At 36.0% G+C, this 72,089-nt stretch overlaps 2 protein-coding genes, 1 long non-coding RNA gene and 2 other non-coding genes across 7 annotated transcripts; 3 read left to right on the top strand and 2 right to left on the bottom strand.

Moving 5' to 3' along the window:
* Positions 1 to 7,113: 7,113 nt before the first annotated feature.
* On the top strand, positions 7,114 to 9,445 carry LOC141707331 (pectinesterase-like). Its single transcript, XM_074510436.1, has 2 exons — positions 7,114 to 7,957; positions 8,080 to 9,445. Exons 1-2 carry the CDS (start codon positions 7,114 to 7,116, stop codon positions 8,769 to 8,771), a joined length of 1,536 nt encoding a protein of 511 aa, XP_074366537.1. The 3' UTR covers positions 8,772 to 9,445.
* A 2,847-nt stretch (positions 9,446 to 12,292) lies between these two features.
* On the bottom strand, positions 12,293 to 12,877 carry LOC141707339 (uncharacterized). Its single transcript, XM_074510447.1, has one exon. The coding sequence runs from the start codon at positions 12,875 to 12,877 to the stop codon at positions 12,293 to 12,295; it is 585 nt and encodes a 194-aa protein (XP_074366548.1).
* Positions 12,878 to 27,754: 14,877 nt separating this feature from the next.
* LOC141682093 (small nucleolar RNA R71) lies at positions 27,755 to 27,861 on the bottom strand. The gene has a single exon (XR_012559501.1). It is a non-coding gene; the product is annotated as a small nucleolar RNA R71 (small nucleolar RNA).
* Positions 27,862 to 33,107: 5,246 nt separating this feature from the next.
* On the top strand, positions 33,108 to 33,214 carry LOC141683208 (small nucleolar RNA R71). The gene has a single exon (XR_012560163.1). It is a non-coding gene; the product is annotated as a small nucleolar RNA R71 (small nucleolar RNA).
* Positions 33,215 to 55,773: 22,559 nt separating this feature from the next.
* Positions 55,774 to 69,907, top strand: LOC141667355 (uncharacterized). Of its 3 annotated transcripts, none has more exons than XR_012552597.1 (6): positions 55,774 to 56,340; positions 56,481 to 56,992; positions 57,796 to 58,021; positions 58,155 to 58,299; positions 58,381 to 58,552; positions 69,285 to 69,907. It is a non-coding gene; the product is annotated as an uncharacterized LOC141667355 (long non-coding RNA). The 3 variants fall into 3 exon arrangements; XR_012552603.1 differs by having other exon boundaries at positions 58,426 to 58,552; XR_012552596.1 differs by having other exon boundaries at positions 55,775 to 56,340; positions 58,381 to 58,457; positions 69,285 to 69,906.
* Positions 69,908 to 72,089: the final 2,182 nt, after the last annotated feature.

A 72,089-nucleotide genomic window follows, 5' to 3' on the forward strand; every position in this document is an offset into this window, starting at 1 on the left:
TTTTAATTACAAAAATAGAAAAAGTTCATGTCGAATTTATTCTAGATTTGTAATAATTGATTTGAGATTAATCCCTTGTAACCGATACCGTAGTTGTAACACCTTTCAAGTTTAATAAAAGTTTTATTTAACTTGAATTTTGTTTCACAATTTTATTCCGCATTTTATTCGACTAAACGGTATTGTTTGCATTCAACCCCCCCTTCTACAAACAAATTGGGACCTAACACAAATCTGTCATATAAGTCAGTTAATGACTCATCACTTTTTGAGTCAAAGTGCTCATACTCTTGAGTGAGTATAGTCCTCCTGTTCTTCTTGATTGCATCAGTTCCTTGGCATCTTGTCTCTAAAGCATCCCATATCTCCTTTGCAGTCTTGCAATGAATTACTCTGTTTGACATGACATTATCAATGGCACTATGCAGCAAATGCCTTACCTTCGCATCCTTGGCAATGGATGAGATATCTTCAGCTGTATACTCACTTTTCTCCTTTGGTATGGTCTTTTCTGGCTGATCTGCAACTACAACAGAGAGCATGGTTGGCTTATGCGGTCCTTCATTAATTTTGTCAAGGTATTCTGGATTAGTAGCTTCTAGAAATATAGCCATATTCACTTTCCATATGGGGTACTCAGAAGGTCTCAGTATGGGAACCCTAATAGTCTCATATCGACTGTGGATTTGAGTCTTTTGAGTTTCTTCTGTTTTGGCGGGCTTGGTTGGATTTTCTGCTTCTTCAGACATGATTGTTTTGGATCTTTATTGTATGTATGTTAACAGATAGGCTCTGATACCACTAGTTAGGTCACACAACACTGTAGAAGGGGGTTGAATATAGTGTAGAATACAATCAAATCGATTTCGAACACAAGTAATAGTAAACAAATATATTCAATATAATAAACTCTGTTACAATGGAACTGTTCTCTCTCAGTGATGAACAAATATCACGAGAGCTGCTAGGTTACAATGTATGATCTTCTCGATAATGATAACACATATAGTGTAAACCTATGTCTGTGTTTATATAGTACACAGTTACAAGATAACTTCTAATTGATATGGAATATAATTTTGTCTCCTAAAATATATCAATCAGATATCTTATACAATTCTTTCAGTCCTCTAACTCTTTCCATGCATATCTTCTTTTTGTATTAGTCTCGGTCTTCTTTCCTGTAAATCAGCTTCCTTCCTTAACTGTTAGTCCTCTCGTACTTAAGTTCTGATATCCATCTTCTGATATTTATCTTCTGATAATCTAAGTCCTGATATCCTTAAGTTCTGACTTCCAGTAAGTACTGGTTCCAGTAAGTACTGATATTTCCTGTTTGTTAAGATCTGAAAACTAAACATGAAACATATTAGACATGACATCTCAAATATATCTAACAAACAGCTATCATGCTAGCATCGGAATACCACCTTATGAAGCTTTATATGGACGTAAATACAAATCACCATTGCATTAGGATGAAATAGGAGAAAAGAAAGTGTTAGGAACTGAATTAGTACAACAGACTAGAGATGCAATGGCATTGATTCGGAAAAGGTTGGAAGCCGCCCAAGACAGACAGAGGAAGAATGCAGATTTATATCGAAAAGATATGAATTTTGAGATAGGGTCATTGGTATTGTTGAAGGTATCACCTTGGAAAGGGTTAGTTCAATTTGGACAGAAAGGTAAGCTTAGCCCAAGGTATATAGGACCATTTGAAGTTTTGAAGCAAATAGGAATCGCATACAAGATATCATTACCTCCATAATTGTAGCATATTCATAATGTGTTCCACGTATCCATGTTGAAGCCGTATATCCCTGATTCGAATCAAGTAATTGAGTATGAACCGATCGAGCTTCAATCAGATTTGTCCTATATGGAACGACCAATCCAGAAATTAGATCGTAAGGAGCGTGTACTTAGAAATAAATTTATTCCTTACTTTAGAAAAACCCTAAAGTAAAAGAGTCTACCTGGGAGTTAGAGTCAGATATGCTTGACAAATATCCTCACTTGTTTAATTAGTTAAGATTCTGAGGACAGAATCTTTTTAAAGGGGGAAAGATATAACGACTCGTGTAGTTTTGTATTATTTAAATGTGTAATTATTGCGTAATTAATTAAATAAAAGGTGTATATTGATTCTGACAGTTGTGTTTTGGTTATTATTATTTACGTGCGGTTATTGATATGCGAGGGTTATTTGTATAATTGTTTGTGGAACTATATTATTTTTATTCTCCTTTTTAAAAGTGGTTTTATGGCAAATTTATTTTCAAAAATTATGTGGATTGTCTCAAAAATTATTTTTATAATTTCAATAATTATTTTTGGGATTTTATAAAATTTACAAATCAATATTTCAGTAATTATTTCTCTTTAAATGATTTTCTGATTGTATTTAATTGAAAAATCAGTATTTAATTCGAGAATTCCTCATAACTTATGAAATTCATATTTTATTAAGTTTATAATATTCTGAGAATTTTAAAATTATTTCGGTAGTTTTTGGGATTAATTTCACCCGTGCGTTGATTCGTTTAATTGTTAAAAGCGGGTATAAATTGCATTTCAAAAACTATTTTAAATTTCGAAATTTATGTTTTTATTATTTTGGTAATTTTCAGAAGTTATTGTATGCGTAGCTTGGTTCGTAAATTATGAATTCCGAACGGAACTAGAGCACGTAATTGCAGTCGGTTAAAAGACGACACGTATCACAATTGTTCGATACGTGTCAGCAGTCTAAACTTGGACATTTTTTTTCTTTTCACATTCTCTCGATCCTGTCTCTCTCTCTCTTTCTCGAACAATCTCGTCTCCTCTCTCTGTTTTCTCTTGCGATTCTCTATTATTTCTCGTTTTCTTCCCTCTTCTCCTCTGTTCTCCTGCTCCTCGTTGTTGCTCGCCGTTGTTTTCGGTCGTCCTTTCTCCGGTTGGTTATGTGCTCTCTCGGTTCAGTTCCGTATGTATATATATATATGAGTTGTTGTGTGTGTAATTGTGTGTGTAAGTAAAGTGTGTTTTGTGTGCGTGTGTTGGTGTGTGTTGTTGTGTGCGGCGTGGCCATGTTTTTGGCCGTGTTTGTGGTCGTGCTTCGCTTCCGTCTTCCCCTGTTCTCTGTTGGGCTGTGATGTTGGGCCTGGCAGTTGGGCCTCTAGTATTGAGGCTGATTGTGTGCAGTTGGTTTTGATGTGATTTTATTTGATTTTTGCAGGCATAAATTGATTAAATTTCGTGAAATAATAAAATTGTTGTTGGGAAATTAATTTCGTATCGGTAGAATTTACGTTGGAAACCCTGAATAAATCGGGTACCCGTAAATTTTACCGTCGTTGACGATGAACTGCGGTGAGTCAACAGTGGACCGTGATGATCGTTATCTAAGTCCTAACCTTAATAACTAAATATTTTAAATAAATAAAACGATTCGTATAAACTATTTTTGGTACGTAAATAAATTTTCACGTGGCGAGTCGTAGTGGATTATAAATTGTGAAATTGATTGTTGGGAATTGACGTTGATTGATGTTTCGACGGGTAGGTCTATAAATAGAGGAGTCGCTGCCCAAATTTTCTAAAAAATTACTTTTAAATACGAATCGAGTATATATATCTAAATAAATATGAATCAAACCCTAATTGTTACGTGTATTACTACTTGTATAATATTATTCGAATATGTACGAGTCAGGATATGTCAAGCATAACTGGTCGTTTAACCTGGGTTGTTTTGATTCTGTAGGTTCAAGTCGAATGACCCAGTAGCTAAAGTGGTTTAGAGTCGAGCCAGTGTTAGTGTAAAACTTCGCAAGGCAAGTACCCATGAACAAATCTTTTACAGTTCTGTATATATGAATAATTATTGATTTAATTTACGTACTGGAACCGAACGTTTTAAGTTGCGTATCCCCCGTGTTGAAATATATTTTGTTAACCTATGTTTTGGGGGAAAAGTAACTTACGAAAATGCCTATCTCTAGATTGTGGTTAAAATTGAAAAGATTTTGGAAAATGTGATGTGATATAATTGATTAAAAGAGATAGGTATAATTCATTTGGGAAAACTGGATAAAACGGATTAGATATTGGATGGTTGCGTAAGAGGCCCGTAACGGCCCAACGGGTTTGCGTAAGTGGCTAATTTGGTTGTGCGCCCTATTTAAACCACTTAGTCCAGCGTGACAGGGACCTAGCTAGTCTCTGAGTTCCGGAACAGGTTGTGGTGGGAGAGACTGATCAGATGTCCCTAGGATTCGTCCAATTATATATCTGATTTTGGTTTAGTGGTTCCCGTAACAGAATAGATGATTTTATTATTTCTTGTAATGGAACAGTGGATTTATAAATGAGAATAGCATGCTAAAATTGGACTCTGGTATTCACACAGCACACAACTGATGATACGTTTTATAGAGCATGTTAGTTGTTGAAATCCAGTTTATAACTGTTTTACTTGTTTTCGTAAACGAGATATGATTTATGTTCCTATCATGTTTTCATATACACTGCTTTACTTGTTATTCATATAGTGGTACTATTGAGCAATTGATTGCTCACCCTTGCAGCTTGTTTTGTATTTATATATTGTAGATGTCTAGAAGACCAATCAGACCATGGCAGAATAGGGTGTCAGCCCCCTCCGATCCCGGCTCCTCTGAGGTAGTTTGTATTAGACCATGAGGTCTGATGAGTTATTGTAATAAGATAGAGTGTCGGGTTGTGGAATAAATTAGTTGTAGTGTTGTAACCTAAATAATACTTGAACCTGTATCAAATCTTGGTTTGGGGTCGTGTTTATATAATAATGTTAAATTAGTAGTTTATATTCGTGGTTTGTTATATTTTAGTGACGTCGGCCCCTGACCCCGAGGTTGAGGCCGTCACAAGAATAATGTTTTTGATGTTAATTTAGCAAACTTACACGAGACACGGGTAAACTCGATAATTTTTCATACATCAAGAAAACACGGGACAAATACGACACAAAAATTAGGGGGTGTATTGAAATGAGATTTCAAAGGATTTTTTTTATTGATGAAATTTAGGTGTATTCAATTGGGATTTTAAAAAATGTATCATTATGGTATTCAACTAGGATTTCAAATTATGCTACAAAATCTGGTCGTATTCAATTAGGATTTTAAATTATACTTAAAAATCTGATGGTATTCAACTGAAATTATTTAAAATCCATTAAAATTTGATGGTATTCACATGCTGACAGATTTTTTTGGACTTCATAAAATGATGGATTTTATGAGATTGTTCAATGTATTTTATGGTTTTTGAAATCCCACCATAATTCATGAGATTTTGAAGGATTGTGTTTGAATCCTAAAGACTCTTTATCAACTCAACGACATTTCAACTATAATCCGCGTAAAATCAAAATCAGATATAATCCATTAAAATCCATCGATTATATATAATTCATTCAAATCCTAGTTCAATACACCCCTATTAGTGTTTATATTTGCATTTTTAAGTATACGATCAAGATATAGTGTCAGATTTGTGTTTATCGTTTGGGTACACGACACGACACGAGGTACACAAAATATATTTATTTATAATTAAATATTGATATTTATTATAAATTTATATATTTCACAATAAATACTTTTAAAATATTGCATAATTGTATAATATTGTAAGTATAAATGACTTAAATGTATATATTTTATATTTATAATTTTTTATCTAAAAATCTAATATTTACATTTATTTGATTATATTTGTATTCATATTCAATTTTACACAAAATACGACACGAGAATGGAGACATACTAACACGAAAGTACACCAATCATAAATGGGTCGATTTTGTATTTTTTTTAGCACACGTCACGAAAAGGTACACGACACGAAAGTATATAATACGACTAAATTGATAGGTCTTAGATACACGTGGTTTTGAGTATAAAACAGTGATGAAATTTTGTAAATTTATGTAATTTTCTGTATTTACAATAATATCCAGACATATTTATCTGATTTTGTTAACTAACATTATTCTCTCTGCTAATATACACACATCCAAATTCGAATTTAGTATCATGATTAAAATGAGATTTATTTGGATGGACTAGTTACCGTTCTAAATTTTACAAATATGTTATTTGGAAATTTTATATTTTAAATCTAAAATTTTTCAAAAATGATTTAATATATTAGATTCCATATAATTCATAATATAGAATAATCTAGATTAAATATTTTATCACAAAAAAAAAGAAAAGAAATCTACTATAATCTAGATTAAATATTTTATCACAAAGAAAGAAAAGAAAAGAAATCTAGAAAAGAAAAGAAATCTACAATAATCTAGATTAAATATATTTACAAACCAGCTTCGGTTCGGGCATCAACAAAGTAGCCATGGAAGTACATCGAAAAGTTGTATAGAAAATTAGTAAAAAAAAAAAAAAGTTGTATAGAACTTTAGTCTAAGATAATACGAAACTTGTCTATGTATTTGCGAAGTACTTCGATGAATATGGCGATTTTTTTTGTCGGATATGAATATCGCTATTATATTAAAAAATATTTAAAATCATTTATGTTTAACAGATATATCATGCATGTTTTGTATAATAACATGTTTTATAATGTTTTACTAACTAAATGTATAGAATTTTCAAGATTTATTAAAAAATAATAATATTATTAAATAATAGTTCACGTGGTTTGCAGAACCATATTCTGACTTTTATTTGGAGAATATCCAACAAGAGTTTCATTGAATAAATAACGGATCCGTGAATCCGTAGGGTTTACCGATACGCAACCGAAAGATACTGACCGCAGGTTACCTAAGATAAAAATATATATATATATTTTATAATTAATTTATATTAAAAAAATTAGGACACATTGCAACGGAATGGTAAAAGAAGAGAGTCAAACACACGGTTGAATTTGAAACGTATCTATGGATATACATGAATCTTCATATATATTCCCTTTGGATTGTTTTATCTTAATAAAATCTGGTGTATAAATATTTATAGAATTCCTCATCAGTGGCATAAACCATCGACACAATACAGACTCGACACCTTTTTTTCGTTGTTTATGTAAAGATACTTGAAAATGAAAACTGAAATGGTTATTGTATCAGTGTTAATATCCATATTTTTACTGTTACCTGGTGTATTTTCAAGCTCCATCAGTACTACTGGTGGCATAAATTGGTGGTGCAATCAAACTCCATATCCTGATCAATGCAAATACCACATGAATCGAATTCCGAAACTCACTTCTTCTATTTCCAGACAACAGTTCTTAACAGAAGCTGAAGAAACAGCCTTACAACAGGTCAGTTCTGCACTGCAATTCATCAACTCACTTGAGCCTAAGGTCGCCAGCAATGCCGAGAGATCTGCTTGGTCAACCTGTTTAGTATTTTATGATCTCACAGTTTATAGGCTCAACAAAACTCTTGATACAACCATAGCAAGTACACCTGATGATATCCAAACATGGCTAAGTGCTGCTGCCACAAATATACGTACGTGCAATGACGGATTCATTGATCTAAACGTGACTAATAATATCTACCCTCTTGTAATCTCAAACAATGTGACACAACTGATAGACAACTGTTTGGCTGTCAACTTTGTGATTACGCAAGACAAGGAAGACATCATACATGAAGTGTTTTCTATGAATATTTCAAGAAAAGATGCGAGCTTTTTGCAACGTGCAGATTGTGTGGTGGCTCAAGATGGCTCCGGAAATTATAGAACCATTTCCGAGGCTCTGGCAGCTTCAGCTCAACGAAAAGGCTTGCAATTTGTCATTTATGTGAAACAGGGGATCTATAACGAAATTGTTACTGTTACACAACAAAATATTGTGTTGATTGGGGATGGTATAGACAAGACTATAATTACTGGAAATAAAAGGGTGGAGGATGGTTTGACTCTCTACGCTTGTGCATCTTTCAGTAAGTTTACTTAAATTTTCTCTCTATTATACACGTCGATGGGAGTTTTCAAGTTCAGTCACAAGTTGATCCTCATAAAATTTGCTTAATGACACACATACTTCCTTGATTTCCGATTTCAGAGGTCACTGGTGACGGATTCAAGGCATCTTTCATAACCTTTCAGAACTCAGCTGGTGATATAGGCCGGGCCGTAGCAGCGGCATCCTCTGCTGATCGTTCCGTTTTCTATTACTGTGCTTTTGAAGGCTACCAAGACACTCTTTACGTCACTGCCGCCCGCCAATTCTACAAAAATTGCCAAATCCATGGCACCGTTGACTTCATTTTTGGAAACGCTGCTGCGGTCATCCAGGACTCCACAATCTATGCCCGAAAGCCAAAACCCGAAGGTGGCCTCGTAGTCGCTGCCCAAAGCCGAGTACATCCACATGACAACACTGGCATAACAATACACAAATGCATATTGATGAGAGCTCCAGAACTCAAACCCTTTCCACAGTACAAAGCTTTTTTGGGGAGGCCATGGAAGGCCTATGCTCGTACAGCCTATCTGCGGTCTTCAATTGACGATTTAGTGGACCCTGCTGGGTGGATGACAATGGGAGGAGATCCCCCGACTATATATCAAACAGTGGATTACGGGGAGTTTCAAAATTATGGACCTGGTGCATCAACCAAGTGGCGAGTTAAATGGAGTGGTTATCATGTTATACGTGATCTCAAAACAGCTGCAGCTTATGATGTTACCAATCTGATTAACGGTCAATCATGGCTTCCTGCCACCGGAATACCATTTGATGCCGATGTTTGATTGTATGAAATAAAAAAATGTGATAAATCATTATAACAGTACAATTTATATACCAGACTGTATTTTTGCCTGCCGTTCTGCGCTTTTTATAAAATAAGAATTTTCCTTAGAATGTGCAAACATTTATATATTAATTGTTAAAAAGAGAAAAAAAAGGAGAAATTTTAAAAATTCACTTCTTTACATAAGAATATTATTACGATCCAAATTCTTTTCTTCGGCGATGTCTATAGCTCCTATGATGTAACAAATTGATGTGTGGCTAAGAAACTTGTGGTGTGCTATTGTGTCATTAGAAACTTGTTCAACAAACACATTAACACACAGTAAAGCACAATCTTTCCTACACGGGTTTACTAGTTAAAATTAAACTAAACTATATGTTAATTATACAGCAATGACTGAAAAACGCAGATATGTATGGTCAAATCCTATTAAAAGTTTTTCTTTATGAACACCCCCAGTGGGATACAAAATAGAACAGGTTGTAACTAGCAGATCTCGTAACTATTATCTTACATATTATGACAATAATTTGATAAGTTCAGATAATTAATTATCATATGCTTATTTTATTTGGCAAATATACAAATGCATAGATATTCTCATCATCATTACTATGCTAGTAACAAAATCAAGTAAGCATACAATACAGATATGGCCAAAAGTGGCATCAAAGCTTATTATAATTACCTGAAATTTATGATCAACATGATGGTAACCTTGTTACAGGGCTCAATTGCATACTGATGAGAATTTTGAACTCTGAGCAAGAAGAGTAATCTGGGGAATTTAAGATCCCAAAGAAGTGCCTACATTAAAGTATGATAACATCCATATTAGACATCACCAACAATAAACATATTAGTAACCAATATCCTTACTGAAATCTCAACAGAATTGATTTACACTTGGGAGTTGTTCCTTTCTTCATCCTAAAATGTCATATAGCTCTCATTTTCTCCAAAAGGGGATGATGTGGTGCCCTGTAGAAGTAAGAGATAAAATCACGCCATGACTGCTAGAAAACATCATCCCCTCGGTATAATCCTGGTAATCCCAAGATACGGACTCTTTTTCCTAACTTCCACCTCCTCTTGGAATATTTAATTGTTGCCACGTAAGTTTCACGGCTTTAGGCCGATACTGATCAAACAATACATCGAGCTACTCTACCTAGAAGGCTAGTAGCTTTGCTGCTACACCTCTTCAGCTTTCGCTGTAGCCTAGTAGATACCCCACTTCCCCTCGTAACAAGAGTTTGAGGCTTTAGGTCTTAGTGGAAGCATGTGTGTGTGTGCGTATCTGAGCTTCTACACTAAATTATCACCAAAAAAAAAATCTGTAACCTCAGACATACCCATTGTGATGTCAGATTATCAGACCACAAAATGTCACAAAGTTCTAAACTCAACTGGACCACAAGATTACAGCATGAACAAATGCCCCTCAAAATGGTTCATTCTGATCTAAGAAATGGAGAAAAAAGCACCAATATAGGAAAGTATGCTGCACACAATATTGATAGGGTAACTATTAAACGGATTAATTATCTAACCTTATCATATGTAAAGACTGCGATAGGAGAATAATATACATTTCAAATGTATGTAACTGAATATACGAAATAAGGTTGGTTTATGTTGCTGATAGCTCAACTTGACGTATGATGAACATATTATACAAGCTATTTAAAGTTTATAAATTGAATAGAAAATCATAATGTTGTATTAAATCTTATATTAAACATAATTCACAAATAACATCATATACAGAGGAAAGAAGCATCATTATATTCAAGTAGCTAAAGGTAGAGTATACTGTTTAGGGACAAGTTCATCTAAAAGCTCGAGGTATTAAAAGAAGGCCCAATATATTATATTGTGACATTATCCCAAAATGAACCTTAATCTCTATTATGTTCTTTTAAGAAGAAGCCCCCCCCCCAACAAAGTAGAGATCAGATAGTAGCTTTATATAACTAAAGTTGGGGATTAAACATACATTTGAATTTTGTTTTATCGTGCTATATACTTATAAGAAGAAAATAAGCATAAAAAGAAATATGACACCAAGTAGTGTAACAGTTAAACAAAGTTACCTGAAGCATAATATGCAATTTGATTATAAAGGCGTCTGAGGACTTAAATATGCGCGTCAATGAAAGTTGTGAAAGTCACCAGAATTGGGTGCACACCAACTCTTTTCATCAGAGCAACAATATCCAGAAATTATGCAATTGCAAAGGTAGTACATCTGGCATAAACCACATACTACATTTCTAACCCCCGGTACAACAGCTGCCTGACTGAGCAACTGGAACAACTTTCTAGCTTCCATCTGGTTGATTATATCAAAGGACGATGTCATATCCTCTCGCTTAGGGGGCTTATCAATCATTTTTAAAAAAGTTGTTACATCCGGAAGCACACACTGATTTTGCATGAGGTCAATCAGGCAGTTGGCCTGCTTAGCATGTTCTTCTTAACAAAGGGCTTTGATCATGAAGTTATATGCAAAGAGCAAAGGTTGGCATCTACTCACCATTTCATCTATGCAAAGGAGAGCACTATCGTTATTTCCAGTCATATGCTCAGAGCGCTGACATAAACATTGAAGGACATGCCAAGTAACCAATCGTCCTAAAACCGTAAGGTATCAGAGGAAGGGCCTAACAAGATCTTATACTCTTAACACCCATGTCTACCTTTACAAAGGGTTATCTTCAGTTCTAAGTCGCTCTTAGATCTATAACAACTACAAACAGATAATGATGAAATGTCAATTCTGCAGCCATTCTTTGCAATTTCCAGCAAAATCATAAGAACAAGATGAAGCCAATCGATGCCCTTCATCATACTTCTTCATAGGGTAAAACAACATGATCTGGAGTACCCCACTCTTTAACATTTTGATACACTATTCTTTGGCCTCAACACACCTATTTGCCTCATATAACCTGCCTGAATTACCAAACCCGTAATCAAAATGTTGTAGATGTAGGTGTCAAGGCCAGAACTTAGGTAAGTTGCTAGTTGTAGACATCGACTTCTTCCCTGAAGGATGTAAATTACTATGCCATTCCTTTACTCTGTTTAGAGACTCCCCTTCCAATTCTTTGGGTAATAAAAATTTTCAATTCTTTGAGCAATAAAGGTTTTATAATCTCCTACTTATCTCCGTTATACCCATTTTATAAATAAATATTAATCGGTCTCATGATTTTATTCATTTTTTCAACTTTTATCTATGACTTTATCATATTTTTTAATTTTCATGCTCAACTCAAATATAAACAAATTAAAAAAATGACGGAGTATTTATTAATAGATTTGAAAGATTTGAAGGGGTTTTATCACTCACAAAATAAATAAGTACATGTCATGTTGTTTATATATAATTTTTGAAATTTGATTACAATAGTATGTCAAATATTAGTGGTTGTGAAAATTAGAGCAGGGGCGAAATCAGAAATCTAACATAACGGGGCCAAATTGATAAAAGTAAAAAAATATACCTGTCTATTTGAGATGAGCACGTCTTTCTTTAATTAAATAAAGTGAATCAATGATATCGTCAATAGAAATGGTCTCCGCAATCTTTTTTTCAATATATAGTAACAAATAGTATCTGAGAAACTCATCTTCCATTCGATTTCGAAGGCATGTTTTCACAATTTTCATAACTGAAAAAGCTCGTTCAAATGTTACAGTAGATGCAGCAAGAGTCAAGACAAGCCTTAATAGTCTATCAACTAATGGATACATGTCAGTTTTTCTCGTGATTACCAATACATGACATAAATCACTAAGAATAGACAGATTTTTCAAATCTGGATGAACAAGTAAATCTAAGACATAATGTTGTAGTTCACACTTTAAATGGACTTTTTCATCTCCCAAAAAATCTCCTGGATAAAAAAATTCAGATAGCTTGCAAATTTTCTCTATATTGAAACACTTGTAATCATCCCTAAAATTTAGTGATGTATTTAAAATAAGAAGCTCTGTTGTTTGCTCGCTCAACCTATTGTTTAACTCCTGCAATTGTTGGTCTATGGCAGCTGTAAAGATTTCTACTTTATAATGATATTCTTTTGTCACCATTTGCTTTTGTTTTCCTTGCCGATGAAAAGATTTGAAGCACATCAAAGTAGGGAACATTCATGTCTCAAATCAAGATAGTATACCGCTCACAGAATGATTTCACGCTCTCTAAAAGACCCTCCCAACCATCACTTCTCAATTTTTGAATCAACAACTTTGTAGTGGAAACCAGATGCATAGCATTTAAAATATCCTGACACTTTTATGGTAATGCTCAACAAAGTAGAACAATAATAGCCATTATCTCCTTGACCACATGTAAAATAATTATAAATTCATAAGATATCGATATTTTAATAGCACTTAAAGCATCACCTCTTTGAGCAAAAGTTGTCCCTTGAGCAGCAACATCAATCAAAACCGAACGACAAGGTTCATCTTTGAGATTATAATAACATTTGGCCGCAAAATCATGAGTTGTCCCAACATGACATCTAAAAGCACAATCTTTTCCATTATTTACTTCCCTCCAAGTATTGAACCCCTTGACAGTAAATGTATTGGAACCACACCTTTATAATAGATTTTTAACAGAAAGAAAACAATAAAAATAGTTAGATGCATCTTTTTCTGGTGAGTACTCTAACCAAGGAAATTTCTCAAACCAACAACTTTAAAATCGACTTGGATGATGTTCTGGACCCGAGAAAGGATAAAATTGCACAGGTTGATATAGACCAAGATCAATATATGCCCTCCTAACTATATCTTTTTTATTTGGATCGTAAGTCTCAATTTATTTTCACAAACCAGTATCATGTATCAATGAACTAAAATCAATACTTTCATCAATATTCTTAAAGTCAATACCTTTATTAACATCATGTTGTTGTTTGTCCGGGAAAAAATTTGAGGCTCGACTCCCTGATCTCCATCTCTAGTGACTTCAACCGTGACGGCAATAGGAGTAGGTTGTGTGTTATTTCCGCAAATAGTTTGCTTCTTCTTGGGTTAAAAATATGATGTAATTTTTTTCCACTTGCTCATATTTACTGATGAGATTTAAAGGGAGAGAAGAGATAGAGGGGTGAAGTTAGGAATTGTAAATACGTGTCTATTAGGGATTTTTGGGTTCAAAGCAGGAATTTTATTTTTAATACTTGATCGATATTCAAAATGGTTAAAGAATAAAATGGCTCTCAACAACGGCTCTTTGGGTTCTAGCAACGGGAAGAAAGTTCAAATAGGTGAAGCTGTAGGATCAAAGGCGGCTAGGAAGGCGATTCATGTGGAGGAAGCTAGGAATAACAAGTGCGGTGATGGAGAGCAGATACTCAAGGATTTTGTGTGGGCTCACAAGGATTTGCTGGATAGGAAGACATGTGAAAGTTTCTTCAAAGGAAATAAGCAAGCAATTACGGAGGCACTTAACTAGATATATTGGAGGAGTTTGAGGGCCAGGAGGATTGGAATGGAAAGAGAAAGAAAAGAAAAATGAAAAAGATTCAGCACACAAGAAGTATTCATCGAGTTCAAAGAGTTATGCAGAAGTATTGCTACCTGCGGCGGTAAGTAAGGAAGAAAGTAGCAAGAACATCAAGGAAGAAGGGGAATGGTAAGTTGTACAGAGAAAGAAATATAAGAGTAGGGATAGTTCTAAGTCAGGTTTTACGGTTTTCTTATATGATATTCCGGAAAATATAAGGCTTGGAAAATATGGAATTGCTTTAAGCATATTGGGATAGCGTTGGATATAATTTTGCCTAGAAAGAGGGACAAGAAAGGCAAGAGATTTTGTTGTGCAAGACATGCCTGTACATTAATAAGACTAAGTCAAATTGACAACCCTAAGTAAGTTGTATTGTAATCTTAGTTTGCATTTGTACTTGTAACATTTAAAGTCTGTAAAAATGTAAAAGAGCATACTGGAGTCTTTTTGTTTAAACAATATCAAGCCTAAGAATTCTATCTGGAAGAAGATCAAGAAGATCATGCCTCAGAAGAATTTTGAAGAAGTTTGGAGTTGAATAAATCTGTTTAGATCAAAATACTCTAAGTCAAAGATCTCTACAAGTCACAGATTTAGTGTTATAGAGAAGTCACTCGAGAACTCCAAATGACTTATAGAGAAGTCAGGAAAAGCTACTAGAGAACTCACAGAGATATCGACAAGCCAAATTGAAGACATGAAGATTGGAGATATCGACAAGTCATTCCTTCACTAGAGAATTCAGAGTTATCGACAAGTCAACATTCATTAGAGAACTCTGAGTTATCGATAAGTCAAATTCCACTAGAGAACTCAGATATATCGATAAGCCAAAATTCACTAGAAAACTCTGAGTTATCGACAAGTCAGATTTGACTAGAGAACTCTGAGTTATTAATAAGTCAATAAACCACTAAAGAACTAAGAGATATCGATAAATCAAAGTGAAGATATGAAGACTAGAGATCTCGACAAGCCAAATTCTCTTATAGAGAACTCAGAGACCTCTACAAGTCAAATTAACTATGGAGTATTAGAGATCTGGATAAGTCAATATACTAGTCGAGATGTCAAGTTCTCTATAGACCAAACGGAGATCTCGAGGTAAAATCTCAAAGTACAAAATTGCAGATTAGTTTAATATCCAAGATTTACAATCAACAAATAATCCAAACAGCGAGATTGACAAGTCTACAAAAAGCAGCTTGAAGGATGTGCACGATCAATGGTGAAGATTAACTGACAATGGAAGATCAAAGTAAACACAGGATGCTAAGATATGCTAAGCCAGAAATGGAAGATATATTTTTCCTAAAATGGAAATGACAAGTGGCAGTTTACTAAAGCTAATAGCATGTCTTATTGTATACTGTGTAAACCAGCAATTAACTAAATTATAAAGTTATTACTGGTCCTATAATTAGTTGTAACAATTTAGATAGAAAATCTTGTAACACTCTCAAGAAGAAACTAAGCTCTTTATCAACAAAGAGCCTAGAAATTTTGTAGCAAACTATTCTTAATTTTAGTATAAAATTAAGTGAGTTTTGAAAAGATCGGTGTTCTTCATTATTGCATGTTTAATTTCTGCAGTAACACATTTCACCACAAGATTTAATTTATTTTGTTCAACTATAAAAAGTTCAAGAAAAGCATAAAAATAGTAAAACATATTCACCCCCCTGTGTGTTATTCATTTCCTAACATATTTGGATTTGTTAAAATAACATCTGAACTGGAGGCTGGAACAATCATTCTCAATACGAAGGATAAAGGGGATTTGAGTTTTAAGATAAAAATGAGTCTCAATAAAAAGAAAGGGTCCAGGGAACAGTTCATAGGAGAAAGTAAGACGTTGAGTTTTGAGTGGGAAAGGTACAAGCAGAAGGATTTAAGGGAAGAGAAAGGTATTAAGGATATTCAGAAAGCAGAGGTTATTATAAAAATCAAGAAGGATAAAGTGGAAAAATAACTGGGAGTAGAGATGTTTGAGTACATTGAAGATGTAGATAAGGATGTTGAAGAAGGTTTATTTGAAACTAAGGTTACCTTCTCCAAAGCTAATAAATCAATTAGGTCATTACATGATAAGCTTTAGACAAAAGGTATTAAAGATGTAAATATAATTGGATTAACTGCCAGGAAGTTTTTATTAGCTAATATGAGTAAGAAGAGTTGGGAGGATTATGGGTCTGAGACTTTTTTGAAGTGGTTTAGTGGCTTGAGAAGTTTTATTGTAAAAAATTTAATTATACCAAGGATAGTATGGTTGCAAACTTCGGGGATACCTATGAATGCATGGTTGTAAGGAAATTTAAAAGGTTACACGAGATGGATGGGTGATTGGATTACTTGGTCTTATCAGGTAGATGGAGATAGTGAGTTTTTTGACCCAAATATTTGTCTGTCCACGGACAGGAAAGAGAAGATTGAAGAGAGCATGAATATATTAGTAAAAGGGAAGCTATTTCCAGTAAAGTTTGTTGAAATATCAAATTTAGGAAAGATAAAGAATAGAATTGAGCCAATGTGTGCCTCTTGTGGTGAGTTGACACTGCTAGTCAGAGAGGAGGAAGCTAGAAAAGATATAGAGGTTAAAGAATCAGAGGTGCATTTGGTTTATGAGGAAATTAAAGCAGTAGTTAAAATGAGGAAAGTTGAAAAATCTAGAATAAGTTCTAGAGAGGTAGAGGAGTCTAGATCGGTGGTAGTAGATTTTGAGGACAAAGGTAAAGTATGTGCTAACCCAGTTATTTTATGTAAGGAAAGGTTATGCAATGAGGGGCTTGATTTATATAATTCTCAGTTGGAAATAGTACTAGAGTTAAATGGAAAAGATGTAATTAATATAAATTTGGTTGGTGAAAAGTTTGTAGTGGGAGATGCTATGAAAGCAACCTTGCAACCTAGTAAGGATTCAATGCAAAGATCTGATTCTTCTTGTCAGGAAGAAGTAATTGAGAAGTCCTCTAGTATTGAGACTGAGGAATCACTAGCCAACTCCCAGGGAACTTTATGTAAAGAAATTGATAAGTTTAAAGTGAAAGGTGTTGGAAGACCTAGAAAATATTGCAAAATATCAAGAATCCTTTTGATCTGAAAGGTGGATTTGTTTTAGGGAGCAGAAAGAGACTTGAGAGAGGCAGAAATTTGGGACCTTTCCTGGGGTTTGGAGGTAAACTGGATACAATCACAGAGTGGGTAGAGAATACTAAGGAGGATGCAGCTAGAGAAATAGTAGAATGTGCAGAGCAAATGGGGCTAACAGTGGTAGGAGATAAAGAAGTTGTTCTAAAAAAGATAGCAGCTTAGCTGCAACATGGGGAGTTGTAGTATGGTCTTGTACAAGACTAAATTGGTTTATATTAAAAATAAGTTGTTATGTCGGTTAAAAATATTAAGAAAATATCTTGGAATTGTAGGGGATATAATAGTATAAAGAGAAGAATGATAAATGATATGATTAAAAAAAATGGGGGCTAATATTCTCTGCCTACAGGGAATAAAATGTATCAGTTGGAATAAGTTTTGGGAAAGGGAAACTTGGGATAGTGATCAAATTGGCGGGCTAATTCAAAATTCAGTAGTTTATCAGGAGGGTTGATATTGGGTTGGGACAGTTTGTGTTTTTAGAATATAGGATTGGCTTCATGAAGGACGTGACAATGGATTCAGCTCAAAAGTAAGGTTTCTGGTGAAACTTTTCATGAGATCAATATTTATGGACCTTTAAGTTTGCAAGGTAAAAGAAAATTGTGGGAGGAACTTTCAATAGTTCTGATGATTGCTAAAAATGACATGATTTGTGTAGTAGGAGATTTCAACAGTATCAAGAATGACAATGAGAGTGCAAACTATAGATATAGAAAGTTGGATGTGCAGGAATATAAGTCTTTCATTAAGAATAATAACTTGTGTGATATTAGATTAGTTAATGAGAACTACACTTGGTTTGATCCTTTTGAAAAGTGTAGTAAGCTTGATAGATTCTTGTTGAATGATAGTTGGTATGCTCTGGAGTGTTGGGAAGCCATATATTTGAGCAGGATGGTCTCAGATCATAGGACTATATTGTTATATGTTAAGCAGGCTAAAAGAGGTCCTATACCTTTTAGGGCTTTCAATTGGTGGCTAACTGAGGAATGTGTTAGGAAGGAGATGGAAAATTTTTAGGAACAGAGTAAGGATCCTGGATCTCAAGAGAACTTTCAAGTTCTTTTAAAAAATTTCAAATTAGGTTTGAAACATGGTGTAAAGGGTCTAAAGATAAGTTGGAAATTGAGATTGAGGATTTAAAGAGCAAGATAGCATATCTTGACAAAAATCATGCTTGGGGGGATGAAATTATACAATGTAATTTGGCTTTGGCTTCATGCTATAAGAAGAGGGACTCTATGTTAAGGTAAAAAGCTAGGCTTCAGTGGAATCTACAAGGAGATAAGAATATTAAATTCTTTCATAAGGTTATACAGAGAAGAAAATGCAGAAACATAATTGATAAGATAGAGGTAGATGGGAATGTGTTGAGTGATCCTAAGGAGATTAGAGGTGCTTTTTTGATTATTTCAGAAATATCTACAATATGATGAAGTTGGATATATTTAATCTGAATTCTTTGATAGATAACAGATTAAGTGAAGAGGAGGTGCTTTACTTGGGAAAAGATTTTTGTATGGAGGAATTAAAAAAAGCATTGCATTCTTTTGGCGATGATAAAGCTCCTGGCCCAAATGTGTTGAATATGAAGTATATCAAGGAATTCTGGTCCTTTCTGAGGGATAAAGTTCTAGAGGGGTTTAATTTGTTTGCCAGGACAGGGGTGTTTCCTACAGGCTTTAATTCATCATTCATATCCTTGGCTCCTAAGGTTAAGGTACCAAAAAAGATGAAAGACTTCAGATCAATAAGTCTTATTAACAGTGTAACAAAAGTGTTTACCAAGGTATTGGCTCTCAGACTCAGTACAGTGTATGAAAAATTGATAGACATGAATCAATTTGGCTTTGTGAGAGGTAGACAGGCAGCTGAAAGTATTTTACTAGTTAATGAGGTCTATCATTCTATTAAATCTCCAGGAAATAGAGGATTGATTTTGAAGTTGGACTTTGAGAAAGCTTTTGACACTGTAAAATAGATTTTTCTTTTCCAGACAATGAAGTGCTTAGGGTTGGGAAGCAAATGGATTAAGTGGATGAAAGATTTTTTCAAGACAATTAGGTTGTCTGTTTTGGTTAATGGTTCTCCTACCAATGAGTTCATTATCTTCAATGAAGTTAGGCAAGGAGACCCTTTGTTCCCTATGCTCTTTAATTTTGGCAGGGGAAGTTTTAAGTAGAATGCTTACAAAAGCAAATGAGATAGGGTTTTTTGAGGGGTTGAAATTGAGTAAGATGGTAAAAGTATAACTCATCTGTAGTATGTTGATGATACAATAGTATTTTTGCAGGGCAATATGAAATCAATCTTAGGAATAAATAGAGTCCTTTAGTGTTTTCAGCTGCTTTCTGGATTAATGATTAATTTTTAGAAAAGCAGTATTTACTCTTGTCATATCCCAGGTATGGAGATGGAGTTTTTTGCAAACAAGTTAGGTTGTAAAGTAGGTTCTTGGCCTTTAGTTTATTTGGATAGTCAAATTGGTATTAGTCCTAGAAAAGTAATTTTTTGGAAGCCTCTGGTGGAGAAATTTAAAAATAAATTGGCTAATTGGAAAAAAGATAGCCTAAATCAAGCTGGTAGGTTGTCCCTAGTAAAATCTATTGGATTTCGAGCACATAAACGCAACGGAAACAGTAATTAAAAACGTAAAAAATCAGAATTTTCGAAACCCATCGCAGGATCCATGCGAAAAACATATATTTAATTCGTAGATCAGATTGTTTACCTTAAGAAGCTTTACCAATTGGTTGATTAATGGAGATCCAAAGCTTGTTCAATCACCACGCATCTCGTTCTCGCGATCTACGCTCTATCGGTATCCATACGAATGCTTGAACTCAAGGATTTAATGTGTACTAGCACAAACTCGTTTCTTCTTACTCTCTCCATCTTCTCCCTTGGTGGCTAGGGTTTTAATAAAAGTCTTGCTTGCAAAATCAGCCACACAAGAGATATTATATAGAGAGTAGAAAAACGAATTATAACTTTTAACTAATTAGGAGTTATTATTAATTCGAAATTCCTATTTGTATTATAATTAAGTCTCACTTAATTATTTAACAAATAAATTTATAATTAATATTAGCAAATTCGAATATCAATATTTTATCTAATTAATTAAGTCATACTTAATTAATATTATAAATAATTCGAATTACTTTAATATAATTTAAATCCAATTTAAATTAAATAATCCTTCAAGCATTTTTAGTGTGTGACCCTATAGGTTATTATTACGTTGGCAACGAAATTTAAATCTAATTTAAAATCGTAAACAATGAGCGGCATCTAGTAATACATCATTGCTACCCAAGTAATAATAATTGAATCGGTGATCGATTAAACCTTTTCTGAATAATGTATAATATAATATAATCACTTTAACCAAATATTATAGATTAAACTAGAGGCATGTAATGTGATATCCTCATCATAGTTTAATCCAAGTTTCCTTGATCAATGAGTAGACTATCATATCAAATAAACATTTGAGCGTGGCCACGTATTTCATAGTCTAGCTCACACAAGAGGCTAATAATATCACTCCTATAATAGGAGGGTTAAATCCCATTTAGATCATTCAATTTCTCATATGATTCATAATTTACCCAATGTCCACTTTTATCATTACCCGGTCAAGGATAACTTTTAATGGAATCAATGTATATTAATTCTCATATAGAAATATAATGACTTTAGGTCTAAGGACCATTACATCATTATCACAGTGAGAATTACTTATGACACAACAGACATGTAGAATCTCACATTGGATCTGTCCAGCACCATGTATATATATATATATATATATGCCTGTATTTTTGACTTTAGTATCACTATACCTATGATCAATGAGATGTGATCATCAGTCAACAAACACACCAGTCTTAATGCATTATTATTGTCCCTTAATAATAATACTCGACTAGGGACCTTTAGGAATATTGATATTATTCTCATAATCTTATTTCTAAGTCACGTACTTAGAGATATAGAATTGCATATCATATTCCAAGGACATTTATTAATCTAACATTTATATCGCAGTAAACTAAGAATTAATAAATTATAAAGAGAATAATCGATAGAACATAAACATTAATAATCCTAATGTCTTAAACTTAAACATCAGAGTGTTGTCTCTAGGGCACAAACACTAACAAAATCAACCTTGGACAGTCTTCCAGTCTATTGGTTTTCCCTGCATAGGGTTCCTGCGGGCATTTGTAATCAGCTTGAAAAATTAGAATGAATTTTTTTCTGGGGAGACTTGTCTGGGGATGGAGAGATTAGGTGTTAAAAGTTGCATCTTAAAGCTTGGAAGCTTATATGAAAATCCAAGAAGAGGGGAAGATTGGTATTAAGTTCATTGCAACAAAGAAACTTAGTGCTTTTGTGCAAACGGTGGTTCAAATGGCAAGCTGATAGAAAGGTTGGATGAAATGTGTGGTTAAGAGATAAGTATGATTGCTCTAGGGGGAGGGTGTAATCACTCGAATTTTTGAGACCTTGTAAAAACATTTAATGAATAGTAACCCTGACAGACGGGGAAAACATTTTATCGCACACTATATTGTGCATGAGAAAATGAGATTCGAAGTTGATATTATGATTATACGTACCAAATGAGTGTATGTAAACGCTATTAGTTTTCAAAGAAAACGAACTTTGAAAAATGACAATATTTACGAATCATCGAGGATTACGGGAATCACAATATAATTACGAATTTAAAACCCTACGGATTTATATCCAAGTATGATAAGTCAAAACATAGGGAATAAATATGAAATGATTTACGTCGCGAACCATTTACGAGAAAGTATTATGAAAACGTTAAGCGACCGAACAAACACGTAAACGATTAAATAAACGTAACGCACTAACTAACCATGGTAGAAAAGTAACCATGGTTACTTTATCAAATAGTGAGCTAAGGTATAGGATGATCAACGAAGGGCTAGCAAATAGTAAGCTAAAGGGGCTAAGCTAATTAGCTTAGCTTGTAAACTACAAAGGCTAGCTAGTTTTTGTCCAAGATTTGCCAACATAAATCAAATCCTAGGATATAAACTAGAGAATAAAAAATCAATACAAGATATCACTTGCATTATTCCAAGAAGCTCCCAAGAAGCAACACAAAAACTCTCTCTCCCCCATTTCTTCTTCTTCATTCGGCACTTTCTAAATAAACCAAGAATTCAAAGTCAAATCATCAAGCTCTATCCATGGATAAATCCTCCCATTAATTCTCAAGCTTCATACCACCTAAAATAAGGTAAAATAAATCTTTGAGCTCTTTTTATCAAGGTTTGATGGGTGAAATAAAATCAAGAAAGATGATAGTGAATAGTATGAATAGTAACTTGTATTTTATTTCTTGATTCTAATGGTTGTTTTAGGTTCCAAAAACCATACTAAGCTCTCCCAAGACTTCACCATCATCAAGAACACATCTCAAGCTCTCAAGAAAGGTATAAATCTTTGACCCAACCTTACTTAAGATTTAAGTTCAAGATTCTTTTAGAACATAGTTGTAACCTAGTTTTGGTGGAAGTATTGTTATAATCTTGATATTTAGCTAAGTAGATTTAAGGTTGATTGTTGTTGCCTCAAGAACATGATGTTCTTGAGAGGAGTTAGTGTGGTGATGATGATATGTTGATTGTTGGTGATAGTATAAAGATTTAAGGCATAAACGAAACTCCGATCGTAACCGTAATCTCGCTAAAATGAACAAAACGTAAATTAGAACGGGACCTAAAGAAACGAATTGTGTTTATAATTATAGATTTCTGAGCGGAACCTAGAGCATCCTCCACCTCGAGATACCCAGGAAAGTTTACGAACCCAACTCCATTTATTGTTGTGTTGTGAAAGGATTGTTTTATTATCATTGCATAAATACCATGCTTGCCATGATACGTAGTAATTGAATTTTCGCATAATGTAGCGATGTTGTACGATAAGTATATATCGTGAAATGTTTAATTCTGCTATAAGCGTGACGTATTATTATAAGACCGAGAGTCGGTCGGGATTTCAAAATAAAAACCCGGGAATCATTCTGGTGATATTATGGGACGATTAAAAGTTCATAGTAGTTACGTATTAAGGGACCCAACGTCCACTTACGAAACATTAAACACCTCAAACTTTTATTAAAATGATTTCCAAAGATCGTATTCCATCAACTATATTTTATCGTTCGAGTAATAAATATTATATACCTACTCATTTATTATGGGAAAAGCATATTCCAACGATTATTTATTTGAAAACCGATTAAACATTAAAGGTTATTAAATTACGTAAACATAAATTAGTTGAGGAATATTATTTTAAATATTCTTTTAAAAGTAAACTCCTTCGAGGTTTAATTATTTATCGATTATTATTTAATTAATTATTATTTATTAAATGGTTTATATATGATTTAAAAATCATAGAACCTGATTTAAAATACTTTCTGAGTTTCGGAAAATCATTCGAATAATTTCAGATCGTCGAAGAATATTATCTCGACTTATTTTAAATATTTTAAATATAGTTTCAAAAGAAACTCCCCCTTATTTAATTATCTGTTGGCAACGGTCAACTCACATTCTTAGTACTTCCTCCGAATAATTCTGAAGTACGTATACATATACATATATACGCTAATAAATCAAGTTATTTCTATCAACAAGCAAAACGCTTGGGAGAACTTCGATGTGGTTCGAGTTCTCGAGATATGATAGAATTCTTTTAAAAAGGACAAGGGAGGGGTAGACTCTGGTACTATATATGCTAGATGGACTACCAAAGGTACCGCAGGCGAAGGTACTCTGTGCACTCAGGAACTTGTGAAGTATGTGTATACCCAAAAATGGGACACATAGCCCGAATGTGGCAAGGGTGATAACCGGTATACGAAGGTGTCGTCCTTCTACTAGTAGAGAAGGTTACTATTTCCATAGTACGATTGATCATCTTATGCGGTGGCTCCAACAAATGTCCTATTCTTCCAATTAGAATTGTGATGCGATACCGTAACCTAAGCCTAGGTGCTTGGTTTACCATTAAGGTATTCGCAGGATAATAAAATCCACTAAAGAATTATTTTCATAAGAAGGTGTGTATCACCAAGGAAAACTATTTCTAAATAAAATATAATTATCATATATGATGTTTTACGTGAGTTTATCATACAGTCATTTCATACTATACATTATTATGCTGGGCATTATAGCTCACACTTGTTTTCTTAAACTGACACAACATAACAGTGAATCAAGATGCATATCATGAGACACACAGCCAGGAAATGGGTAGGAAATGGCCAGCTGTTCCGTAGGTTGTTTGGTGATGTACCACAGGTAGACCGAATAAGCTGGATTGGTTTTCAGTTGTTTTTAGTTCGGCTTATTTACAAGCATGACTTATGTAAGGTAATAAACAAGAAACAAGTATTTGGCCGACGGACTAACCTTACTTAAAGGTTATTCCCCGATAAGACTTAATTAATTTTGGGTTGTAATAATTATCACTTTGTGGTTTGACTTACTCTAGTAATGAATGGTTCGTTTCCAAGACAATAACCTGTAAGTGTGTGTATGTGTGTGATAAGTGTGGGGTCGTAAAGTGTGAGTATTTATATATTGTGATGCGAGGTATGTGGTTATAGTGATTAAGATGGCATGGTCTCCGAGATCCCTGACCCCAGATTTTGGGGCGCCACAGAAATGGTATCAGAGCCTTAGGTTTTCAAATCTTGGAAAGGATAGGATATAAAATAGGTAGACATAAGAATAATAAATAATCAATTAGAGCTCAAGTCGAGTTCGTCGTCAGGCTACATGGGTAGTCTTGGCAGTTTTACCCTCAAGGGAATTTCGACTCTAAATTAGTAACACCCTACCTATTGTGTCAGGTACCAGTGGAGCCTATGGGGGAGGCTGACCCTATTGATAATGTTATGGCCCCTGAGCATGACCCTACTCCCGAGCCGGAGGATCCACCCATTGATGACTCAGATGATGACCCTACTGAGGATGCTCCGGAGGAGGAGACTGACCTTCCTATCCCCATAGTTGATGACGTTGAGATGCTCCAGGGAGATGACTTAGGCTGGAGGGATGTAGAGATGTACCCTCTCCTGACTCTTCTCTCTTCTACACCACACCCAGGGATGCAGAGTCCTTTGCCCTATACTGATGATGACGAGGAGGATGGGATGGATGCACATACCTACGAGGCTTATGACATATCCTCTAGCAACCCAGAATCACCTCTACCACCCCCGATAATGATAAGTGGATTTTATATCCACTTGGAATGCTTTATTACAAGCTTAAATTGGTGTTTTGGACTCAAATTGTTGGTATTTTGATGTGTTTTTGTGTTTCAGGTATCAATTAAATAAAGAAAGGATCTTTTAAAGGAAATGATGAAAAGTGATCAGATTTCAAAGCCAAGGCCATTTTTAAGTTTTAGAGAATCTCGTTAGCTTCGCGTGGGCAGTTGAATCACCTAATTCTGACGAGTAGAACTCAAGTTATGGCCAAAATAAGATTCATCAGAAATTTCCAGAAAGGCTGCAGGCACCCGCCTGCTGGTGCCACACGGCCGCATGCTAGCAGGCGCCCGCCTGCAGGAGCTAGGCGGCCGCGTGCTGATGCGCAGCTGACTTCGCTGATTTCGCTGAAAAGGCCTTTTTTGAGTGAAATTTGACGATTTTAAGGGTCCAGGTCCAATATGGGCTTATATATACTTAAAAAAAGGGTTATCATCATCCGGGAAGATTGGGATACCAAGAAGAAGACCTAGAAGCACAAAATAACTCCGAAAAAGAAGATCTTGTTTTTAACTTGTGATTCTTTGAATAGTTGTAACTTTGGATGCTCGTTTTCGTTCTTGTTGAACCTAGATCTCGTTTATTCATACTGTAATTATTATTCAGTTTATTAAGACCTTGTTTATACCATGCTTTCATTGGAACCCATGGTGATGATGAGTTCAATTATGGGCTAATCATTATCGTGGGATTCTAGTGGATTTACTTATGGATTTCAATAATTAATTTGTTCGATATCTTGGTGTGTGGTGATTGACTGATATCCTAGTATTGGTTGTGCTTATTCGTCTTATGTGCGTAGCTAACATATAAGATAGCATGTTAATCTCTGTTGAAGTGACAGTGAATATAGAGGTTTAGAACTTGCCATGCTAGCATAGGTTCATGTATTTGTTATGCATGATTCGTAGGTAATTTTAACCATCTTACTTGCCCTATGTAATTAAGATAGATAACTTGTGCTTAAACCGTTATATTGTCAAATTCTATAGACATATAGGGTCTCAATATAATTGGTGCCTATTCAGCTTCTATCTCTTTTGTGGATGTCCGGTAGAATGGTACTCGTGCAACGAAAGTTGGCGTTTATCAGTTTCGTGTTATCTGATTAGTGTCATCACCATCACATGCTAAGGTTAAGAACAATGACTTTGAATGAAGTAGTAATGAAGTTAATCCCATGTTGTCAAATATAGTAATTCAACCTCAATTTTCTTAGTTAATGTTATTTAGTATAATCTCTTAGTTTAATCAAAACCTAATTTGTTATTTATCTTAGCATTGAGCGATAATCGTACATTATTGTATAGGTGCATAAATTGAACTTAACCTAAACCAGTCTTTGTGGGAACGATTCTGATTTATATCTTATACTACTTGCGAACGCGTATACTTGCGTGAATATTAGCGCGTGTTTTCGCCTTAACAAGTTTTTGGCGCCGCTGCCGGGGACTCGATGTTAATTTTTAGTTTATGTGCTTGTCATCAGTGGTTGTTAAAGTTCACTGACTCAGACTCTTTTACTCTCACGGTTTATTTGTTTGTGTTTCAGGTACTCAGTACAATGGGAGATCCAGCAGCACGAATGAAAGCCTTGATGGATTTTTCTCAACCCAAGATCAATGACATTCAATCTAGCATTGTCCGACCAGCTATCACAGCTAATACCTTTGAGATCAAGCCTGGCATAATTCAATGGGTGCAGAATTCAATCCAGTTTGGGGATTCTCCAACTGAAGATCCCAATATGCACATTAGGGATTTCATTGGGATCTGCGATACCTTCAAGTTCAACAGTATTTCTGAAGATGTTGTGAAGCTGAGATTGTTTCCATCCTCTCCGAGGGACAAGGCTAAGAGCTGGTTACACTCTCTACCAGCTAGTTCGATTACTACCTGGGAAGATCTTGCTCAGAAGTTTCTTACTAAATTCTTCCCTATGGCGAAGACAGCTGCACTCAAGAATGCTATTATGAAATTTGTGCAGCAAATGGGAGAATCGCCATGTGAAGCTTGGGAGCGCTACAAGGAGATGCTTAGAAAGTGTCCTCATCATGGAATGCCTGATTGGATGATCATCAATTATTTTTACAATGGGTTGGGAGCACAGTCCAGACCCATGCTCGATGCAGCATCAGGCAGAGCATTATGGGCAAAGAGCTATGAGGAAGCTTATGATCTAATTGAACTGATAGCTGCTAATGAATATCAGTATCCAACCCAGAGATGTCCACAGGGCAAGGTAGCAGGAGTTCTTGAAGTGGACACACCTACGGCTACACTGCTCAACTAAAGGCGTTGTCTATGAAGATCGATTCTCTGGCTAACTATGGTGTTAAGCAGATAATTAGTGTTTGTGAGCTGTGTGCAGGTGTTAAGACGAAAACACGCGCTAATATTCACTCAAGTATACGCGTTCGCAAGTAGTATAAGATATAAATCAGATTCGTTCCCACAGAGACTGGTTTAGGATAAGTTCAATTTATGTACCTATGCAATAATGTATGGTTATCGCTCAATGCTAAAACAAATAACAAATTGGGTTTTGATTAAACTAAGAGATTAAACTAACAATTATAACTAAGAGAACAAGAATGGTTGAATTAATATATATGACAAACATGGGATTCTAACTTCATTAAATACTTCATTCAATAGCCTTATTGTTCTTAACCTTAGCATGTAATGGTGATGACACTAATCAGATAACACGAAACTGATAAACGCCAACTTTCGTTGCACGAGTACCATTCTACTAGACATCCACAAAAGAGATAGAAGCTGAATAAGCACCAATTATATTGAGACCCTATATGTCTATAGAATTTGACAACATAACGGTTTAAGCACAAGTTATCTATCTTGATTACATAGGACAAGTAAAACGGTTAGAGTTACCCACTAATCATGCATACAATACATGAACCTGTGGTAGCATGGCAAGTTCTAAACCTCTATATTCACTGTCGCTTCAATAGAGATTAACACGCTATCTTATATGTTAGCTACGCACATAAGACGAATAAGCACAACCAATACTAGGATATCAATCAATCACCACATAACAAGATATCGAAACAAATTAACTATTGAAATCCATAAGTAAATCCGCTAGAATCCCATGACAATGATTAGTTCATAATCGAACTCATCGTCACCATGGGTTCCAGTGAAAGCATGGTATAAACAAGGTCTTAATAAACTGAATAATAATTAAAGTACGAATAAACGAGATCTAGGTTCAAGAAGAACGAAAATGAACATCCAAAGTTACAACTAATTCAAAGAATCACAAGTTGAAAACAAGATCTTCTTTTTCGGAGTTGTTTTGTGCTTCTAGGTCTTCTCCTTGGTATCCCAATCTTCCCGGATGATGAAAACCCTTTTTTTTAAGTATATATACGCCCCCAGTGGACCTAGACCCTTAAAATCGTCAAATTCCACTCAAATAGGGTTTTTCAGCGAAATCAGCGACCAGTCGCGCCTCAGGCGGCCGCCTCAGCTCTCCAGGTGGGCGCCTCAGCTCCCAAGCGGCCGCCCCACATCCCAGGCGGGCGCCTGCAGCCTGTCTGGAAAAATTCTGATGAATCTTGTTTTGGCCATAACTTGAGTTCTACTCGTCAGAATTAGGCGATTCAACTGCCCACGCGAAGCTAACGAGATTCTCTAAAACTTGAAAATGGCCTTGGCTTCCAAATCTGATCACTTTTCATCATATTACCTTTAAAAGCTTCTTTCTTCATTTAACTGATACCTAAAATGCAATAACACAAAAACACATCAAAATACCAACAACTTGAGTCCAAAACACCAATTTAAGCTTGTAATGAAGCGTTCCAAGTGGATATAAAATCCACTTATTACACCCCCAAACTTGAATCGATGCTTGTCCTCAAGCATAAACAGACCCAAAACTATAAAACAAACCTAATGCATGAATGGAACTATGTGAATGTAACTAAATGATATTGCAATCGATCCCCTCAGAATAACCATAACCAAATGAATAAGCCAATGCCTCTAAGAATGCAATGACTTAAAATAGAGTTTAAATAAATCCTACAAACCAACTCACAAACTAGAAACGTGCGTGTGTGGAATGCTTAACAGATATCTCTCGATACTAGATCAATAACCATAACTTATTTATCATCGAAACAATCAAAAGTTTATAAACATAATAGATAATAAACGCATTATGACTCACAACACCTCCTTTCTACTAGAGTTATACAAGGATTCATGCTATTATTGAACACATAACAAGGATGCTTACTTGATCGTGCAATGAATGAGGTCCACAAAAGACTTATGCAATAATACCCATGTAGCAAGCGTTAGGTTAGCGGATCCCAGACTATAAAAGCCTTAGATCACTAGGTACAAAGTCCCCTAGAACTTAATAACTCGAGTATTAAAGAGCTCACTCTTATTCAATTATGCATAAACCCATACTTTTTTTCTTTTTTTTCTTTTCTTTTCTTTTTTTTCTTTTTTTTTCTGATTGAGTGTGTTTCACTCCATCTCATTCAACCCTATACTACTCATTAAAATATGAGCCGACTACTAGCCATTTGACGCCTAACCTTACAACAACTAGCAATGAAATCCAATTTTTCTCCAGATAAAAAAATCAGTATTTTTACGTCATTACGAGAATATCACAAATTCTAAATATAACCAAGTGATTAAATCTCAACAACAAACAAGTATGATCATGATCTAGATCAAAAGCAACCCTATAAGACTTTGTGAAAATATTTGTTTCTGGCATGCAAATCAATTCATTAGGACTTGAACATCCCTCTATTTGTCATCACTACACTCAAATCAACATCAACTTATCAAATATCATAGTTCATCTTAAGGGATCATGCTAAATATGCATGAAAATGCAACTATATGAAATCACATAAAAATAAACAAATATATCCTAAATGAAAAATCATGCAAAAATATGAATGAACTACAAATAAACATGCAATATGAATCTATATGGATACACACGTACTACTAATCCTTACATTATCACCCCCAAACTTAAAATTTTAAATGTCCTCATTAAAGGTAATAATAAGGATTTCAGGCATACCTAATTAGCGGGAGAGTCACCCTCGTCGGGTAGAGGATCAGGTGGCCAATCAACCTTGCCACCAGTGTCTCGGACAACAGTACCGAAAGCGTGTGTCAAATCTTCAGCAAAACGATGGTGAATGTCGTGCATGGCCTCCATATGCCTAGTCACTTGCCTGTACTGCTCATCACCAAGACCAAACCTATCAACTACCTGTTGCGCAAGAGAAAAACCCTCTATAGGCACTGGAGGATCCGTTCGACTACCCTCTATATCATCAAAAATATATCGCAACCCCTTGTCAGGGGGTGCACCTAAGAATGCATAACTCAAGTGATCTGGCAGTGGGTTGAGGTCAAGTGTGGGAGCATCTTGAATAAATGGTTCAAAACGCTCCTGAGAAATTTTCAGCTCTGCTAACCCAAGAGAATCGAATGGCATATCTAACTTCCTCTTCCACGGAGGTGAATTCAAAACCTGCAGTTGCTCTGCTCCTTCCTTGTCATCAATAACTGATTTCCCCATTAAGGATCTCTCTAAGGTCTCTGCCTTTGGCAATTGCTCAATTTCCAAATTCACGAAAAAGTCGACCCACTCTACTTTAAAGCACTCCTCTTTAGCTGTTGGTAACTTTAATTCCTTGAACACATTAAAAGTGACCTTTTGATCGTAAACCTCCATCAAAAGCTCTCATTTTTGCACATCGATTATAGTTCAGCCTGTAGCCAAGAATGGTCTTCCCAAGATAATGGGAATCTTCTTATCTTCCTCGAAATCAAGAATTACAAAGTCAGCAAGAAAGATGAGTATATCCACCTTGACCAAGACATCCTCCACTATACCTCGTGGATAAAAGATGGAACGGTCAGCTAGTTGCGATGACATGTATATTGGTTTCGGATCAGGCAGACCAAGCTTCTTGAAGATAGATAAGGGCATCAGATTGATACTAGCTCCTAAATCACATAAACACTTGTCGAATGACAAGTTTTCGATGGTGTAAGGAATAGTGAAGCTTCCAGGATCTTTAAGCTTCGGAGGCAACTTCTGTTGCAGCACAGCACTGCATTCCTCCGTTAGAGCAACAGTCTCTAAGTCATCGAGCTTCACTTTCTGAGAGAGAATACCTTTCATAAACCTCGCATAGCTAGGCATCTGTTCAAGAGCTTCAGCTAAAGGTATGTTGATATGAAGTTTCTTGAACACCTCCAAAAATTTCTCAAACTGCTTATCCAGCTTTTTCTTCTACAGCCTCTTCGGAAAAGGAGGTGGAGGATAAATTTGTTTCTCCCCTGTATTACCCTCAGGAGGAGTGTGTTCCACAATAGTCTTCCTTGGTTCCACCTCTGCTTCCTTTTGCACTTCTTCTTCAGCCACAACTGCATTTTCTAAAACTTGAGATTTTTCAGGCTCTTCGTCTTGCTGAATTTGGGGGCTTGCGACCTTTCTAGACCTTAAGGTGATGGCGTTCACCTGTTCTTCAACTTCCCTCTTGCCTGGAATTTTTTCTGTATCACTAGGAAGCGTTCCTGGTGGTCGATTCAATAAGGCATTAGCAATTTGCCCTATTTGGTTCTCCAGAGGCTTGATAGAAATAGTCTGGCTTTGGCATATAAGAGCCTGGTTTTTGCACATAAGCCGCAACTCCTCCAATTCAGATTTTTCATTCGAAGATAGACATGCACCATGAGTTTGTTGTTTTGGTATAATTTATTGCTGAAAACCAGGAGGGTTGAATAGCTTATTTCCAAACTGCTGGAACGGCTGTTGCATCACATTCTGATTGTTGCTCCAGCTGAAGTTAGGATGATTCCAGTTGTCAGGATGATAAGTGTCTGGAACTGGTTGCTGCGATCTCTGAAAGTTGCTCACAAACTGAGCTGATTCACTAGATATAGCGCATTGCTTTGTCGCATGCGAACGTGCACATAGCTCACAAACACTGGTTATCTGATTAACACCCAAGTTAGCCAGAGAATCAATCTTCATAGACAACTCCTTTAGTTGAACAGTTATAGCCATAGCTGTATCCACCTCAAGAACTCCTGCTACCTTGCCCTGTGGACATCTCTGGTTTGGATACTGATATTCATTAGCATCCATCAGTTCAATTAGATCATAAGCTTCCTCATAGCTCTTTGCCCATAATGCTCTATCTGCTGTTGCATCGAGCATGGGTCTGGACTGTGCTCCCAACCCATTGTAAAAACAATTGATGATCATCCAATCAGGCATTCCGTGATGATGACACTTCCTAAGGATCTCCTTGTAACGCTCCCAAGCTTTATATGAAGATTCTCCTGATTGCTGCGCAAATTGAGTAAGAGCATTCCTGATTGCAGCTGTCTTCGCCAAAGGGAAGAATTTAGTAAGAAACTTCTGAGCAAGATCTTCCCAAGTAGTAATCGAACCAGCTGGTAGAGAGTGTAACCCGCTCTTATCCTTGTCCCTCATAGAGAATGGGAATAGTCTCATATTCACAGCATCTTCAGAAACACCGTTGAACTTGAAGGTGTCGTAGATCTCTATGAAATCCTTAATGTGCGTATTGGGATCTTCCGTTGGAGAACCCCAAAACTGGATTGAATTCTGCACCCATTGAATAATGCCAGGCTTGATCTCAGAGATATTAGCTGTGATAGCTGGCCGGACAATGCTAGATTGAATGTCACTGATCTTGGGTTGAGAAAAATCCATCAAGGCTTTCGTTCATGCTGCTGGATCTCCTATTATAATGAGTACCTGAAACACAAACAAATAAACCGTGAAAGTAAAAGAATCTGAGTCAGTGAACTTTAACGACCACTGATGACAAGCATATAAACTAAAAATCAACACTAAGTCCCCGACAGCGGCACCAAAAGCTTGTTTGTGCGAAAACACGCACTAATATTCACCCAAGTATACGCGTTCGCAAGTAGTATAAGATATAAATCAAATTCGTTCCCACAGAGACTGGTTTAGGTTAAGTTCAATTTATGCACCTATGCAACAATGTATGGTTATCGCTCAATGCTAAGACAAATAACAAATTGGGTTTGATTAAACTAAGAGATTAAACTAACAATTATAACTAAAAGAACAAGAATGGTTGAATTAATATATATGACAAATATGGGATTCTAACTTCATTAAATATTTCATTAAATAGCCTTATTGTTCTTAACCTTAGCATGTAATGGTGATGACACTAATCAGATAACACGAAACTGATAAACGCCAACTTTCGTTGCACGAGTACCATTCTACCAGACATCCACAAAAGAGATAGAAGCTGAATAGGCACCAATTATATTGTGACCCTATATGTCTATAGAATTTGACAACATAACGGTTTAAGCATAAGTTATCTATCTTGATTACATAGGGCAAGTAAAACGGTTAGAGTTACCCACTAATCATGCATACAATATATGAACATATGCTAGCATGGCAAGTTCTAAACCTCTATATTCACTGTCGCTTTAATAGAGATTAACACGCTATCTTATATGTTAGCTACGCACATAAGACGAATAAGCACAACCAACACTAGGATATCAATCAATCACCACACACCAAGATATCGAAACAAATTAACTATTGAAATACATAAGTAAATCCGCTAGAATCCCATGATAATGATTAGTTCATAATCGAACTCATCGTCACCATGGGTTCCAATGAAAGCATTGTATAAACAAGGTCTTAATAAACTGAATAATAATTAAAGTACGAATAAACGAGATCTAGGTTCAACAAGAACGAAAACGAGAATCCAAAGTTACAACTAATTCAAATAATCAGTAGTTGAAAACAAAATCTTCTTTTTCGGAATTATTTTGTGCTTCTAGGTCTTCTCCTTGGTATCCCAATCTTCCCGGATGATGAAAACCCTTTTTTTTAAGTATATATACGCCACTAGTGGACCTGGACCCTTAAAATCGTCAAATTCCACCAAATAGGGTTTTTCAGCGAAATCAGTGACTAGCCGCACCTCAGGCGGCCGCCTCAGCTCTCCAGGCGGGCGCCTTAGCTCCCAAGCGGCCGCCCAACATCCCAGGCGGGCGCCTGCAGCCTGTTTGGAAAAATTTTGAAGAATCTTGTTTTGGCCATAACTTGAGTTCTACTCGTCAGAATTAGGCGATTCAACTGCCCACGCGAAGATAATGAGATTCTATACAACTTGACAATGGCCTTGGCTTCCAAATATGATCAATTTTCATCATATTACCTTTAAAAGCTCCTTTCTTCATTTAACTAATACCTAAAATGCAATAACACAAAAACACATCAAAATACCAACAACTTGAGTCCAAAACACTAATTTAAGCTTATAATGAAGTGTTTCAAGTGGATATAAAATCCACTTATCAGCAGGTCCGCATGTGACGGAGCAATGCGTTATATCTAGTGACTCAGCTCAGTTTGTGAGCAACTTTCATAGATCGCAGCCACCAGTTCCAGACACTTATCATCCTGACAACTGGAATCATCCTAACTTCAGCTGAAGCAACAATCAGAATGCGATGCAACAGCCGTTCCAGCAGTTTGGAAATAAGCTATTCAACCCTCCTGGTTTTCAGCAACAAATTACACCAAAACAACAAACTCATGGTGCATGTCTATCTTCGAATGAAAAATCTGAATTGGAGGAGTTGCGGCTTATGTGCAAAAACCAGGCTCTTATATGCCAAAGCCTGACTGTTTCTATCAAGACTCTGGAGAACCAAATAGGGCAAATTGCTAATGCCTCATTGAATCGACCACCAGGAACGCTTCCTAGTGATACAGAAACAAATCCAGGTAAGAGGGAAGTTGAAAAAAGGTGAACGCCATCACCTTGAGGTCTGAAAAGGTCGCAAGCCCCCAAATTCAGCAAGACAAAGAGCCTGAAAAATCTCAAGTTTCAGAAAATGCAGTTGTGGCTGAAGAAGAAGTGCAGAAGGAAGCAGAGGTGCAACCAAGGAAGACTACTGTGGAACACACTCCTTCTGAGGGTAATACAGGGGAGAAACTGATCTATCATCCACCTCATTTTCCTAAGAGGCTGTAGAAGAAAAAGCTGGATAAGCAGTTTGAGAAGTTTTTGGAGGTGTTCAAGAAACTTCATATCAACATACCTTTTACTGAAGCTCTTGAACAGATGCCTAGCTATGCGAGGTTTATGAAAGGTATTCTCTCTCGGAAAGTGAAGCTCGATGACTTAGAGACCGTTGGTCTTACGGAGGAATGCAGTGTTGTGCTACAACAAAAGTTGCCTTCGAAGCTTAAAGATCCTGGAAGCTTCACTATTCCTTGCACCATCGGAAACTAGTCGTTCGACAAGTGTTTATATGATTTAGGAGCAAGCATCAATATAATGCCCTTATCTATCTTCAAGAAGCTTGGTCTGCCTGATCCAAAATCAATATACATGTCATTGCAACTAGCTGATCATTCCATCGCTTTTCCACGAGGTATAGTGGAGGATGTCTTGGTCAAGGTGGATAAACTCATCTTCCCTGCTGACTTTATAATTCTTGATTTCGAGGAAGATAAGAAGATTCCCATTATCTTGGGAAGACCATTCTTGGCTACAGGCTGAACTATGATCGATGTACAAAAAGGAGAGCTTTTGATGAAGGTTTACGATCAAAAGGTCACTTTTAATGTGTTCAAGGCAATAAAGTTACCCACAGCTAAAGAGGAGTGCTTTAAAGTTGAGTGGGTAGACTCTGTCGTGAATTCAAAACTTGTGCAATTGCCAAAGTCAGAGACCTTAGAGAGATCCTTAATGAGGAAATCAGTTATTGATGACAAGGAAGGAGCAGAGCAACTGCAGGTTTTGAATGCACCTCCGTGGAAGAGGAAGTTAGATATGCCATTCGATTCTCTTGGGTTAGCAGAGCTGAAAATTTCTCAAAAGCGTCTCAAGCCATCTATTGAAGATGTTTCCACACTTGAGCTTCACCCACTACTAGATCACTTGAGTTATGTATTTTTAGGTGCACCCCATGATAAGGGCTTGGGATATATTTTTGATGATGTAGATGGTAGCCGAACGAATCCTACAATGCCTACAGAGGGTTCTTCTCATGTGCAGCAGGTAGTTGATAGGACTGGTGTTGGTGTTGAGCAGTACAGGCAAGTAATTAGGCGTATGGAGGCCATGCATGACATTCACCATCGTTTTGCTACAGATTTGACACAGGCTTTGGGCACTATTTTCTGAGCCACTGGTGTCGAGGTTGATTAGCCACCTGATCCTCCACCCGAGGAGGGTGATCTTTCCGATGACTAGGTATGCCTGAAATCCTTATTATTGCCTTCAATGAGGACATGGAAAATTTTAAGTTTGGGGGTGTTAATGTAAGGATTAGTTTGTGTGTGTCCATATAGTTCATATAAATTCATGTTGCATATAGTTGTATTTCATTCGTAGTGTTGCATGATTGTTCATATAGGACATATTTGTTTGTTTTTTTATATGTGATTTCATATTGTTGCATTTGCATGCATATTTAGCATGATCCCTTAAGATGAACTATATTATTTGATAAGTTGATGTTGATTTGAGTGTGGTGATGACGAATAGAGGTATGTTTAAGTCCTAATGAATTGATTTGCATGCCAGAAACAAATATTTTCATAAAGTCTTATAGGGTTGTTTTTGATCTAGATCATGATCATACTTGTTTGTTGTTGAGATTTAATCATTTGGTTATATTTAGAATTTGTGATATTCTCGTAATGACGTAAAAATACTGATTTTTTTATCTGGAGAAGAACTTGGATTTCATTGCTAGTTGTTGTAAGGCTAGGCGTCAAATGGCTAGTAGTCGGCTCATATTTTTATGAGTAGTCTAGGGTTGAATGAGATGGAGCGAAACGCACTCATTCAGAAATTATTGAAAAAAAAGGAAAAAAAGAAAAAGAAAAGAATAGTGTGTGTTTATGCATAATTGATCAAGAGTGAGCTCTTTAATACTCGAGTTATTAAGTTCTAGGGGACTTTGTGCCTAGTGACCTAAGGCTTTTATAGTCTGGGATCCGCTAACCTAACGCTCACTATATGGGTATTATTGCATAAGTCTTTTGGGACCTCATTCATTACACAGTCAAATAAGCATCTTTGTTATGTGTTCAATAATAATGTGAATCCTTGTATAACTCTAGTAGAAAGGAGGTGTTGTGAGTCATAATGCATTTATTGTCTATTCTGTGTATAAACTTTTGATTGTTTCGATGATAGATAAGTTATGGTTATTGATCTAGTATCGAGAGATATTTGTTAAGCATTCTACACATGCACGTTTCTAATTTGTAAGTTGGTTTGTGAGATTTATTCGAACTCTGTTTTTAAGTCATTGTATTCTTAGAGGCATTGGCTTATTCATTTGGTTATGGTTATTCTGAGGGGATCGATTGCATTATCATTTAGTTTCATTCACGTAGTTGCATTCATGCATTAGGTTTGTTTTGTAATTTTGAGTCTGTTTATGCTTGAGGACAAGCATCGATTCAAGTTTGAGGGTATGATAAGTGGATTTTATATCCATTTGGAACACTTTATTACAAGCTTAAATTGGTGTTTTTGACTCAAGTTGTTGGTATTTTGATGTGTTTTTGTGTTATTGCATTTCAGGTATCAGTTAAATGAAGAAAGGAGCTTTTAAAGGAAATATAATGAAAAGTGATCAGATTTCGAAGCCAAGGCCATTGTCAACTTGTAGAGAATCTCGTTAGCTTTGCGTGGGCAGTTGAATCGACTAATTCTGACGAGTAGAACTCAATTTATGGCCAAAATAAGATTCATTAGAATTTTCCAGAAAGGCTGTAGGCGCCCGCCTGCTAGTGCTAGGCGGCCGCGTGCTGATTCGCGGCTGACTTCGCTGAAAAAGCCTTTTTTGAGTGGAATTTGATGATTTTAAGAGTCCAGGTCCAATATGGGCTTATATATTAAAAAAAAAGGTTTTCATCATCCGGGAATATTGGGATACCAAGGAGAAGACCTAGAAGCACAAAACAACTCAAAAAAAGAAGATCTTGTTTTCAACTTGTGATTCTTTGAATAGTTGTAACTTTGGATGCTCGTTTTCGTTCTTGTTGAACCTAGATCTCGTTTATTCGTACTTTAATTATTATTCAGTTTATTAAGACCTTGTTTATATCATGCTTACATTGGAACCCATGGTGACGATGAGTTTGATTATGGGCTAATCGTTATCGTGGGATTCTAGTGGATTTACTTATGAATTTCAATAATTAATTTGTTCGATATCTTGGTGTGTGGTGATTGATTGATATCCTAGTATTGGTTGTGCTTATTCGTCTTATGTGGGTAGCTAACATATAAGATAGCGTGTTAATCTCTATTGAAGCGACAGTGAATATAGAGGTTTAGAACTTGCCATGCTAGCATAGGTTCATGTATTTGTTAAGCATGATTCGTAGGTAATTTTAACCATCTTACTTGCCCTATGTAATCAAGATAGATAACTTGTGCTTAAACCGTTATGTTGTCAAATTCTATAGACATATAGGGTCTCAATATAATTGGTGCCTATTCAGCTTCTATCTCTTTTGTGGATGTCTGGTAGAATGGTACTCGGGCAACGAAAGTTGGCATTTATCAGTTTCGTGTTATCTGATTAGTGTCATTACCATCACATGCTAAGGTTAAGAACAATGACTTTGAATGAAGTAGTAATGAAGTTAGGATCCCATGTTGTCATATATAGTAATTCAACCTCAATTTTCTTAGTTAATGTTATTTAGTATAATCTCTTAGTTTAATCAAAACCTAATTTGTTATTTATCTTAGCATTGAGCGATAACCATACATTGTTGCATAGGTGCATAAGTTGAACTTAACCTAAACCAGTCTCTGTGGGAACGAATCTGATTTATATCTTATGCTACTTGCGAACGCGTATACTTGCGTGAATATTAGCGCGTGTTTTTGCCTTAACAGGAGACCATACATGTAGTTGAACACGACTGGATAGTGGCTCAGCTTAATGCTTAGATCACTGCGGCATCTGCCCCCATTGTGGAGTTACACCAGGCACTGACAGCTGAGAGAGCAATCAGACTAGGATACCCAGGGGACTTCAGAGCTGCTTCCCCAGCCATAGCCCGCAGAGAGATTGATGGGATCGAGATCCGTACCCGGGTTCAGATGAGGATGACGTCGGTTGGAGGATACATCACGGTAGTTGACGCAGAGCTGATGTTGGCAGGAGCGATGAGGAGGGTGTGTGACCTCACGCGCAGTGACAGTGACTGAGGGACTAGTGACTATATATGGACCTTAAAGAAGGCTGGATGACTTGTCACCAATTTTGATAGAATAGCTAGTAGTAGATAGCGTTCCTAGCCCTTCAGGGTACATGGCTTATGTATTTGCATTTCAGTGTTCAAGACAAGTAATGATGTATTATAATCAAGCCATGTATGAACTCGGTTAGTTGTTTGTCCCCCAGATATAAGTGGGAGACCCTATGGTATATATATCTAGCAGTTATTAAGAAATTAATGTCCATATTATTGCATTGATAAAAACATGCTAGATAATAAATAACATGCTTATATATGAGTAAATTAATCCAACTGTAAAATAATTGCAACTATATTGATAAATTTTCATTATCAGAACAATGCCACCCCGTAGAAGAGGAACCAAGGCACAGCCCGCAGAATCTGTTAACCAACAACGGAATGAACCTGACCCTGTAATGAATGAAGAAAGTGAAGAGGGCCTAGACTATAATGAATATGATGAGGAAGAATATGTAGAAGAAGAGGCTGAGGATACCCATCAGGGAGGGAACCCCATGAATGAGTTTATGGAACTTTTAAGAGCAAATCTGAACTAACAGCCCATTCCACCACAGCCGCATGCTGCCCAACAGACTGCAGCCACTGCCTTCAGGGTGTTCAAATCCCACAAACTTCTAGAGTTTCTAGGATCTGTCGACCCCGTTGAAGCACGGGTCTGGCTCAAAGAGATAGAAAAGTCCTTCGAGATACTAGGTGTGGAGGAACGACACAAGACCATTTTCACTTATTACATGTTTAAAGGAGAAGCTAATTACTGGTGGGAGTCCAAACGAAACCTAGAGACTGATGCTGTGATTCCATGGGATAGATTTACCCGACTGTTCTTAGACAAGTATTTCCCTAGGTTTATGGAAACCCAGATGGAGATTAAGTTTCTGGAGTTAAAACAGGATAAGATGATTGTGACAGAGTATGAGACCAAGTTTACTGAGCTATCATGATTTATGCCTGAGTTCGTGAATCCCGAAGAGAAGAAAGCGCGAAGGTTTCAGCTTGGTCTGAAATAGTGGATTCAGAACCGAGTGGCAGTACTAGAGCTAACAGATTATGCCACCTTTGTGCAAAAAGCCTCGATTGTTGAAGCTGGCAGTGAACAAAGTTTAAAGGAAAAGGAAAATAGAAAGAGGAAGATAGGAAGCCAAGGAGGAGGAACCGGGAACAGGAGCCTTCCAAGCAGGTTCGTCAGGGGAGTGGTGTCCCAACCTGCGCGAGGCCCCGGATTTAGAAAGACACCAAGTGAGAGCGTTGGCCAGGGCAGCGGACAATCTAGGGCAACATTTCATAGCCAACCCCGTGCCCCAATACCGGAATGTCAAACATATGGAAAAATACACCTTGGAGTGTGCACCCAAGCGAGAGCCCCTCTGAAATGCTACAGGTGTGACCAAACCGGACACCTTGCCAACAACTACACCCGACCCAACGTGACGTGATTCCAGTGTGGGAAGGTAGGACACATGAGAAAGGATTGCCCGACATTGAAGCCCCCAGCCCCGGGGATGAGCAGAGCTGCATCCAACCAACCCCCATCTGCTAGGACCTTCAACATGACCGTTCAGGATGCTGTCCGAAACACTGATGTGATAGAAGGTACACTTCTGTTAAATTTCGAACATGCAAATGTCCTATTTGATTCTGGAGCAACCAAGTCATTTATATCTCAAGATTTTACTAAAAAGTTAAAACTTAACGTTGTACCTTTACATGAGGTATTACAAGTGGAAATTGCGAACAAAGAAATAATTCCTGTGAATCAAGTACACCCTAAATGCAATTTGAAATTAGAAGGGAGAGTCTTCGAAGTTGACCTAATCCCATTTGCGTTAGGAGAATTTGATGTAATCTTAGGAATGGATTGGTTATCCAGTAATGGAGCGCAAATAGATTGTGAGCGGAAGAGGGTAAAGATAAGAGTGCAAAATGGAAAGAAAGTAGTGTTTAGAGGTCAACGACAGGCCCAGAAATTTCTGACCATGCTACAGGCAAAAAGATTGTTAAAGAAAGGTAACGAGGCCTATTTAGCTTATGTGATAGATACGAAGAAGGAAGTTCCTAACATACAGGACATACCCGTAGTAAATGAATTCAAGGATGTATTTCCAGAGAACTTACCAGGGTTGCCACCCGACAGAGAAATAGAATTCGCTATAGAATTAGCACCAGGAACGGTATCAGTGTCCAAGGCCCCATATAGGCTAGCCCCAGTTGAGATGAAGGAATTAGCTTCTCAGCTGCAAGAATTATTAGATAATGGGATGATAAGACCCAGTGTGTCGCCATGGGGAGCACCAGTACTATTTGTAAAGAAAAAGGACGGTAGTATGAGATTATGCATAGACTATCGAGAATTGAATAAGCTGACTATTAAGAATAGATACCCTCTCCCTAAGATTGATGACCTATTCGACCAACTCAAGGAAGCTGTGCACTTTTCCAAAATAGATTTGAGGACAGGATATCACTAGTTAAAAATCAAACCGGAAGATATACCAAAGACTGCTTTTCGCACTAGGTATGGACACTATGAGTTCTTAGTCATGTCGTTTGGGCTAACCAATGCACCCGCAACCTTTATGGATTTGATGAACAGTGTTCAAAACGTACCTAGATATGTGTGTGATAGTTTTTATAGATAATATTCTAATTTACTTAAAACATAGCAAGAACATATAGAATATTTGAGGATAGTCTTAGAAATCCTAGGGAATGAGAAATTATATGCCAAGTTCTCAAAGTGCGAGTTTTGGTTAAGAGAAGTTCAGTTCTTAGGGCATGTGGTGAGTAGCAAAGGAGTTTTAGTTGACCCCACCAAGATAGAGGCGGTGTCCAACTGGGAAAGACCGACTACCCTAACAGAGGTTAGGAGTTTTGTGGGTTTAGCAGGATATTACCGGAGATTCGTGCAAGACTTTACTAAGATAGCCGACCCACTGACTAGACTTACCCGAAAAATAAAAAAGTTTGTATGGACAGAGAAATATGAGGAAAGCTTTCAGGAACTGAAAAGAAGATTGGTATCAGCACCAGTGCTCGCTCTTCCCGATAAAAAGGGAGAGTTTGTGATATATAGCGACATATCGCATAAAGGACTAGGAAGTGTGCTTATGTAGCACGGAAAGGTTATCGCGTATGCCTCTCAGCAATTGAAGGAACATGAGATCAGATACCCAACGCACGACCTAGAATTAGCAGCCATAGTGTTTGCCCTGAAAATTTGGAGACACTACCTGTACGGTGAGAAATACGAGATTTACACAGACCACAAGAGCCTCAAATATATTTTTACTCGGAAAGAACTAAACATGAGACAAAGGAGGTGGTTAGAGTTGATTAAGGACTACGACTGTGAGATTTTGTATTACCCGGGTAAAGCCAATGTGGTGGCTAACGCCCTTAGTAGGAAGGAAAGACTCAAAATGATAATGACATCTGAGGAATTGATTAAAGAATTTGAGAAAATGGAAATTGACGTGAGAATGACCGGTAAAGGAACAGCAGGATTATTTGAGATTAAGCTAGTGTCGGAACTGACTGAAAAGATACGAGTATGTAGGGAAAAGAAGATGAGTGAAGAAAGAGGAACATTGACCGGTGAGGAAGTGGGATGCGAGAAGGACGAGAAAGGGATCATGAGGTATGCGTCCTAAATTTGGATTCCAAATGTGCAAGAGTTAAAGGACGAGTTGTTGCACGAAGGGCATAACTCCAGATATTCAATCCACCCAGGAAGTACGAAGATGTACCGTGACCTTAAGGAATACTATTGGTGGCCTAACATGAAGAGAGAAGTAGCAGAGTGGGTCAGAAAGTGCTTGATATGCCAGAGAGTGAAGGCTGAACATCAGCGATAAAGTGGACTATTACGGCCCCTGGAGATTTCGGAATGGAAATGGGAGCATATAGCCATGGATTTTGTGACAGGCCTACCAAGAACGAAGACCAATCACGACGCCATATGGGTTATCATAGATAGACTGACCAAGTCCGCGCACTTCCTACCAATAAATGAAAGGTACACCGTAGACAAGCTGGTGGATATTTACTTGAAGGAAATTGTAGTGAGACACGGCGTTCCTGTAGCCATAATGTCAGATCGAGACCCAAGGTTTAATTCCCGATTTTGGAGAAGCTTCCAAGAATTTGTAGGCACCAGACTAAACATGAGTACCGCTTACCACCCCCAGACTGATGGGCAAAGTGAAAGGACTATTCAGACCCTAGAAGATATGCTACGAGTGTGTGCCATCAACCTTAAAGGAAATTGGAATGACCACTTATCCCTGATCGAATTTGCTTACAACAATAGCTATCACGCTAGCATAGGAATGCCTCTGTATGAAGCTCTTTACGGAAGGAGATGTCGCTCTCCCCTATGTTGGGATGAAGTTGGAGAACACAAGATAATAGGACCTGAGTTAGTCCAGCAAACCAGGGAAATGGTGGAACTCATCAGGAAGAGACTGGTAGCAGCTCAAGACAGACAAAAGAAGTACGCCGATCAGACCAGGAAGGATAGAGAATATGAAGTAGGGGATTTAGTGCTATTGAAGGTATCTCCATGGAAAGGAGTGATGAGATTTGGGAAGAAAGAGAAGCTGAGTCCCAGATTCATAGGACCCTTTGAAATTTTGAGGAGAATAGAACCTCTAGCTTACGAGATCGCCTTGCCGCCTAATCTGCAACAAGTGCACAACGTGTTCCATGTGTCCATGTTAAGGAAGTACCATGCGGATGCGCGACATGTGATAGAATATGAGCACGTAGATTGACAACCAGACCTGACTTACATTGAGCAGCCAGTAAGGATAATGGACCAAAAAGAACAAGTGCTAAGGAACAAGACGGTGAAGCTGGTTAGAATCTTGTGGAGGAATCAAAATGTCGAATAGTCAACTTGGGAACTTGAAGACGCGATGAGGAATAGATATCCCCACTTATTTTCTAATTGATTCCGGGACGGAATCCTTGTTAGAGGGGAAGACTGTAATAACTCGAATTTTTGAGACCTTGTAAAAACATTTAATGAATAGTAACCCTGACAGACGGGGAAAACATTTTAGCACACACTATATTGTGCATGAGAAAATGAGATTCGAAGTTGATATTATGATTATACGTACCAAATGAGTGTATGTAAACGCTATTAGTTTTCGAAGAAAACGAACTTTGAAAAATGACCATATTTACGAAGCATCGAGGATTACGGGAATCACAATATAATTACGAATTTAAAACCCTACGGATTTATATCCTAGTATGATAATTCAAAACATAGGGAATAAATACGAAAGGATTTATGTCGCGAACCATTTACGAGAAAGTATTACGAAAACGTTAAGCGACCGAACAAATGCGTAAATGATTAAATAAACGTAATGCACTAACTAACCATGGTAGAAAAGTAACCATGTTTACTTTATCAAATAGTGAGCTAAGGTATAGGATGATCAACCAAGGGCTAGAAAATAGTAAGCTAAAGGGGCTAAGCTAATTAGCTTAGCTTGTAAACTACAAAGGCTAGCTAGTTTTTATCCAAGATTTGCCAACATAAATCAAATCCTAGGATATAAACTAGAGAATAAAAAATCAATACAAGATATCACTTGCATTATTCCAAGAAGCTCCCAAGAAGCAACACAAAAACTCTCTCTCCCCCATTTCTTCTTCTTCATTCGGCCCTTTCTAAATAAACCAAGAATTCAAAATCAAATCATCAAGCTCTAGCCATGGATAAATCCTCCCATTAATTCTCAAGCTTCATACCACCTAAACTAAGGTAATATAAATCTTTGAGCTCTTTTTATCAAGGTTTGATGGGTGAAATAAAATCAAGAAAGATGATAGTGAATAGTATGAATAGTAACTTGTATTTTGTTTCTTGATTTTAATGGTTGTTTTAGGTTCCAAAAACCATACTAAACTCTCCCAAGACTTCACCATCATCAAGAACGCATCTAAATATCTCAAGAAAGGTATAAATCTTTGACCCAACCTTACTTAAGATTTAAGTTCAAGATTCTTTTAGAACATAGTTGTAAACCTAGTTTTGGTGGAAGTATTGTTGTAATCTTGATGTTTAGCTAAGTAGATTTAAGGTTGATTGTTGTTGCCTCAAGAACATGATGTTCTTGATAGGAGTTAGTGTATTAATGATGATATGTTGATTGTTGGTTGTAGTATAAAGATTTAAGGAATAAACGAAACTCCGATCGTAACCGTAATCTCGCTAAAACGAACAAAACGTAACTTTAAGTTTCTGCAGAAAGTCCCGAAGATGTAAACTGTAGTTTCTTGAAAAATAACCCTTGATTATGATAGATAATGTTATAAGGATCGTTTAAGCACTTGAATCGCTTGATTCCTATTTACTGATCAAAAGTTATGGCCGTTTTACTAAAAGTGATTTGCGCGACAAAAACTGCTACGATCACACACTTTTGCACCGGTACTCGTACGGGTCAAACCGTACCCCGGATCGAAAAAGTCAAAACACGGAAAGTGTTCAAAATTATTAGATTAGGTTAGGAAGGAGTTTTCCGAAGAATTTCGGTTTGTAAAAACGCAAAAATGGTTGAAGTTGGGCGATTCCCAGTTTAATAAAATAGTTTTATAATTACTTAAAAATAATAATTATCCCTTCTATAAATCCTTACAAAATTATATAACAATCCAGCAATTACCAGAAAAATATCAAAATTATCTATATTTTATTTTGGATAATTAAAATTTAAAATGTGTTAATTTTATCCTATATAAACACCCAAACATCAATATCAATCATCAGATAATTCACCAAAATTCATATAATAATCACATAATAATTATTTATTAATAAAAATAATTATACGATATTTCCCGGATATCACATCCTTCCCCCCTTAAAAGGATTCTGTCCTCAAAATCATACTAAGGAATAGATAATGGTACTTTTCAAGTATCTCACTTATAATCTCAGGTTAATCTTTTACCCGAACAACTTTTTCATAAGTTTAACTCCTCACTTTAATCATTGCTCAACAGTCTTTTGCCAACATCAAAGTCTCTCAGTTGCTCATGCAACCTGACTCAAGTCTCCATTTCATACATACGGAGCTAAATTACTCTTCATGGTTATACACATATAAACGTCTTATGAACTCGTTATACTTGTGGCAACAAAGCCAATTGATTCACAATTTTTCTACCTATCTTACTGTCTCAAAGGACTAACTTAATTTACACTAATCTTATTTTCTTTCTAATTTTTAATAATTTGTGCTCATGAATGCTTCCCACTTTTACTGGTTGTTCTATTTCATTTTCCATGTCTCTCTTTGTTCGATTAGCCTGTCTGTGATCATTTCCAATCGTATTCGAGACCCTTTAATCAATCTCTTATACTTTTCATCCATCTGCGCATGATATACTGAGCTCATGGCGTCTTCAGTTTCTAAATTTCCTAAATCAATTTCAGAATTTAAAATTAAAGACAGAATCTCAACAATTACATTTAACTCACCACTTATTTTTATACCTTAATTTCTTTTTAATCGCTATCAAATATATTTATTGAGCGAGAATCTTTTATTATTTAAAAGAAAATATATTAATCTGGATACCTTTCCCATATACTATATCCTATATTATCATTTATTTGATTCTAGGGAGCCCCGATATAAAATTTATTATAATGTTCTTTCCTGACATTCAGCCACCCATAATGCTTACCCCTGCCTTCGCGTTACATTATCAGAAAGTCATCTTCTATCTTTATGTCTTGCATTATATTCTCGGAGTAACCTGAATTTCCCGAGTTATCAAGATTTAACCAACCTCTATCTCTTACTTCTGCCTTATTTGTGCCTATTTATTCATGAATGGTATATTTTATTTCGGTTCAGCATGGTTCATAGTGTTTCCCACACTTCTACCAACATATTAATCAAATAATATCGATTAATTACAATCTATACTTGAATCTGATAACGTACCACCATCTCCTTGAGGCAATATCGAACTTACTTCTCGGGTAAAGTATTTAGAAATAAAAGGAAAATCAGGTTTGGTTAACCTATCCCTAATAATTCAAATAACGCTTTCTTCGTCTCTGGTTCTCAAGTGATTCTACTATATTACTCCTTAACGGACTATATTCATTTTGAATTCATTACAATATCATGCTCACCCTTTGATGTTGGTTTTGATTTTTTTTTTCTTTTGATATATATTTGACATTTACTTATATGTCCTTCCATTTTCGTTCTTATGCCATGCCCACCCATATCTTCATTTAATCTTCCCTATTTAATCGCATTCTCAGAATGAAATTCCTATCTCCAATTATCGGCATTTTACTTCGTTCTTACATCAGTTCTGGCACATCTGACGTTCACAACTTACTTATATCCTGGACCATTTTATAAAATTTCTTTATCATCCTTTTGATTCCACTTCTTTTCTTAATTAGTTCTCCATTCATGTGATTTATTGTCTCTTCTAAACATAAGTTATCTCTTCTTCCTGATAGTACTAATCTGTTCATCATTAGATAAGCCATCTCTGTGGTTAACACTGTAATGAAGGCTTTTTATTTGTAAATATTTAAATTTTTTCTAACAGAATCATCAATTGATAGCTATTTTTTTAGCCTTATTTAAATCATCACTAATCACACAATTTTACTTCTAATTAACTCTCACTATTCCTTATCTCATATTTAGCTCTCTCGAATTGGAGATATGTTTCTAATTATTAGGGATTTGTGTAAGTTATATATATTCTTTCCTACATAATCGACACGACGTTGCCAGCCTCTGTCATACATCGGATACTTGTATTCGCGAGTTTTCCAGTATTTCATAGTAACTTCCATTACCTCGTCGTTCTATATGGATATACACTCACGTCCTTCGTGGAGCACTATTACAGATGATAAAATTTCTTTGTTCTATCTTGAACCTTCAGTTCTTTAAAATGTTCTTCTCACTAGCATGTACCAATAACTTTCTGTTCTACTTATTTATTGCAAAAGGGCATATTCATCTAGATAAAATCTCGCATAGGATTGCAGTAACATAGCGCTAATTCTACTAAAATTATGATTTCTACTAATGTCTTTACTTCCTCCAAATTCCTAATTGCTTTGATTTCAGATCTGAAAATCATGTCAGAATTTGACTTAATCTAATTGGAATCGATTTCCATTTAACTGACTATTAGTTGGTAAAGTTAATCAATTAACTCTTTTAATTGATCAATTAAACCAAGTGATGAATAGCTAAATGAAATCAAAGACCAATTATATCATAATAACCTTTTTCAAGAACCGAGATCGCAATCATTTGGAGTATCAACAGAGATATCAATAACACACGGAAGTATACTTTCTATTTTTTTTAAAGTAGGGTATTTTCCGAAAATTTGGGCAGCATTTCCCCTATAATATTGACTACCAGTCGGAATCAAGCCGACACCCCAATAAACCAAAGCATTCACAATCATATCAATCAACTTTCATAAATTTAACTCATCATTTCACCATATTTCGGAATATATTATGCTGACCACCACATATACTACTAACTGACATAGCATACATATTTTAATTGGACTAAGGTCTTAAACCATCAATGATTAATATAACCATACCTTTTCTCAGTTCTTTCAGGATATTACAGAATATTACTAATGAACTTAAAATTTACTTTGTTATTTCTCAAAAACTTTATTTCGCGATTCTTTTAACTTATCTTTTAAATCCAATCGCTCTAATTATCAATTCATATTACTTATGTTTGTTTATAAATCCGTCTTAAGGATATCTTTTAATCTTATTTCTCATCAGTGATACTTCCATATAGTTACTTTTTAAGAATTATACCGCATCCTTCAACTAATTACACAAATCCCCTGTCTTTGACAATATACACTCATTTTCATTAGTTGACTTGTTTAGCTTCTGTTACTTAATACATGGTCTCAACCAACATTATCACAATCTGATGAAAATTCAATTTGATTTTAAAACATTACTTCTTAAAAGATTTCACATTTGGATCACCATTCCTTCATCTTCGCTTATGTTCCCGTACAGAACTTTTGTCGCTGGCTCGTTTATGAGTGTTAAATTCGGCATAACTCATTTACTTAAGTTAGAGAACCTAACAATTCCTTGAAGAACACACTCAAAATTTGTTCGCAATTAAGATTTCTTCGATCATGAATCTTCATGACAAGTATCTTCTCATGATGGAAGGATGTTTCACGTATTAATCGCTTATCTGAGTCATTTTTAAGAATTCCTTAGTCTTCGGTTGTCTCCCGACATTCGTTTTCTTTGTATGATGTACCCAACTTTACTTATTTTATAATTAATTTACTTACTACGGTTCGTTAACTATTCATTTCACGTCAAAATCTCCTGACTTGAAATGCATCACGTTAATGTCATCTAACGTACTGATGAAATTTCTGTAACCGGAACAACCCTCTGATTAGATATCTGTGAAACAACCACGTTATCGATGTATCAGTTTTCCCTTACACGCAAATGTCCACCATTTATTGACTTGCAATCATATCTATATTCGACATGTAATTCCAGCTGCTACACGGGACTATTCCACCCCGTTTAAAATCTTCAAAGAATAGACTTTACGCAAGAAGTGAGTTTGTGTATATGATTTTGATTGAAAAGCTGTGTAAAGAACAACAATGCAACAAAATAATTGGAAAAATCCGTAAGTCAATAAATCATAATTGTAGAAGGAAGAATGAGGGATGATTTGGATATAAATGAGATAACCATATTTGTACTCAAGATGACCAGTCTTTCATACTATATGACATACATCACATGATTAGGTGGCGTCCCACCAGACTCTTCATCATTCCGACAAAGCGTCACACCATAACATTGTTTGTCTCAATAAGGAAGCAATATTTTTAGAAGAGAAATAAATTGGGAAGGAATACAATAAATTTTATTTCCTTTTTGCCTTATATAATTTATTAATAAAAGAAGCTCATACATATTCAAGAATCAAGAAGAATATATGTAATCGTATTAGAGAAAAGAATGACATTGTTGGTCGCCATCCACGCTTCACATAAGTATACCTTCATGGATCATTCGAATAACAGATTCACAATTTAGGTCTCATCATAACTTCAGAATATCATTTGGAAATGCCTCCATATTAAATGTTTTAATAATTCGATCATAATCGTGTCCTTACGAAATTTATAGTCATTGCTTCCGACTTCATCTATTTTGTGTAGAATAATTATCTATCACGTAACATCTCAACTTCATCTATATGAATATTATTCTTCTCCAATCATCTGGAAGATTCTTCCATTTCCTTCAATCATCCTCTGTCTTTTTGAATCACGAATCTTGTTAAATTTTAATAATTTAATGATTTGGGTAAATAATATTTAACATGTTGATTCAATTATTGATATTATTAAACAAGGTTTATATTCAACTTTCACGGAAAAACTTTAAACTTCTCTATAATAGTGGATCTACTTGGTCCTCTGAACTAACAATACTGAGTCTAGATTCATTATTCTTCTAGATCATTGTCAAATTATAATAACAAGAACTTAAGTAGTAATTCGACAACTAAATTTTGAAACTCAATTTATGCTAAGATCTTCTGAAAGTTTGTTAAAAAATCTTTTTCGAAAACTCGTTTTTTTTAAAAAAATTGAAAATCCCGTATTTGGTCGTCATTACTATATGAGTTATTTGTTATTCTCATATCCCACCACTAAGGTACCCAATTAAGGAAACAATCACCTAAGGGTCCATTCACCTTGATATATCTTTTACTCCTCCTTAGGTTCATTTCACATTCATTAGTCGATAAAAACTTCATTTACCGTTGCCTACTATCTTATTCATAATCTTACTCTAATGATAACATCTAGTACTATTTTTGATATTCTCGGCGTCGTCCCTGATGCTATGGTCATAGCCAATTGATACCATCTGATGTTAGGTCTATAGATAAGGTCGTATCATCTTGCTAGTCTTGAATATACCAAATGTAGTAAATGTCATTCCTTGCGCAGCTCCCGAAAAGTGATAAGAAGCTTCTCGTCACAGTGGTGCCTTTAAACTTGCAACGTTGGCTCTTCGTTAGCTTCAATCAACTCGTTACCTTCAGCCTGGAGCTTGTCCTACTACGCAATTCTAAGTTGGATCATACTCAAACTCATCTATCTCTCCTTATACGAAGTTCCTACAACAATAAATCTCCTTTTTTCTTTAAATCCACGTGAAAACAGGGTAATTTACCCAGTCTCCGTCGACCTATCAACTTTTCGTAACTATAAGATCTGAGAACCCAATACATATATAGCGTCAATATATTCGCCTTACACTTCTCTTAACAATATCTTATCATACTAATCCATATCGGATCCACTAATCCTAATTCAGAAACAATTCGAACTCAAAATGAGTAGACCTAGGGTATTTCCTATCTTATATGGCCTGTTACTCCTATCTTACTCTCAGCAATCCTTATTTCAGGGACCAATAACCTGTGGCTCTAATGCCAACTTGTAACATCACAAATTCGGGGTCAAGATTTGGTGTTACTAAACAATCTTTACATAATATAGAGTAATATACAAATGACCCCTTAATTCCGGATCGTCTACAGGTTACGTTCCCGTATTTTCAGAATTAATTTTCCGAAAATCGAGCAGCGTGTCCTCTGTTTAACGGACTATCCCGTCGAAAAATAATCGACGTCATCAACAACAATCAACCCAACTCGCAACCCAAACACCGGTATGACTTTTAATAATAATATCCTATTTTTCATTTCAAAATTAATCCTACAACTAATTTTATTTATTTATAATATAGGACTCAGAATCAATCATCATCGTCTACCATCGGCTCGCCGACGGCGGTAAAATTTGCGGGTACCCAAATAAACTCGGGTGTCCGACACGAATTCTACCGATTTCGTAATAATTTCTGCACAAAGTATATTTTATTTTCACGAATTCAATCAATTTGATTTCTTCAGGAACAATAAAAATGCAAATAATTATTATCAAAATCAAATTGAGGCAACAGGTAACAGGCAATAGGAAACACACGCGAACAACATAATCGCACGCGCCACCACACCTCTCAGAAATTTTCGAGAGGCGGCAACGCCAAGAATAAAAAAAAAACAAGGCCGACACAATGCATACACCCCTGTATATATATAATCAGCAATAATCAGTCATCATAGAACCGTAGCAAACCAACAGAGCAACAACCGGAAAAGAGGAGAACCGACATACTTACCGGAATCCGGTGAAACAGAAGGAAGGAGAGGGAGATGGAGAGACTGTGAAAGAGTGACAGAGATCGTGAGTTGAGAGGGAGAGAGAAGAGATTCGGAAGAGATTGGAGAGAGTGAAGGGAGAGAGCCGAGAGAGGCGAGAGTGTAGAGATTGATGTTTTTAATTGATTAATTTCGTTTTCCCTGATACAAGCCACACAGCAGAGAAAATGAAAAGAAAAACAACACGTATCAAATGAATATATGTCTCGTGTTTCGCAGTTTAGCAAATAATTTGCGACTGAATAACCCTCCAAATGTTGCCAAAATAATTTTAGAATTACCGAAACACTTAAAAACCAATAAAAATAAAATTTTTGAAATTTTTAAATCATATTTGAAATGCGCATTAGACCCGCATTTAGCGATTTAACGATCAAACGCGCGGGTGAATAAAAGTCAGAAAATTCCCGAAATAATTCTAAAATTCTCGAAATATTCAAAAATTAATAAAATAAAAAATTTCATGATTTTAGAATCATTTTGAAACTTAATACTTAATTTACATTTTAATACATTCAGAAAAATCATTTGGGTTAAATAATTGATAAAAATATTGATTTCAAAAACTTATAAATCCCTAAAAATAATTAATAAAATTATAAAGCAATAAAATGATTTTATAGATAATCTCAATATTTATAAAAATAAATTCTCTATACAATCAATTTTAAAAGTGAAAATATACTGATACGAATCAACAATTAATCACACAATAATCCTTGCACATCACAGAATCACACCCAGCTAATAATAAATACAACATTCCGCTGACAGAATTATAACACATATTTTATTTATTTATAAATTCATAATTACACTTTTATATTGGATCCGAAAATATATTACTTAGCCGCTAAGTAACTATAAAAACGATACAATTTGATACCATATTTGGATAATTATCAAAACCGAGCTTCTTATAAAACACTTTATACAAAAATATAGTAAAAATATCCCATCTTTCGAGAATACGGGTTTTATCAATCTTTAAAAAAATGATTATCATATCAAAAATTTTGCGTCGGGATTCGTACGGGTCAAACCGTACCCCGGATCGAAAAAGTCAAAACACTGAAAGTGTTCAGAATTATCAGATTAGGTTAGGAAGGAGTTTTTCGAAGAGTTTCGGGTTGTAAAAACGCAAAAACGGTTGAAGTTGGACAATTCCCAGTTTAATAAAATAGTTTTATAATTACTTAAAAATAATAATTATCCCTTTTATAAATCCTTACAAAATCATATAACAATCCAGTAATTACCAGAAAAATATCAAAATTATCTATATTTTATTCTGGATAATTAAAATTTAAAATATACTAATTTTATCTTATATAAACACCCAAACATCAATACCAATCATCAGATAATTCACCAAAATTCACGTAGTTATCACATAATAATTATTTATTGATAAAAATAATTATACGATTTTTCCTGAATATTACATCTGATTTTGGTTATAAATTATGATCATGAATTAATGTTTTTACAAAATTTATCGTATTAACATTACTAATTTATTAGGATTCGAGGAATTGAAAATACAGATTGATGGCATATTATTATACACCTAGGGAACATTATTTTCATATCACAATTATGTTACGTTTAGACAACACTTGAAAAGTCAACGGGCCTATGGGCACAGAGGGAATGAGGCCTACCCTTCAGACACCATTGGCCTCATGATGATCTTATCCTCTATCCTTTCCCTTTACACCTATAGTCCTAGTTACTATCATTCCCTGTCTTCCACATGTTCCACTAGTCTATAACAGTCATCCAGCTGCTAACAACTAGACAGTGATAGGAGGATAAAAAAGAAGATCAAAGAAAGAGAGAGACGAACAGAACAAGACAACTAAAAAATAACACAATCCTTACGGACCTAATCAAAGCCATCACAGATGTTTCATTTACTAAAGTAATTTATGTGACAAATTACATTAGAGGGCGTTTGAAAATTTAGATTTCATTTCAAATGAGGGATTTGAAATGACAGGATTTGAGTTGTCATTTCAAATTCTCATATTTATACTAATATTTATACTAATATTTGAATATCCTGAATTTCAAATGAAATCCAAATTCAAATTCTCAAACAACTTATTTGATCAAATCCAGAATTTCAAATGAAATTCAGTTTTCCAAAACAGGTCATTACTTTCTTTGGTTTCAATTTGTTTATGGCGATTATTACACATTTTATAAAAATATTTTACTTTTTTTGATAGGCAGAACAGAAGTGAAATTCTTTAAAAAAAAAATCGGTTTTTTTGTAGGTCAAAGGCCAAGGATCTATCTGGCAAGGTCGTCGTCTTATTTTTTATGTCACTCGGAGATACTTATGGCTCTTGCGGGACTGTTTTAACAAACTTGCTGGATATCTACGCCCAAATTACAGCCTCCGGTTGGTTTCGAGATCGTCTTTATTATAGTTAGGGATGACACTAATCGTCACATTTTTGAGCATATTGGCTCTACTCTCCGTCAATGTTTTTTGGATACGGTTTCTACGATGCCATGGCCTGCCATTCCGTTGTCAGATTTACAAACCAGGAAACGCTTGCAAACAATCTTTGTTATCTCCTACGAAATTTCGGAAATGCCTCTCTCAGTTATTATTGACCCCAGAGGTGCGGTTTTGCAATCTCATGCAACACCTTTGTTTCTCAAGTACGGAGCTGCTGCTTATCCTTTTACCACCAACACAATAGATTTTCTTGAATCTGAAGATAACATAGCCCGAATGGAGCCTCCTTCCTGGAAAAACTCCTTGTCTCTCCTGAACATGATTATCTCATTAACAACAAAGGAGACCAGGTATACATTCTATTACACTGTGTCGGTGACTTTGACAACTTCTTCATCATTAAATATTTTTCATTATATGCACATTCTAATATACTTAGGTTATAAACAATGTGTTCCATTAATGATGCTATTGTACTTATTTTTTGTAGGTACCAATTCGTAATCTTAATAATAAGGTGGTAGGCCTATTTTTTTGCCCATGTATATATTACCAACATTTCAGTGAGGAACTTGAGACAGTTTATTAAGAGTTGTCTGAAAATGTGGAAGACTTTGAGATAGTGCTTATTTATGCACATGGCTGGTTTGAGGATCAATTTGGTGGCACTGATGAGCATTCGTTCATTGAAGCATTTCAGGCAATGCCTTGGTTGGCACTACCATTTACAGGATACAAATTATAGTAAGAAGTTGCAGAGGATCTTTCAGTATCCCCAAGAACTGGTAGGACCGAAGCCAGACGCAAGGCTGGTCATTGTTGGGACCTCAAGGAAAATATATTGAACCGTTAGGTGCTAACATATTGTCGAGGTATGGGGTTCTAGCATACCCGTTCACTACATCTAGTATTGTCAATTTAGAACTTGAAAGGTTAAAGAAAGTGAAGCTAGAGATGCTCTGGGATCAGAACTCCGTCTTCACCAAAAAAAATGGGTCCCAGGTGACTTCTTTCGCATCTTTCCGTCTCTTGCCTGTTGCCTTTCAAAGTTTTCCATTTTAATTGCATTTTGTAACACCTATTTTTCATTAAATAACAAAACTATATAATTACTTTCAAAAATACAGTTTCTCATTAATTATTTTATTAAAAATATTTATATTGTGGGTGGTGGAATTGAAATTCAGAAAAATATTTAAATAATAATTTTTAATTAAACTAAAATTTAGAATTTCAAATTATAAAAATAATATTAATTTCAATTATTTAATTACTCAGTATAATTTTTAAAATTTTAAAATATAGATATATTTAGAAACTTTATGATTATATATATAAACATATATTTTAAATATTTAGTATTATGATTAATTTAGAGTATTACTAATAGAAAATAGTTATAATTTTTTTCATGTAAAAAATGCATTAAAATAAAATATTTTAATTAATTTAAAATTTTAGTTATTAATATTAACATCTCAATTTTAATTTTATAATCGTAAGGGATGCATGTTGTAGTTGATATTGAAAGTTAGGGGTTACAAACTGTATTTTACAAAATAGATATACTGTTTTGATTTTAAATGAAAGATGGGGATTACAAAGTGTAATTAGCTCTAAAATAAAATAAAGAGTTAGTTGAAACTCTACCCAATATTGATACAGTGGGCGAAGTTTACATTTATATTTTATATGCAGTTTAGCGTTTTTCTCAATTTTGAAAACAAATATCTCTGGCACTCAGAATCTTATAAGGTTTTCCAACATTTCTAATTCTATTTTGGCTTGTCCATTTAACTCTACAGGTTCGATTTTTCCAGCTTGTTGGCAAGAGAATTATAGTCCTATGTCAATATTTCTTGTCTTATTTCGATGGTTCGTCGAGGGACTTAAAAGAAAGGTATATGAAGATGAAGAGTACAGATGATGAGTTTGAAGTGATCCAAATTCGTAATGAGTTCATTTGTGACGATTATGCAGAAGCTATCCCCTGGTTGATGCATCATCCTTTTGATTGGGACTCGTATGCAGGCAAGTTTATATATCTTATTTTTCATGGTAAATACAATGGACTCCTTGCTTTTGACCGTGATGGATCGGTTATGAGAAAGACAACATTCCCTGAACTTGGAGATAATATGGTTTTTCCATTTTTTCACGACAGGGATATGAAGAATGAGGTCTTGCTGGAAAAAAGAGGACTAAATTTAGAATAAAAATAACATGATAATGGTTCAATATGTTAACGGAAATAAGCAATATCGAACATGTCCATGAATGAGTTGGATGTCAATGTTCTAAAAATTAAGGTAATTTGGATTTTATAGATAACAAATGTCGCAAAAATCATATTGATTCTGCTTCCATTTACTTGATGTTTGTGGTGACAGACACATGTTCTTAAGGTAAATATTCATTGTCTTGGTTGCAAACAGAAAGTGAAGAAACTCCTTAAAGAAGATTGAAGGTACCAATTCCCTAACCTTCTATGGAGAACTACATACTTCTATCAACTTTTTTGGAGTAATGCTGCCAAAAACGTAAAATAACCATATTGTGCGGGTAAGTAAATAAAAGTACTTGTTGTGCCTAGCAAATCACTTATATTTAGAGTATTTGCTACTAAAGAATTCATTATTGATCAGAATAAATAGTTGTTGTTATATGTATAGAGCAAATTTGCAATTGTTGTTTTTTTTCAAATTTGTTGTGTATTTAGAAGTTTATACAGTTAAGACCTGGAACAAAGGAAGATTACAGTGTTCGGAATTGTGGATCTCTGTTTATTAATAAAGAAATTGGCTAAATCTTGGAAATATGCAGAGGCGTGGTCGTGGACCCTAGCCCATAATAAACACATTTATATGATAATCGGAACAACGAAAATAGTCCTCAAAGCCAGATGATGCAGAGTTTAATCCATGATCTGAGGGGCCTAATTACAGGACAAGAACTGAGCCCCTGAGGAACTCTGATCAGAGCTATCCCAATCTTCAGCAGAGGTTGGAAATTGGGAAACATGAATGAAGGACAAGGTGGAGAGGATAATTTGCCTTGGGAATGGATGAACAGATTTTATCAAGGAGCATTCTCTACCTATCGTATGCTATATCTGATCGAAGAAACTATCACCAAGTCAAACTCCGTGTCTGTCTGTCTGTCTGTCTGTCTGGTGTGTGCTACTAAGATCACCAATCTCACCCATGTGGGGGATTGTTGGAAAATATGGGTATAAGTCCCATATTGGTAAATCATATTTTTGAGCATTATGACTAAAAGATGTGTGAGATACGATGATATTCTCTTAATAATGGAAATTATTATTTTCATTAGAATTTGGCTCAAATATTATGGCATAAATTAATTTGATTTTGTTTCAGATTAATTGATATGGTGTATGTCTTGATATATTTAATCTGATTCTGTTTCAGATTATTTATGGAATAGAGTAGCTTGCAAGTATTACACCGATTCCATAATTAATGATATTTAATTATGGAAAAGAGTAGCGCACAAGTCTATCTACACCTATATAAACACCTCTAAGGCGTTAGGGTTAGACACACCAAAAACATATTCGCCTCTAAACACAAATCTCTCTCTCGGTGATAGTTTCGTGTCCGTTCAAACTCGCTGAAGGTGCTCGTTATCCGTAACGCCGCCGCTACCTCGTTTTATCCTGGGAGGCTATCGACTCGCACATACGGTGGGAGGCGAAATAGCTTTAAGGAGACAGTTTCAACTGGACTCGAGGATCTCTCTTCTGTTTATATCTTTTCTTCCTCCGTTTGATTTCGTTTACTCACGCACACACTTGTTTGATTATTTGTATTAATCGCAGATTGTTTTCACAATCTTAAAGCTATTTTTTTTATATACATATGTGACTGATACATCTGTATCTGCTTGTTTTGTTGAGTAACAGATCGATGGAGAACCAAACTGTGAACGATTCGATGAACATGACGGCTGATCCCAACGCACAGATCACTGGATCTGATGGGGTTCACCAGCAGCCGATTAACCCTAACGCACGGATCGTACGATCTGATGGGGGTCAAACGCCTGTTGGACATGTGCCTTCGGGACATGTGCCTGTGGGACACACTGTCATTGGACAGTTTAGTGTTCCTCTTGGACAGATATCGGCAGGATTCACTCCTCCGATCATACCTGCGGTGCCTACTGGTGTGCATACACCTGTAGTACAGACGCACGTACCATCTGTTCCACCCGTGGTGCCTGCTGCACCTGTTATGCCAACTGTGCCTGCTGCACATGCTGAAAAACCTGAGAAGTTCAACGGAACGAACTTCAAACGTTGGCAACAAAAGATGCACTTTTATCTGACCACGTTGCATATGGATCGCTTCCTTAAGGAAGAACCACCGTTGCTCACTGCTGAGAGTAACATGCAGACTGTGTATGCTGCTGATGCTTGGAAGCACTCCGACTACATCTGTCGGAACTATGTGTTAAATTGTTTGTCTGACTCGTTGTATAACGTATACAGCGCGAAGCCAACAGCTAAGGTCTTATGGGAGTCACTTGACCATAAGTATAAAACCGAGGATGCTGGGGCAAAGAAGTGGATTGTTGGCCGCTTTCTTGATTATAAGATGGCAGACTCTAAGACTGTGGTCAGTCAGGTGCAGGAACTGCAGGTGATCATTCATGACATTCATGCTGAGGGAATGGTCATAAGTGAGTCTTTCCAAGTTGCTGCTGTTATTGAAAAGCTTCCACCTGGATGGAAAGATTTCAAGAACTACCTTAAGCACAAGCGAAAGGAGATGTCTATGGAGGATCTTATTGTTAGACTTCGTATTGAAGAAGACAACAGAGGGTCCGAGAAGAAAGTTAACGTTGCCACTGAGAAGGCAAACATGGTGGAGCATGCTCAAAGCTCCAAGCCCAAGAAGGCTAATTCTGGTAAAGGGGCAAAGCTGGCACCCAAGGGAGGGATTTTGAAGTCGAAATTTCAAGGGAAGTGCTACAACTGTGATAAAGTTGGTCATAGGTCTTCTGACTGCAAGAAGCCCAAGAAGCCCAACAAGAAGAAAGAAGCAAACATGGTAGAGAATATCTCCAAGGAGATGGGTGACATAGACCTCTGTGCTACGGTCTCTGAAGTGAACCTGGTCGGTTCTAATCCACGTGAATGGTGGATTGATACTGGTGCTACTAGGCATGTTTGCTCAGACAAGGCGGTTTTCTCTAGCCTCAAAGCTTCCGATGCTGGTGAGAAGCTCTACATGGGGAATTCAGCAACTTCTACCATTGAGGGTGAAGGCACGGTGATCCTGAAGATGACCTCTGGGAAGAATCTGACTTTGAAGAATGTACTTTATGTGCCTGATATTCGCAAGAACCTTGTGTCTGGTTCTCTGTTGAATAAGCATGGCTTTCGCATTGTAATAGAGTCAGATAAAGTTATTTTGTCTAAGAGTGGTATGTTTGTAGGCAAGGGTTATTTAACTGATGGGCTTTTTAAGCTCAATGTAATGTCCGTTAAGGACGATAATGAAATGAAGAATTCTTCTGCTTACTTGCTTGAGTCTCCTAATTTATGGCATGCTAGATTAGGACATGTAAATTATGACACTTTACGACGTTTAAGTGCAAAAGAATACATACCTAAACTTACTATCGATCCAAAACATAAGTGTGAGACTTGTGTTGAGGCAAAATTAACGAGATCATCATTTAAACGTGTGGAAAGGAACACCAAAGTGCTAGACCTAATACATAGCGACATATGTGATTTAAAATTCGCTCCAACAAAAGGAGGAAACAAGTATTTTATTACATTCATTGATGATTGTACAAAATACTGCTATGTATATTTGTTGAAAAGCAAAGACGAAGCTATAGATAAATTTAAAATCTATAAGGAAGAAGTTGAGACACAACAAACTGAGAAAATCAAAACGATACGAAGTGATCGTGGAGGTGAATATGTTGAACCGTTTGGAGAATTCCTGTTCACAACATGGTATAATCCATGAGGTCACTGCACCATACTCCCCTCAGTCAAATGGTGTGGCTGAAAGGAAGAATCGCACTCTGAAAGAGATGATGAATGCGATGTTGTTAAGCTCTGGGCTCCCACAATCGATGTGGGGAGAAGCCATCTTAAGCGCAAATAATATTTTAAATATTACGATGCGCAAGAATAAGGATGTAAGTCCTTATGAAATGTGGAAGAAAAAGAAACCAAGTTACCAACACCTGAAAGTGTGGGGGTGCCTTGCAAAGGTGCTGATCCCTACACCGAAGAAGGTGAAGATAGGTCCTAAGACTGTGGATTGTGTCTTCATCGGATATCCTCCACACAGCACTGCATATCGGTTTCTTGTTCATGAATCCAAGATTCCTGATATTCAAAAGAATACCATTATGGAATCAAGGAATGCCTCATTTTTTGAGACGATGTTTCCCTATAATCCAGGAAACCAACAACCTACGACGTCTAAACGATCTCATGAGTCTGTAGATGACGATAATGAGAGTGACGAAAGTGAAGACGAAAATGTGGGGGTAGTGAGAAGGAGCAAAAGACAACGAACGGAGAAATCCTATGGGTCTGATTTTATGACCTATTTGCTCGAAGAAGGTGACCCAAAAACTTATAAGGAGGCGGTTACCTCACCTGATGGGCCTATGTGGAAAGAGGCCATCAAGAATGAAGTTGATTCAATTATGCAAAATCATACTTGGGAATTAGTGGACTTGCCAACTAGTTGCAAACCATTAGGTAGCAAGTGGGTTTTCAAGAAGAAGTTGAAAACTGATGGCACTATTGATAAGTATAAGGCCAGACTTGTAATTAAAGGATACAAGCAACAAAAAGGCCTTGATTACTTTGATACATATTCTCCTGTAACGAGAATAACGTCCATAAGGATGATGTTTGCTATTGCTGCAATGCGTAATCTAACTGTACATCAAATGGATGTGAAAACAGCTTTCCTAAATGGAGACATAGATGAAGAAATCTATATGGAACAACCTGAAGGGTTTGTTGTCCCAGGACAAGAAAGGAAAGTGTGTAGATTGGTGAAATCATTGTATGGTTTGAAACAAGCGCCTATGAAATGGCATGAAAAATTTGATGAGGTCGTGCTGGTCAATGGTTTCAAAATCAATGAATGTGATAGCTGTGCCTATTACAAGGATAACGAGAACAATTATGTCAAGGAGAATGACAATGGTTATGTCATGATGACACTATATGTAGATGATCTACTTATTGCTGGAAGCAATGATAAAGTTATCAAATCTACAAAGGACATGTTGAAATCAAGGTTCGACATGAAAGATATGGGACTAGCAAATGTAATTCTGGGAATTCAAATTTCTAGAACATCAGAGGGTCTCGCATTAAGTCAACCACATTATGTGACAAGATCCTTGAGAAGTTTCTTAAGGATGACTTTGAGAAAGCTAGGACACATGTGGATATGACTTTGCACCTATCCAAGAACAAAGGTGTAGCTGTTTCCCAATTGGAATACTCGAGGATAATTGGTAGTCTGATGTACCTCATGAGTTGTACAAGACCAGACATTGCATACTCAATTAGCAAGTTGAGTAGGTTTACGAGTAATCCGGGAGCTGATCACTGCAAAGCGATTATAAGGGTACTAAGGTACTTGAGGGGAACTCGAGACTATGGACTGCACTATGGCAGATACCCAGCAGTATTAGAAGGATATACTGACGCAAATTGGATATCTAGCAAGAAAGCACTTAAGTCTACGAGTGGCTATGTGTTTACATTAGCTAGAGCGGAAATATCATGGAAATCCTCAAAACAAACGGTGATAACTCATTCCACGATGGAAGCTGAGTTTGTGGCACTAGATAAATGCGCCGAAGAGGCTGAATATCTACGTCAGTTTCTGGAGGATATTCCAAGATGGCCAAAGCCTGTAACTGCAATAGGGATTCACTGTGATAGTCAATCCGCTATTGGCAGAGCACAGAGCACGATGTATAATGGAAAGTCTCGTCATATACGACGACGACACAGTTCCATTAGACAATTGATCTCAACCGGAATTATCACTATTGACTATATACCGTCAAAGGATAATATCGCGGATCCACTAACCAAAGGGTTATCAAGAGAAGTGGTTGAGAAATCATCGAGAGGGATGGGCCTTAAGCCTATTGCTTAACGGCATCATGGTGGACACCCAACCATTGCTGACTGGAGATCCCAAGAACTTGGTTCAATGGGACAACTAAATCATGATGACCAAATCATTGTGGGGGTAACCCCTGGCCTGTTCCTATGATGAGGAAACAGTGAGACCCGTAAGGTACGAGGTTAAGCTTTGAGCCTTTAATGATCTTTGATGAATACATGGAGCTCAGGAGTGAACGCATGGAATTCAGTTGAGTAAACGCGGGTTACTCTATAAGATAAAGATCACCTATGTGGAAGAGAAGTGGGGCCGCTTCAAAGGAGAATTGCGAGGCACAATTCTTTAGAAACTTCTGCAGAACCAGGACGATGTTCCATGGCCAAAATGGACATACTCATGAGAGCTGAACGAGTCAGAAACGATATAGTGATAAGTATATCATCGTTTACATAAACGGTCGAACAGTTCAAGGACAAGCACGTCTACTGTCTACCAGTAAAGTCGGTATGCTTACTCGAGCGAAGGTTCAAGGAGCATTCTCTACCTATCGTATGCTATATCTGATCGAAGAAACTATCACCAAGTCAAACTCTGTGTCTGTCTGTCTGTCTGTCTGTCTGTCTGGTGTGTGCTACTAAGATCACCAATCTCACCCATGTGGGGGATTGTTGGAAAATATGGGTATAAGTCCCATATTGGTAAGTCATATTTTTGAGCATTATGACTAAAAGATGTGTGAGATATGATGATATTCTCTTAATAATGGAAATTATTATTTCCATTAGAATTTGGCTCAAATATTATGGCATAAATTAATTTGATTTTGTTTCAGATTAATTGATATGGTGTATGTCTTGATATATTTAATCTGATTCTGTTTCAGATTATTTATGGAATAGAGTAGCTTGCAAGTATTACACCGATTCCATAATTAATGATATTTAATTATGGAAAAGAGTAGCGCACAAGTCTATCTACACCTATATAAACACCTCTAAGGCGTTAGGGTTAGACACACCAAAAACATATTCGCCTCTAAACACAAATCTCTCTCTCTCGGTGATAGTTTCGTGCCCGTTCAAGCTCGCTGAAGGTGCTCGTTATCCGTAACGCCGCCGCTACCTCGTTTTATCCTGGGAGGCTATCGACTCGCACATACGGTGAGAGGCGAAATAGCTTTAAGGAGACAGTTTCAACTGGACTCGAGGATCTCTCTTCTGTTTATATCTTTTCTTCCTCCGTTTGATTTCGTTTACTCACGCACACACTTGTTTGATTATTTGTATTAATCGCAGATTGTTTTCACACATTATATATGTGAGACTGAGTCGTCCATAATGATAGACGCAACTCATGAAATATCAAAGTACTAGATTACATCCTGAAACTATATTATTCTTAAGATAGAACTTCACTAATTTATAACACAATTATGTTGTTCAACACATTTAAGAACAATTGCGCTAGCAGCTATATGGTGCACACATAATACCATTATAGCTTATTTATATACATGTGTGTTTATATGTAAGTACAAGTTAACGCTTGAAGATGGCAAGATGTTATCAGTTTTGTAATAAAAGAGTAGATTAGCTATTGGCAGGGGCGGAGGCAGGAAAATTATCCTACCTTGGCTAATAAAAAAATTGTTGACCATAATATAAAAAACAATACTTACTAATTTCAGGCTGCAGCGCCACAAATCAGCAATCTTAGACCAGCAAATCAACATCCACAACCAGCAGTGAACATCAGGTGTTATATACCTGCAAAAAATAGGATGACAATCAGAATCATAGAACTAAAACTGCAGAAATCTTAGAATTAGACAATCAGACTCATAGAACTGATACTTGGGACCAGATTGAATTTTAAGAAATCTTACATATCATTTGAGTTGCAGCCTTCGATTTTTCATAGAATAAAACTCATCTATTATTGAATCTGTGTCTATATCTTCAACAAGTTCTCGCTCAATATAAATCATCATAGAATCTGCCAAGAACTCCTCCTCCATTTTATTGCGTAGAGCAGTTTTAATAAGTTTCATAGCCGACAAAGACCTTTCGACAGTGGCTGTAGAAACTGGTAATGTCAAAACAAGTCGAACCAATCGATCAATCAAATTATAATGCTTGTAAAATAATTGCGGAAATCTAATCTCGGACGATGCTTATATTTTCGAAAATATCGTACGAGATATTTATTTTGAAAAGTGTGAATATTCAGAAGATCGTACGAGATGCATCTTTCTAAAAAAAATAAATATCTATGCGAGATGCATAAGTTTGATAAAAGTTTTTTACAAAAAACATTATTTTGAAGAAAGTAAATATCGCGACATTTCTTAAAATGACATATTTATTATTGCGTTTGGATTACGTTCAAAATAATATTTTTCATATAACGTTGCGATAATACGTATATGTAAAAATATTTTCAAACTTGCGAACTGAAATTGTCAAGTAGGGTAGCCTGGACAAACTATAATTCCTACAACGCTATACACTTAAGTAAAGAAGTCAGCGACCCTCTAGATTGTAAAAAACCATGATCTCCTCTCAAGAGAATATAGGAACAAACTTATATTTTCGAATGCCCTACTCCCTTAGGAGAACAAGGGTAAAATCTACAATATTAAAAGCTCCAACTCTCAAAAGGGGAGCCTAGGATACTTTACTTTATTGAAGGCCCCATTAACCAAATTGGGGGCTCTAAGACTTGACGAAGATATCCTTACGAGGAGTCAACGACACTTGAACAGTGTGTATGCCAATTCGGGCTATATACAAAACGCCAAGGTCCTAACTTGACAATAAAGACCGCAATGGATTTCAAAAAGATATTACCTATACTCGCACTTTTGAAAACTTGAAAAAAAATATATCCTACATTGGTTCTCGCATGATGTCATAATCTCACTCGCATACGGATTATTAGCACTATAGTGCTGCATATAATTTGTTGATCTCTTATTTTCAGTTTTTTTCAGCGACTCAAGAAATTTGAAAGCTTGAAGAATGTTTAGTTCTCCAATGCAGCAAGCTACACTGAAGAACTGTGGGCTAGTTGTTATGCCATAATTTGGCATAGTCCGAATTTCTAATGTTATTAATTATTATTTCTGATTAATAATTAATTAATTATTGCCCACAAATATCCTCTCCCTGAAACGAGGAAGAATCAATCACAATCAATTAATTACGAAAAATATTTCAAAACGATATCTTTCAAATCAAGAAAGATATCACAACGCCAAGATTAAATCAAATAAAATCGGTAATCAAACACATTAACGAAACTTATTCCTAAAGTCTCTTAGGGTTAAGCCCGATTTTCACAGAACTGCGTAGACTTGATCCAATAAAAATTGGTACGCAAGCATCTTGGCAAAGGGATCCGATATAACGAGACAAATCGAGACACTTCCCAAGTCCAGCCACCCTATTTTTTATAATCCCTAATCCCCGAAAAATAGCCACATTCATATGAATTACGCTCTACTATTTGAGCAACCTCCGATTTCGTGTCCTCCAACAACATCTAAGTTTTGTGAAATTTTGGCTTAAACTTTATGGGCTGAAAGTGTACATATGGATTCGGACAAATCTGAACTAAGCCTCGATAGTTTGATTTATTTTATGGCCCTGGGGTTTACATTCTCTGTAAATATGTTTATGTAGTTATAATTTCTATTGGGAAAAATTGATGATCTTATGTTGCTAGGTACCTAAATTAGTATAGTTTTGTATTTATGCATTAACATCTTGATTCCCCGGATCTGAGTATAGCTGTCCTTGAAATCTCAAGCAAGCAACATTTCGCTACCTTCGTTTTACAGATTCAAAACTTAAAGTGCTAATTGCTTCAAGGTCCCGTAATAAATGTCGTACAATGCCTCATTCTTAAGCTCCATAGATTTGAGGGAGTAGACATTGTTGGCGGACAGGAGTCCATCAGAATTTCCAAGAGCTCTGCACCGAGAGTGTGCCATTCCTATGGGCTACCCGAAACACCAAAATCAAATCATCCATACCTCAAACTTATATCATAGTTCATATCAAATTTTCATTACATTGTCCAATCTACATTGTGCTATACTGCCATTTTCATAGGTGCTCAGCTCCACCTGCTGCAAGCCTACTTACAGCCCTGTGGCACACAGTCATTATTTGACACCTCCTTGCTTCCCATCCCAGTTCAGGCCATTATTATAGACTGCTTGCATTCATCACTTGTAAATGATTTCTCTCAACTGATTTGTACCTTTCTGCAGTGCATAGATTTATGGAGTTTCAAGATACCCTTTTGACTGTTCGTGCTACTGTTGAGATTTTTATAAAGCTGCCATGTTCTTTTCGTTTTCAACATAACAACTAACAAAATATTGTCTATGAAGCAAAGTGCATCCGAGATTGTAGCTTCAAAATTTTGTTTCTCAATACACATAACCATAAATAAGCTTCACCACATTAAAAAATCTTGATGATCTTTTCAGGATCGTAGTTTACAGGATCGTAGCTTGACCACATTAAAAAATATTAACGAACTCTACAGTGTTTTGAATGCCTATTTTATGCCCAAGTATCCAGTTTGAAATGGCCCAATAAAATTAACATCAGAAAGAAGGTCTTGATTATTTCTTTGAGTATCCTTGTAAAGGAGTACCGATTCTTCAAGCTATTTGGTCATGCTTTTGAAGAAATATTGGTACTTCATTTTGATACCTTTCTTCCTGATGATTATCTAAAGTAATTGTTCCAGGTGGATGTTAACGTTAGGTCATTTTTCCCGTTTATTTACCTGACATGCATATCTTTAAGCTCTATGGCCTAATTACTATGTCTACTTGTTTTGGTTGAACTCTTCTCAATTGCTGCTTCATGCTTGAACTGAATTACAATTAAAAATATGAATCGCGCTTTTCAAAAAATGAATATCGTACCAAGTTACAGAATCTAGTTTCAAAAACGTTCCTGAATAGGGCTCTTGGTTGCAGATTGCAAATTTTTGCTTTTATTATTTTAATAGAAGCTCTTTCATTAGGCCATTTGATTCTGTTCTTTACAGCTCTATGATTATTGCAGCAAGGCTATATCTTTTTATTTTAAATTTTCTTTATATAATTTGCTTTTGTGCAGCCTGTTATGTCATGGAATAAGCATCAGATTGCCCGCAGGTGGCTTGTGCACGTCTTTCTACTTTGTTCTGTGATGATCTTGGACATACTTTGCTATCCTATACTCCAAAAATGCAAACCAGAAGTAAGATATTTTGGCTATTTTCTTATGTTTCTTGGAAACATGATATCTACCTGTCTTTTGAGTCTACAAGCTCGAATGCTAATCAATGATTCAGAAACCGTAAATGATGTGCCTTGGTGGTGCTATGGGTGCACAAGCTCAACCCGTCCAAACTTTGATGATCCTCCGTGGTGGTTGTTTATACCTGAAAGCTCGACTCCCCGGTATTTAAAGCTGTAAAATTAGACTCTTCCTTTTTACTAATTAATTCCTCATCTCTTTTGATCAGAATGTTCGAGAATTGCAGAGGTGGAGTTCAATTGTAGTAATCGTGTCTTTGGATATGTTTTATGCTTTTTAAATTCCTCATCTGTTGTGGCGTAGTAAATAAATCTCAATTTCTATGTTAATGTTGCTCTGAATCTTTTACTATGTCTTGTTGTCGTATATAGCTTTTGTTGACGATTTTTGTTATTTAAAAATATTGTCGCGTCTACTGCTTTCATACATGTTAATCCATAACACAATTGGGAAATAAACCTTGGTTGGCTTGTAAGAAGGGTGGTTTTGTTTGTATTTTGGGGTTGTTTTAGTCTGATGAGTCTTGTGGAATCTGAGAGGAGTGTGAGGTAGAGGTGGCAATTCTTGGGTTCCGGCCGTATTCGTACGTTGTATGTAACCAAGTTAATTTTGGGGGTCCTGGCAAAAAAAGAAGAAGTTAATTTTGGGGTTTTCTGAAATTTATTGAGGTGAAAATTTTGTTTTTTGTTGCATTCTTTAGATGGACTGAAATCTTAATAAACAAGTCATTTTAGTTTGTAATTGTGTTAATTTGGGTTTCTTTCTCATAAAATGTGTAATTTGTGTCGTGTTAGAGCCGTGTCCGATGTTATCACCCCTCGTGAGGACTACTTGTATGTTGGCAGAGAAGACTGATTGGTGGTCTACTGGCTAATTGGTTGTAGTTTGGTTTTACTAATTTGACGTAGAATTAAGATACTTTAAAGGCACTTGGGGTGGGGGTACCGGAGAAACTAAATTTGAGGAATCCCAACTTCTAAGGTTTTGTTATAACTTATAAATGCCTCACTTTGTATTATAGTAGGGTCGATGGGTCAATAATCATTTACAACAGCATGGGAGTTCGAGGTGCAGATTGACCTTGCTACAAATTAAATCCATACTTTGTTACCTGGATTCGGATGAAATTTATTAACATGATTACAAATCTTAGCGCCGGACTCGAAAATTTTTGAAAACTTTATATGTTTTTGGACCAATACCATGTGTGAGGGTCTAGTTTTTGACACGGTACTCGAGGTAAAATGCATAATCAGTTTATACTATATGCTTAGACCATCTACACTGCAGTCCCATTTTGCTCATTGGGACACGTAAAATGAGACTCCACCACTAGATTTGCATTGTATAGGACCTGGACAGTCCCACCCTCCTGGGACCGTCCCACTTCATTCACTTTTACTATTTTAATGTATATAAAAGATAAACATGCATGCTGCTGACCTCCCCTCCTGTTTTTTATGTTTTGATCTTTTTTGATTTCTAACGTTATTATAACGTTAACATAATGTACATATTTTTGTAACGTTAACTTACAAACGGTCATAATATTTTTCTTCTATAAATACTCAATTCTAGTACCTTATTCATAATCTTTACATCCTTAAAATTATTTTAATTTTTTTTTAGAAAAAGATGAATCCAAACAATTCCAACAATCCTCCACCTTCAAATTCTCAACATTCAATCCCCCAATTTCCATATCCATATCCAAATTCCTATTTCTCAAACCCACAAAATTTTAGTTTTAATTCTCAAAATCCGAATTCTCAATACCATTTTCCATTTTCTCATAATTCTCAATTTCCATTTTCATGTTCTCAAAATTCCCCGTACCAATTTCCATTTCCTCCGTTTTCAAATCCACAATTTAAAACCCAACAAATAACCCCCGATAGTCAAAATTCTCCATGTTTGCAAGTTCCGGCCTTTAATAACCCGAATTTTATTGATTTAAATGATGGTTGTGAAGAAAGTGAAGATGTTCGAGAAAATACTGGTCAGTGGAAGTGGGTTGAAGATCAACTCTTAATAAGTGCATGGTTAAATGTGTCAATTGATCCATTAGTTGGTACGGATCAAAAAGCTAAAGCATTTTGGGAACGAATTCATCAATATTGTGAAGAAGATAATCCCGGTGTTATCAAGAGAGGAGTTGTGGCGATGAAAAAACGGTGGAGCCGGATAAACGAAGGTGCTCCAAAATTTGGAGCGTGTTATGAAATGGCAGTCAAGCTAGTCGGGGGCGGTTCAAATTTGGTTACTATATCTGACCAAGCTCAAGCATATCATTTAACTATATACAAAAAGAAGTCTAACTTTGACAAACACTGGTTTGAGCTCCGTAGACATCCTAAGTGGAGAACTCCTTTAAGTACTGAAAGTTCGAAAAGAACTAAATTAAGTAATTACGAAAATTACTCATCATCGGAAAATAATGATACACCAACAAATGAGAATGTTGTTGAATCTCCGGTTCGCCCTCAAGGTACAAAGGCAGCTAAAAGGAGGGGAAAAGGGAAGGTAAGAACAGTAGAAGCAGATGAAGAGTACGAGGAGTTACGCGCTAATGCATGCCGAAAGTTGAACTTGATGCAAGAATTAAATGAAACTAGACAGCTA

The sequence above is a fragment of the Apium graveolens genome, chromosome 1 (genome assembly GCF_009905375.1).
Source record: "Apium graveolens cultivar Ventura chromosome 1, ASM990537v1, whole genome shotgun sequence".
In the NCBI taxonomy this organism is placed as follows: domain Eukaryota; kingdom Viridiplantae; phylum Streptophyta; class Magnoliopsida; order Apiales; family Apiaceae; genus Apium; species Apium graveolens.

Excerpts from the sequence above, each read along its gene's own strand:
- LOC141707331 (XM_074510436.1), top strand. The coding sequence starts at position 7,114 with ATGGTTATTGTATCAGTGTTAATATCCATATTTTTACTGTTACCTGGT. Across the intron at positions 7,958-8,079 it reads CTACGCTTGTGCATCTTTCA|AGGTCACTGGTGACGGATTC; the intron begins GTAAGTTTACTT and ends TTCCGATTTCAG.
- LOC141707339 (XM_074510447.1), bottom strand. The coding sequence starts at position 12,877 with ATGGTGACAAAAGAATATCATTATAAAGTAGAAATCTTTACAGCTGCC.